The 71,489-nt window shown below is 36.0% G+C and overlaps 5 protein-coding genes across 8 annotated transcripts; 4 read left to right on the top strand and 1 right to left on the bottom strand.

Moving 5' to 3' along the window:
• Window positions 1-14,089: 14,089 nt before the first annotated feature.
• On the top strand, window positions 14,090-43,485 carry LOC132644085 (uncharacterized). 3 transcript variants are annotated; one of them, XM_060360645.1, is made up of 9 exons: window positions 14,090-14,434; window positions 17,423-17,544; window positions 30,804-31,011; window positions 32,683-33,226; window positions 33,300-33,551; window positions 33,640-33,831; window positions 33,910-33,984; window positions 38,179-40,641; window positions 42,676-43,485. In XM_060360645.1, exons 1-9 carry the CDS (start codon window positions 14,274-14,276, stop codon window positions 42,967-42,969), a joined length of 4,311 nt encoding a protein of 1,436 aa, XP_060216628.1. In that variant the 5' UTR covers window positions 14,090-14,273; the 3' UTR covers window positions 42,970-43,485. The 3 variants fall into 3 exon arrangements, with proteins under 3 accessions (XP_060216628.1, XP_060216625.1, XP_060216632.1); XM_060360642.1 differs by having other exon boundaries at window positions 17,423-17,553; XM_060360649.1 differs by lacking the exon at window positions 17,423-17,544.
• A 985-nt stretch (window positions 43,486-44,470) lies between these two features.
• Window positions 44,471-47,188, top strand: LOC132644104 (subtilisin-like protease SBT3.3). The gene is made up of 3 exons (XM_060360663.1): window positions 44,471-44,763; window positions 45,875-45,972; window positions 46,933-47,188. Exons 1-3 carry the CDS (start codon window positions 44,570-44,572, stop codon window positions 46,995-46,997), a joined length of 357 nt encoding a protein of 118 aa, XP_060216646.1. The 5' UTR covers window positions 44,471-44,569; the 3' UTR covers window positions 46,998-47,188.
• A 135-nt stretch (window positions 47,189-47,323) lies between these two features.
• On the top strand, window positions 47,324-53,048 carry LOC132644097 (calcium-dependent protein kinase 11). The gene is made up of 8 exons (XM_060360657.1): window positions 47,324-49,022; window positions 50,018-50,161; window positions 50,281-50,433; window positions 50,535-50,650; window positions 51,354-51,521; window positions 51,793-52,017; window positions 52,316-52,459; window positions 52,621-53,048. The coding sequence occupies exons 1-7, from the start codon at window positions 48,464-48,466 to the stop codon at window positions 52,454-52,456; spliced, it is 1,506 nt and encodes a 501-aa protein (XP_060216640.1). The 5' UTR covers window positions 47,324-48,463; the 3' UTR covers window positions 52,457-52,459; window positions 52,621-53,048.
• Window positions 53,049-54,086: 1,038 nt separating this feature from the next.
• LOC132644080 (large ribosomal subunit protein bL21c) lies at window positions 54,087-57,742 on the top strand. The gene is made up of 5 exons (XM_060360635.1): window positions 54,087-54,445; window positions 56,302-56,382; window positions 56,839-56,940; window positions 57,034-57,108; window positions 57,528-57,742. The coding sequence occupies exons 1-5, from the start codon at window positions 54,152-54,154 to the stop codon at window positions 57,612-57,614; spliced, it is 639 nt and encodes a 212-aa protein (XP_060216618.1). The 5' UTR covers window positions 54,087-54,151; the 3' UTR covers window positions 57,615-57,742.
• Window positions 57,743-58,583: 841 nt separating this feature from the next.
• Window positions 58,584-63,625, bottom strand: LOC132644071 (uncharacterized membrane protein At4g09580-like). 2 transcript variants are annotated; one of them, XM_060360622.1, is made up of 4 exons: window positions 62,541-63,612; window positions 59,554-59,824; window positions 59,301-59,471; window positions 58,584-59,040 (listed from the first exon to the last, which is right to left on the bottom strand). In XM_060360622.1, exons 1-4 carry the CDS (start codon window positions 62,846-62,848, stop codon window positions 58,909-58,911), a joined length of 882 nt encoding a protein of 293 aa, XP_060216605.1. In that variant the 5' UTR covers window positions 62,849-63,612; the 3' UTR covers window positions 58,584-58,908. The 2 variants fall into 2 exon arrangements, with proteins under 2 accessions (XP_060216605.1, XP_060216612.1); XM_060360629.1 differs by lacking the exon at window positions 58,584-59,040 and adding an exon at window positions 59,047-59,189 and having other exon boundaries at window positions 62,541-63,625.
• Window positions 63,626-71,489: the final 7,864 nt, after the last annotated feature.

Below are 71,489 nucleotides of genomic sequence, written 5' to 3'. Positions count from 1 at the left end.
TTCATATATATCAGTGTATCTAGTATGTCCTTATGACTCTGTGCGCATGAAATATGCTTAGATCTACATAGTGTATATATATATGATCCATGGAGTTTGTTTTGAATTTGTATATTTTTATATGTTTAAGCCTTATTGATCGTGTACTAATCTTTTTCTCTCATATATTTTATGCATGAACCTCACCCACGAGTCCGAGGGACTCGTTCTTCTTCCACATTCGGGGTTGGGCTAAAAGCCTAACGAAATCTTTTCCGCGTCCAGCCAGTCCGCAGCAAAACAAAAGAAATGGAAATTCTGGGCTAAGCCCAATCACTTGAACAGTTCCAGCAGTTGGGCTTTAAAATGGCCGGATCCATTTCATCTTTTCTTTCTCTCTTCCTTATTTTATTGTTGTGTATTTTTATTTGCTTTGAATGGCTAACCTTATCCTATTTTATTAACTCAGATGAATCCTAATGAATTTGTAGATTTAGTTTTAGTAATGGGTAATTAGTTTAAAGAAGACTAAAATTAATTCCATAAGTTTTATTCTCTTCTTTTCATGTTAAAACATCTGATATTTATTTTATTTGGAATAATTGATTTGCAAAATGGCATGACTATATATTTTAACTAAAGGGAATCATATTTTATTCTTACTATCCTAAATATTTCAAAACGTCATTAATATGCAAGTATAAACTCAAGTATATTTTATAAATAACTCTTCATGTTTGAATCAATCACGCCTATTCTTAGCCGAGCATAATTAAATAAATCAGTAAAAAAGAAAAAGAAATTCATCATCTTTGCATTATATTTTTTAAAACAAGTCTAGACTTCCTACACTATTATATTGATATAATGTTATTTTATTTCAAGTTAAATTGGCTAGGTTTTCTCTTAAAAGCTTCTGTTTATATACAAATCATTATATTTTGCAAGTCTCATTTTTACAATAAAAATTATTATTTTAAGCTCAACAACATTTATAAGTTTTATTTTTAAGTGGACTACTATGTATTTCTTCAAGTCAGTTTAAATAACATCATTATGCTTTCCTTTAAAATCTCAATAACATTTACAACCTATTTTTCTTAAGATTTAAGCATTATATTTAATCTGAATTAATTAACCTAAGTTTGGTCGGATAACCGTAGTTAACGGATTCTAAAGGATGCCTAACCCCTTCCCTTTAGGATAATATAGAGCCCTTACCTAGAATCACACTGGTTAAACAGACTATTAATTGAGGTTTAGTTTTAACTTTGCCTTAGTTAACCTCTAGGTGTCCTAATTCACCGTTAAATTAATTAGGTGGCGACTCCTTAAAACAAATAAATAGGAATCACCAATACTTCATACTCCTAAATCAACCCGGTTAAAATAGGGTGTGACAACCGGGTAGTGGGCTGGCAACTGCTGTAACCTCGTTGTCCAGAGCTGGAACTGATTCAGGCCTTTGATTAGTCTCGGTATCCAAAGATGGGCCAGAGATTCTGGGCCTCTTCACCAAGGGTGCTACTTCGAGCGAAGCATCACCTGAAATATCGATAAGTTCAATGGACCTCAGTGGAATCGGAAAAGGAACATCTTCTTCCCCACCTGTATACGGGGTCGGGATGGAAGTTCCTTCCTCGGCTGTAAGTGAGGGCGGAATGGCAGTTTCTTCCTCTGGAACAGAGGCGATGAAGGGGCCCTCGTCAACCCTTCGAATAAGAATATCGTACTCTGATTCATCCCTCAGGGTCCGAACATCGCTCCTCGGCCTCTTCCTTTGTTTCTGCCCTTTGGCCGAGGGCTTTCTCTGTCTCTTTCCGGCTGCAGCAATGAGCCGGATGACTCTGCCGTATCAAATTCAGGAGCCGATGCGGCAGTCTCGGCTGTTGATTCGGGTCTCAGCTCCACCGAGCCCTTGGTCAAGCCTGAATACCAAAGGAGTTATAGAAAGAAAGAAAGAAAATGGGAGGATGCAATAAGTACCAAATCAGGGAGAAGATTACCATGATTTTGGGCCACCCACCGGCCACGGGACAGGTCCCCCCATGTCCGTTCTAAATGAGGGTGTTGACTAATGATTACCCTAACCCACTCAGAAAGGTTCCGGATAGCTGAAGGTATCCATGCCTCGGCTAAAAAAAATCATATATGCGTGTAAGGGAGCAATTTGGGCAAAGTATAGAGGAAAGATAATTATAGAGGGGAGGCAACTGAGAAACTTACGTCTATTGTTCCACTTTTCCGGAAAGAACATGCGATTAGCCGGAATAATGTCTGCGGTCCTTACCCGGACATAACGTTCCAACCATCCTCGATCTCTATCCTCATCGAGTTTGGAAAGAATTGGGTTCCGACCTCGTTTGGCGACCTTTATCACGCCCCCTCGGAAGATTCTAGGGGAATACAACCGGATGAAGTGCGCCAATGTGAATTCCCTTTTGGCGTTATTGGCCAGTAGGCAGAGGCAGGCCACGATACTCCAAATAATTGGCCCAAGGTCACGTTGTACGTCCAGCACATCTCGAGAATAACCAAATCAATTGGAGGATCGAATTTGAGCGTGAACGGATACGTGTAAACGTATAGGAAACCTTCTCTGTAATCGGTAATGGACTCGTCGGGCCCGAGGGCGAACACTTGCACCGGATGCTTATCTCATCCACATTCGGCCCGGACCCGAGGAAGGAGATCATCCGTAATAGACGAAGGGTATCGCCTTATGTCGAAACCCCTATCCGCGATTGGAGATGGCTTCTCGATGTCAAATTTGTGGCTGTAGTTGGGTCTGGACAGTATTATGTCCAGAGCAGTCAGTTCCATAAATGTTTTCCCTTTGGGTTTTGAAACAAGCTCGACTCCCGGAGAAGAAACCGAGGGAACGTCCTGTGAAGTAGATTCGGTGTTGGCAGACATTTTGAAGATGAAAGAGTATGGAAATTTGAAAATTTAAGTGGCAGATGAAATTTTCACGACAAGAACAAAACAATGAAAGAAGAAATATTAGAAGGAGTGGAGACCCAATTTGATCCTTGGTACAAGAAACTTTGAAGATTTAGTTAGCAAATAAGGAGATAACAAAGAGGCTTTTATGATCAAAAAAGCAAAGAAGTTAAAGAATAGAATGTGAAGTGAAAGTGAAAGTGAAAAAATGGAGCTGCTTTGAGTCTTATATAGGCATTCCACTATAGCGATTACAGAGAACAACCAATCGAACGGCGAGACGTGTCCCACAATTAATGAGACGTGATATGAAGCGATGTGGGTTAAGGCGGTTCCCAAGGTCGACCACTCGGGACGAGACACGTGGCCAAAGTTAGAAGGACGTGACATAACTGTTCCTGCCAAATTTGAAGATAAGAACGAGCTTATGGAACCACCAATTTTTGGACTTATCCACTTCCCGTTACTCCGGGTAAACTACGATCCGGAAAAAAATGTGGGGACTATCTATATATGGTATAAACCGGGTCAATGTGTGACCGGTGAATCCAGAGCCGAGGGTATGACCAAATGAGCACGAGCATGTTCGGTTTTTTCTTCACACCGGGGTATCTTACCAGACGCAATTGACCAGAGACAAGAAAAGCGCGTTCGTTTGTCCGAGTACACCGATCCAAGATCAACATGTCCGTTGGTCCAGTTAACCCACACGTCAGGAAACCGTACTGCCATTTTGTACTGACGACCGTACGGGTGTCAGACCGTACGATCCTACTTTATCTTTTTTTAGGGTTTCTTTATTCATAAGGGCTTTTGTGTTGCATTAAAGGCCCATAAGGCATACCTATAAATAAAGGACATTCTCCCCCTTTTTGTTTTTAGCTTTTTTCAGATCTAAAACATTGTAGTAGTGAAATATATTGAAGCTCTTTCTCTCTCCCTCTGTTATTGGTCCGGATTTGTGGTTTTCTTTAGCTTTACTTATTCATCCAATATAACACATTACCTAGTATATATATTTGGTATGAATCACCAAACGTAATTCACGTTCTCACAGCAATAACACACATCTATACATATATTGCAACAAACAAATCCATAGACATTTCATATCAACCAAATAGATTAAAATTCATCCACATATCCTATACCTCACTTACAAATTTAATTGTTACCGAAATCCGGGGTAAACAAAAACAGATGCCGAACACCGGGTGAAAAACCGAAAAATATAAAATTCTAATGAAATGTTAGAAATATATAAAAAAATAAAAAAATAAAAAAGTTTCCAAAGCAAGACAATCGATTGTTTGAACTTGGAACTTCCCACATTGACGTAGGATGGTGCAATTGGGCTCTTCATATGATATTAAGTAATTTTCACATTATAAACTAGCTCTTGAGGTTGTATTAGGTTTGATCAATGTCACCATATTATGTTGTACACTTCTCCTGCTACGTCTAGGTGTACGGGGTGTTGGAAGTCGATGGCGCAATGGGACTCTTTGTATGATTTTAGGTGACCTGTGAACTAGCTTTTAAATTGAATTAGACACGAAATCCATTTTCTCACCATTCCATGACCTGAAAATGGGACAATAAGACAAAAGAAGCTACCATATTTAGAACAGGCGTTGGATGTGATCTTTCCTTTTACTGTAGATTCGATTGATGAACAACAATTAATGTAGATTTACTTGTGTTTTCCCTTTTTGAAGTCGCCTCGGGATCTTCAAAGCTTGATACAATCCAAAACAACAATTCTCAATTAAATTATGAACTTATTTTTACTTTAGTTATTGTCCTACAGCTAAATAACAAAAGTTTCTGCCAAAACACTTGGCCACGGGTTTGTGTATAGCAGAGAAGATGAGGACAAAAAGGGTCATTCACTTCACTCAATTTGCTAACGCCAAACATGCAAACGAAGAAAACAACAACTCAACTGCTCGTGTCTGAATGAACTTCTTGTTTTTGGAATTTGGCATGTGATTATGGGACCCTTAACCCCTGCATGAATGTTGTGATTTTTTTTTTTTTTATCTCTATTCTACTTCTTTTTTCCCCTTTATATATAAGTCTATATATGACGTATTGCAACTTTTGTTTTTCTTCTCTGTTCCTTTTTTCTTTAAGCATTCAAAATTAGAAAATCATTTATTCGATTAATTCGGTTACACACTCATAGATTCACTAAAAAGTATAGCGGTATAACTACGACCAAAAGATTCTTCATTCTCATGAGATCTACGGCTCAAAATCAGTCCCTATATATCTTTCTTCTGTTTTAAATGATTTTGAGAGAAATATTGCTAAAGATTTATAAGTTCATCCAAACTTAATAACTTTGGCTCGGATATTGTACATGTACATCAATAAATAAGTAAAAATAATAGAGTTTGAATTACGTAAATATTATTTTATTTTTTAACCGTCTTTGTTTTATTTGATACCTAATTTTTAATGAGATATTACAATATTTTACTAGATAATATAAATATCTGAATTACGTACATATATTGGTCTTGTTTATCTTCCTCTCCACAAAATTTTACATAGACGTCTCCATCAAATTTATGTTTCTTCTGATTCATGTATTTCAAAATTTTGGTTTTCACTTGCATTAGGCTCAATTAAATCAAAATGGAACATTGAAAGCGTACACCACATGTTGAGGTTCGTCATCTTAAATAGTCCATTAATTAAAAATAGTACTTTTTATTACCAAAATAACTTAGAAAGATTTTTGTCAAGTTTATTTTGGGGCATATAGTTAGCATTCTGTATTCAAAAGATAATTTAAAACAGAATTTGGAAAGAAAAGGAAATAAATTCGCTGAAATCATTCTCCTCAAGTACCCCGAGGTTATGAAATATATCCTCACAGGATAGAATGAATTAACTCGCAAATAATAATAATAATAATAATAATAATAATAATAATAATAATAATAATAATAATAATAATAACTATTATTGGTAACTTGCTTTGCATCACATATTACTCCCTCTTGAAATTGAAGTTAATTCTAAGGCGCGAGGTAATTGAACTATTTCAAGGAAAATAAAAGAAATATGATAACATAATTCACGATTGTAGGTGAATGATGCAACAGTTGAAATGCTCAGGAATCAACCATAGTTTCAGCTGGAAGCAAAATTCAATAGATGATTTACTTGCTAATGAAGAGATGAAGTAATGAAGCAAGCCAATTTCTATGTTTTGTACTAATCCTTAGTTATTAATGTTAGCAAAAAAATAATGCGCTATTGGGGGAGTGTCATAATCACCATAACTCACGTGCAAAAGGGAGTTGATCCAAGTTTTGAATTTGCTCAATCTTTTTTATTTATTTATTTCTTATCCAAGTGATAGTATCAACTCGTGATCAAGTGTTTTTGTTCCACTCTGTATGTCATCATAATCTTGTTATAATTCTGTCTTCATTTTTATATATTGACTTGAGCTTTACGCTCCTCCGAATGCTGATTCACTGTGCCTATTCAATGTTTTATTTGCTTTATGGCTGACATAACTCCATAGGTCATTAATCAAGATTTTCCATCTTGTGCCCAGTTAACTTGGTGGCCCCGATTGAATATGATTTGAAATCACGACTTGAAATCAGATCGATTTAAAGTTGAAGTTTTATTTGGACATGTTATTTGAATTTCTTAAGTTGTATTTTTCTCATAAACATGAAAATCTCACAAATTTGTGGAAACTACCAAAACTTTTTCAATTCTTGTACAATCTTACCAAATGAGAAAACGATAGTTCATAACAAAGTTAATTCGCTATTAGAAGACATTTCTAAAAAATTCAATATCTATTAATTGAACTTTAATTCAATAAAAAGGAAAACTGAACATGAGTTGTAGTGTAACTACTCTTTAATATAATCCTTCCACATGATACAAACAACCTCTTCACGTCGAGCATGTATTTCCGATCAGATAACTGAGAAGACGAACCAACATTGTAACTTTGAGTCAAGTTTTACATTCAAAAAATTTATCTACCAACTTATGAATCACTTTTTACAACTATAAACTTATGGGTCAAGTTTTACATTTAAAAATATTTGACATAACAATTTGAAATCCCAAATCCTACTTCTTTGGAGAATTTGGGATTTAAAATGTAACACCTTGTACCTTCGGGCTAAGGTATGATCCTTATGACGAGAACATAATGGAACCAAGATGAGGAGTATAGGAAGTGTTTCGAAACCAATCAAGTAATAAGAAGAGTTCTTGGGCAAAGGAAAGTCGGAAGCTACCCTACAGAGCCTATTTTCAAGTTAGTTTGCACAAGGTCTCACTTCAAGCGAGTATTCGGGAAAATATAGAAGGAATTTGAAATTCCTTCATGAAAGTTGTATATCTTTCCAACGGTATATTATAGAGGTCAAACGGATATCTGTACAGAAAGTTATGGCCATTTCATTGAAGGGTCACAGAGCAATCAACTGGACAAGCGTCTGCGACGCAGAACGAGATATGGGACGCAGATGGCCATCTGCGACGCATTTCCCAATGCATTTCGGCCAAATTTCCATCCCAAAATTTTCAGCATTCTGTTTTTGATATGCTTTAGCATATGCGACCCCCAAAAGGCCATCTGTGGCGCAGATGCCAATGCAGACAACCCTGAGGTTCATTAAAGTCGAATTTTTCCCAATTTTTATTCCATTTTTCAATTTTCCAAGCCCTAGCATAGTTTTTCTCTTCTCTCCTCATATTTCCACATCAAGGTAAGTCTCTCCTATGTATCCCTAAGTAATTATAACACTTATACATGGATTCTTAACAAGATTCTACACTATAATCTTAGGATTTTCAAGGAAACCCATCTAAAGGTTCAAAATTCAAGCTTTTGAAATTGTTCTTCAAGATTGAGACCTTTCTCAAGTTTTTGAAGCAATTATGGTATGTAGGGCTTCTATCCACTTGTGGGAACATTGTTGTTCTTCCCCACGCCAAGTCCATTCATGAAAATACGAAGTCTCACAAAACCTAGGGTTTCTATTCTAATTCATGATGACCCTAAGATATAAGTTCCATGATATGCCATAGTTGTATTATTATTTCGTCATTGTGTTCTTGATATTCTATTTTGGTTATTGGGAAATCGTCCGTAATCCATGAACACCCATGCTTTGTATTCCATGGGTTCTTAAATGCAGAATATGAACTAGCATGCTTAGTTTCATGAAAATCAACATGTTTTCATACAAGTTATACTATATACTTATATTCATGCTATATTATACTCACGAATCATGTTTACGAATCATATTTACAAGTCATGTTTGTGAATCATGTCTACAAGTCATACTTACAAGTTATGTTATATAAACCATGGGCTCAGATGCCCACCAATATCCATTTTTTTTTTGGAGTAGCATAGGTTTGCCGAGAAGGCTCGGACAGCTTGAAACTACGTGTGCCAACATAGGATAAGGGTCGATCTAGCCAACCCGTCAGTTTTGGTCGTTGATTTTTGCTTGTTTTTTAGTAGTGAAAGACGCTCATGCTCATGTTCATGTTCAGCTTACAGTTTTAGTTTCATTTTCAGATCTATTATTTCTTGTTCCATGATTATTTCATTCAGTTGCTTTTCAAATGTACTGATGTCCGCTTTTATTGCCCAGGGGCCTGCATTTCATGATGCAGATAATGATTTACAGGATAACGGATCTGCTCGTTAGGAATTGCTCGTATTAGCTTTTGGTAAGCCCCATCTCATTTGGGGTTTTGTCATTATTTTGTATTTTGTGTTCATGTTGGTTATGCAGTCACTGTATGCCGGGGGCCTTGTTTCGGTAAACAATTTAGTAGTCAGACTTACGTTTAGAGGTTTCATAGACTAGTCAATTATAGGGGTGTTCACGGTTTGGTGAAAACCCGATCCAAATCGAAAACCAAAACCAAACTAATTATATGAACTGATATTTATTTGGGTTAGGTTTGGTTTGGTTTTGAACTTTTAAAAATCGATAATATTTGGTTTGGGCTTGGTTTTACTAAAAGCAAACCGAAGAAAAAACCGAACCGAACCGATAAATTTTATATATAATTTTTATACTTATATATATATACAATATATTGGTTTTTATAAATACTTTTAAATAATTTATATACTTTTTAAGCAAAATTTTATTTATCTCTAATAGGCTAATGAACTTTATACTGTAAGCCGATTTTAAAAAAAGAAATCCATGAATTCAAACTCATTTATTCAAAGATACAACTATATGAGATTTGCCTAGATTTATTTTTTGTATTTCTTATAAACTTTATTCACATAATTAAAATAATAAATCTTAAGATATTTTCTCCATAATGCAAGAAACTATAGCTACCACAATAAAAGGGTAATAACGGATTATAAGTTGGAAAGTAATAGAAAATTCTCTCATAATTGTAGGAAAAAACATGAAAGAGAGAAATACCGTTAATTTTCTTGAAAACCGAAAACCCGACCCAAACCGAACCAAATCAATGAATATGTATTATATTTGGTTTGGTTTTAATAATTTTAAAACCGACTAGATTGGTTTGGTTTTGGTTTTAACCTAAAACCAACCCATGAACACCCCTAGTCAGTTATGTCATTTCAGATGTTAAGTTGAGTTAGTCTTGTTGGCTGCATTACTATATTTCCGCATTCGTGATATAATAGTATTTAAGATTATTTAATCCAATGTTTTACTCACACCATGCATGTTTATATTATATTCTGCATCAGTTCATGCCCCATGTTGATTCAGCAAGCCATGTAGTTCGCTAGGTCACATGCAACAAAACACCGAGCGCCGTGTTACGCCCAGGCCATGGTTCGAGGCGTGACATAAAATCGTAATATGTAATTGAAATTTTGTGCAAATTTCATGAACAAATGCTAATTTAAAATCAAAATATGAAATCATGCTTCCAAATCCTATTGTCAAACGCCTACTAATTAATACTGGTCTTTCATTTTGTGACGATTGAGATGACTTTATTAGAAGCTAATTACATGATGAAATATTGGAATAGGCGAGTTTTGTGCCAAAGATTGCATTGGCGCCAAACAGGCGCACTACGTGCAGAATCTAAATATATACTTCCTTTGTTAAAATAAACATTGTTTTAATAAAATAAATTTGTCCCAAAATAATAGTAGCTTTAGGAATTCAAGATAACAATTAGTATTTTTTTCAATTATACCCTTATACCAAAGAACTAGTTCTTCTTAATGGCGTTTAATTCTCAAGAAACATTTAATAGTCAAAAGAACTGATTTAGTAAACTATGCATTGTATTTATTTATTTATTTATTTATTAATGAATAATGAGCTAAAACGACACTTATTTTGGAATGGAGAGAATACTATATTTGAACAACTTTTTAGGAGAACAAAATAGTTTTTTCTTTAATATTCGGGTTGTATTTAATAATTGGAAATTGTTGTGATTGGTATAGAAGATTGGATATTAAATTTGGAGTCATTTGGATCAATTTTTATCAAATTTGTAGCAAAACACATACTGGCGAAATTTCTACACAAATAAATTATGATCTGCCAAGATATTTTGGCCAAATTCGGATAATTTTTCATGATTAGTGATCAAATTTTGGCTCTCCACATATATTGACGAGATTGCCATGACTTGTGAAAAGACTAATTTTGTCCGTCAATAAGATATCCTAGTAATTCGCCCGGGATTTTGCTGCTAAATGCGTGAATGTATTTTTGCAAAACTTTTTGAAATGAGATCAAAATTTAAATAGTGGCATTAGAAGATTTTATTTACACAAATAACACCTTTTACCGTACGTCATCCAAAAAAAAGTTATCATCAATTTTGGTCGGATTACAAATTATTATTTGATCTAGCCATATTTTTTTACACTATAGCCAAGTGCAAAAAGGTTACATTCTTCCCCACAATTTCTCCACTATGTAGCAGTACCACCACATCAACACCACCGTTATTTCTACCGCCGCCTTCAATCATTGAAACACCATAAAAAAATCATTGAAATCACCAAACTCGGAAGAAGACCTTGAAATTCACTATTGTTGAGCTCGAAGCTTTCAATTCTAAAAATCAAAAATCCAAAAGTGTTGTTATTCAAAGTGATTTTTAAAATAACACATGTGTGAAGCCTTATACTAAATTTTGAACTCATTTGGGATTGATTTGAAGAGTTTCTAGTCGAAATTTTGAGCTAGTAGTTCGAAAAGGTCGAGATGAAATGATGATATATGAGTATATTTCTATGTATATCCATGTATACATTTGCGTAATATACGCGTAATATATAACGATATACACGTGTCGCGATGAAGTTTTCTCAACTCAGTTTTAATTCCAGACCAATTTAAATCACCCTCATAATCCTCCTCAACTTTTTGTACATAGCCTCGACAATGTATTTTCAACGAATTTCAATCACAACTACTCAAAAAACAATTACTATTAAAATATTTCAGCTTTCGAAGTAAAGTTTTAAACGAAGTTTTAATGCTAGCTCTTCAAAACTTTCTTCAACCATTCATCAAATCAGAAACTATTAAGTGAGGAATTGAATGAAGATTTTTTTTTTCCAACAGAAGAGCTGAGTGTTAATTCAATTGGTTATTGGTATATACTAGAGTTTAAGACTAAACAGCTGAAAAAAAGGTTTGTAAAACTTGTCCATTTGTGAAAGATTCCTTTCAATTAGTCAAAAGCGAGGATGGGCTCTAGTATTACTTACGGGTTATGAATCTTTATTTCTTAATGCAACTTATCACAAAATAAGGGAAGTCCTAACCTTAATCAATTGGTTTAGATTTGAAATAATAGAAAAATATAGAACAATCCGGAATCTTTTTTTCTTAATGCAACTTATCACAAAATAAGGGAAGTCCTAACCTTAATCAATTGGTTTAGATTTGAAATAAATATAAAAATATAGAACAATCCGCCTCGCAATGCGTGTACTTGTATAAGAAAAGTAAGAAAAAAAAAATCTCTTTTCTTTTATACTTGTTAGTGTGAAGTCGTTCTTGAATCTTGATGTACTATTTCTTTTGTAGGAACTATTAGATGGACAAAGTGTATACTTGCTTCAAGGATAGCTTAACAAATCATTACTTATTTGCCTTCATGCACATATAGGATCCACCTAATGACCCAATGTAATAGACAAAAGAATTGCCAAAACTCAATGAGTTCTTCTGCATACGACAATCCTTTAGATTTCTATCACCTTTCATTCCTTTATGTTTTTGTCAAATTAACTTGGCATTTGATAGTTTTGTAGGTCAAGTTAAAAAAAGAAAAGAAAAAAAAAGAAGAGTATTTGAATTAAAACTAATCATAAGTATTTTATAAAAAGCGAGTTGTATTTAGACTTAGAACCTCACTCGGCAAAAAAAATTTGCAAAATTGAAAATTTGTGTGTGAAGATAAGATATCACTTGAATATAAAATATTAAAATAAAATAAAAAGAGTATCTGAATTAAAATTTAACATAAGCATTTTATAAAAAGTGAGTTGTATTTAGACTTAGAACCTCACTCGGCAAAACAAATTTACAAAATTGAAAATTTGTGTGTGAAGATAAGATATCACTTGAATATAAAATTCAAACCAATTTTTTATATTTTACGAATAGTATTTTTGGTTCCTTCTACATTTCTGAGAGTTGAAAAGGGTAAATATTACTATATATTATTTCTTCCATCTCTTCTTCTTCTTCGTCCCATTTCACCTCTTCTTCTTCTTCGTCCCATTTCACGGATGCATTCATTGAGAATTGACTCGTCGGATCAACCACTTAGACGGAAAGTATATCATATTTCATTTCATTGGCAACTGAAATAGATCTAAACGGATTGCGCGGTATCTGGATCGAAGAAATTGCAAAATGAATTGAAAAGAAAATCAATATAAGGCCCAAATTTAACCTATGCAGAGCAACCTTACACAGGCCCGCCGCATGGGGGAGGTGGGACATTGCAAGGTGGGTAGTTTATTTGGGTCGTTTACTGAAATTCAAGCAAATTTGTAAGCTTGGCCAAACAAGTTTTTATTAGAAGTGTTTTTCAAAATAATACTTTTGGTGAATAACAAATTATGTTTGGCTAATCAATTTTTTCAAAAGTGCTTTTGAGGAAAAACTACCTCTTTTAACTTTTGAAAAATAACTTCTTTTATTGTATTAATTACTATTCAAAAATACTTAGGGCCCGTTTGGCCATGAGGATTTACATTTTTCAGGAAAATTATTTCACTTTATTTGGAAATTAGCCTTTGGGCATTAATATTCCAAATACAACTTGAATTTGTATTTGGAATTTGAAAAATAACTAAAACCTTATTTTCACTTTTTTCACTTTCAATACATTCAAACAACCAAATATTCTTTGCAAAAACTATAACCAAACACAACTCCATCTTCACCTGCAACTCCAAAGTTCCAAATAAAGTGAAAAGTATTTGATTTTCACGGGCAAACGCCTACTTAGTTTTCCCTAAAAGTTTAGCTAAACGCTTCAATTTTATTTTTGACTTCCCAAAAATGGACCAAACTGGCTATGGTAGTCCTTTGGATAATATTTGTAAATATTGCCTGTCTAATTAACACATGCAAGTACCGTAAATTCAATATTTAAAATAGATAATAGTAAAACACACACTTCAAATATCATTTTTTTGTGAATTTTCTAGCTGAGCTATCAAGTGTGTTTCCTATCTAAACTATCATCAACTACTTATCAAATTCAAAACACACCTGAATTATCACGTATTTGTGTTTCATACCTGAACTATATCACCAACTATGTATCAAAACACACCTCGAATAGTATCTGATGGACCTGAAAACTTGTAAAAAAATTAATACATTAGATGTGTTTTTGATCATTATCTCTTACTTGTTTTTTTATTTTTTCAATTGAATCCTTTAATTATCTACGTGGAGTGCCATTTGACACCATTTTTAAAAACAAAAAAAAAGAATGTATACAGCGTGTACGCACCATCACATACTAATTGAGATACATTTTGATGAATATTTAGTGACAGTTTATGTAGAAAATGCAAACACTAGAAAACCAATAAAAAATAAAGAATTGACTAGTGTTTTTAACCCTTATCCCTGTTTAAAAGTAGTGAAACTGCGATTTATGTCTAAACGGGCAGAATAACAAAGAAGATAAAAATTGCTTTTAACCACAAAAAACCTCGTAATAATTCTATTTTCATCTTTGGTTCCATGCGAATCTTCTGGAATATAAACTCACAGCACAAGTTCCATTGAAGAAGAAGAAGAAGAAGGAAGATCGAAGAAACCCTAGCTTTTTTATCAATGGAGAAACAAGCATCAAGCTCACGAGAGTTACAGTGTGTAGGCAGGCTCGAAATTGCACCCCCTAAACCTGTCGGTTTTCTTTGCGGTTCAATTCCTGTCCCAACCGATAAAGCATTTCACGATTTCAATGCTTCTGAACTTGTACCCTCCGCTGAAAGGTGCGTGTCTTCCTTTTTGTTTTAGCTGTCAATTGTATTTATTTGATCCTTTTTTTTTTTTGTTGTGGTGAAATTTGTCATTTAGTTTGTGCTCTAACGTTCTGATGATTCGACACGAAGTATTCACTTATGTTAGCGGTAGTGTAAGAGAGAATTAAGTTTCCGATTTATGTGATATTTTTTCGAGATTCAAGCTTGCATGAACTTTGACCAGAATTTTAAGATTGTGTTTTTTCACCAAATTGATATGGGAAAAGTTACAACTTAATAGTACTTTTGATGTAGTTTTTAAATATAGAGTTTATCTAATCCAGTTTAGCTTCAAAGTTTAGTCAAATTGACACTTGAAAGCAAAAAGTATCACATAAATTGGGACGGGGGAGTGGTAAAAAGTTAGTTTGATAGGTACCAACGGTGTGGTCCGGTGATCGATGAAGTAGGTTGAGAACTATGAGGTCTCAGGTTCAAATCCTAACAGAGTCAAAAGCACTAGGTGACTCTAAGCCTTGGCGGACAAAGTTACCCGTCCTGTCCATTCCATTTTATACTATGGTATCTGATTCAGCACCAAGTATTCACTTATATTGGTGATAGTGTAAGAGAGAATTAAGTAATAGTTGAAAAGTTAGTTTGATCGGTGCCCAAGGGTGTGGCCTAGTGATCGATGAAGTGGGTGAGAATCATGATGTCTCAGGTTCAAGTACAAACGGAGGCAAAAATACTAGATGACTTCTTTCCATCTGTCCAAGCTTTGGTGTATAGAGTTACCCAGTCCTATGCTGGTCTATGCTAGTGGGAGATACCCCATGCAATTAGTCGAGGTGCGAGCAAGGTGGCCATGACACCACGGTTTCAAAAATAGTTTGATAGAGATTTAGTGAGTTTGAATTGTTAAAATTTGTGAAGAGTTGTTCGAAAAAGGAATGGTCAAACATTTGGAAACAGTCTAAAATAGAAAAAATGTCATATGAATTGGAACAGGAGAGTATAGCACTTCTTACTCTTTCAAAATTAGAGCTCTTAACTCAAAAAAAGGGTCTATTTTTTTTTTCCTTTTTATTAAACCTGAACTAATATCGTCGTATATGCTTACAAAATGGAGGCACCTGTGGTATGGTCCTACAGAATCCTGACATATTTCATTGGAAGTAAGCGGATTTAGTTACATGTGGTCTTTTAAATTTGGGGGTTGGTCCATTAATTTCTCTCATATAACAGTTGATATATGTAGTTATTTGAGTTTACATGACTGAGAAACTTTTGGTCCAACATATTCAAACTCCGAAGAACTTCGTTAAAAGTTTATATAACGCTAAACAAAAAACCTCTTCGAATATAGATGTACACACTATATATAAAGAAAACAGATAACATAATCAATGTTTCAAAAGGAAAATTTGTGACTTTCTGGTGACTCTTTTTGGGGCAAGACCTCTCATTTGGCTAGCACTTAAATAGGTGGGGTAGTTGCTCAATGTACGCTTTACATCTTGGACTTAACTGCCGTATGCGCCCCGATAATGCTCATTGCACGATTTACACCTTGGATTGTCTGCTATGTATGTGGATGATTCTTTTTTAATTGCTTTTAAATATTGACTATAACTTATCTGTTGTTGTATAATTAGGATTCAGTGAGTTAGAATATTATTTGCTTCGATAAAAAACTCAATATTTATACACCTTTTCTTTTGATACTTATAAAAGCTCATGGGATACGCCCAGTGCCTTAGAGCTAACATATGTTGTCCTTTGAGAGGTAAAATGTCACACCTTGCTCCTGTGCCTTGTAAAACACTGGCCAGATTAAAGAACAGAGAATACTTTATTCAGTTGCAATGTCAAATAAGGCCAGGAAAAAAATGAATAAATTTACCATGATAAGAAGTTGTTTCACCATTACTCTTGATAATCATAGCTTTGAATCCAAGAATCCTACCTCCGCTTCCTTTTATTTGCAAAATTTCATTGCACATGACCAAATGTTGAACGCATTTTAAAATCTTGGAAAACTATATTTGCTCAATGTTATATAAGAAGGTGGGTAATGGACTAACCCTTAACTTTAGGTTAGGTTTCCTTTGGGCTAGAATAACTTGCTCCCATTTTATAATTTTTTTCTTATGACCGAGAAATCCGTTTGAGGCCAACCCTTACGACCAACCACAACCTTTGAAACTTGGGGTTAATGGGCTCCCCTCTACCTTTCTCCACTTAAATACCAGGCTTAGCTTACATGGTACAAGGCTTGAATGCCCCCAATTTATAAATTTAAAAGACTATATTCGTTAGTGTTATATACATACTATAACAAAATATGGCAATGGACCAATAGCCAACTTAAGGACCATATGTGGTCAATTCTATTGACTTTTAATGAATCCGTTAAACTAGACCAAAAGTGTTCCCTCCTTTTTTTTTTTTTTCCTGTTGTAAAACTTGAAGGATTATCTGTTCAACATTGTATAAGTAGGAGGGGAACAGAATAACCCTTTAACTTAAGGGACCTTTTGAGTTAAAAACTCTTCAAATGCGATGTCCACTTATTGTTATATTTTTTAAGAAGTCTTACGCGTACTTGAAGTGGTCAGCTCTCCCTTTATATGAACAAAGGAGCTTGCTGCAACGAGGTGGATCTCACATCTTGAACCCGTAATCAACAAGTTAAAGAAAGAGCAACTCTACTGTTGCCACCAACGCCTATGCTGTTGTATTGTATTTATTATGTAACATCAGTTCTGTTAGAGAGATTCGCAATGTCGAAGCATTTTTCTCATATTGAGCTTTAAACATGTATCTAAGGTTTTGAATGACATTAATAAGCTATCTTAAATTTGAAGTCTCTGTGGAAGTAGACTCTTAATTTTCTGGATGTGATGAATTAGGTGTTATTTGAATTTGAAGTCCAAGTTTTCTCTAAGTCAGAGGGAGGATGTTTGGTTTACCTTGAATGGTCTTATTCAGTTCTTTTTTGCTAATAACTTTTAGGGTTAGAGCTCCGAGGTATCGGATGATTCCTATCGAGACTGATCTAAACACTTTGCCACTGCTTTCAAGTATTCCAGATAAGGTACTGCCATTAGTGGCCAACCAATCAAGGACGAGCGCAGGTAGTGAATGTTAGTTCTATTATCTCATTTAAAGGTTACATTTTTTTTAGCTTGTGTTGTACTGCTTTATTAACTGTCAATATGTTTTTCGTACTGTTAATAAATTACATTCGAAGGACTGATCAAATTACTTAGCCTGGGTTCACATAACTTTTGTGGACTTCATGAACAGAAGATTAGAGTTCTATTTCTGGAACAAGCTGCAAGTCTTAGAATCAGTGTCTCTCAAACGTGATCTTTGTTGCTCGGTGAAGTTTTAGGGTTTAGAACTTCATATACTAAGTAGTGTTATCGAAAGCGAAAAGCGCAAAAAAGCTCTAAGGTCAACTGGGGCTGTAAGCGCAAAGCGCAAATAAAGCGTGGGCTTTAATGAAAAAAACCGCAATGGTGCAAAAATACAAATATATATATCTTTAGTCCAAGATTGATAATAATAAGCATGAATAACAAATATATGGACAAAGAAATTGTAAAAATATTACGATAAAGTGAAATATCAATCATCTAGTGTCACCTCTTCAAGAGAGGCTCATTGGCAAGGAAAAATATGTCTTAGAGGAGTTTTAACTCCAAAAAATTCTCTTTCTAAAAAAAATGCTCCCAGACACAGATTCCCAGGTAAGCAAAATAGATCCAGATCTGATTCTCTCTCCTCAGACCACCATCACAGCCCTCACTCCAGCATGACTCCAGCTCTCTCTCTCCTCCATAGCCTCCATCTACAGCTTTTTCTCTCTCCTCCATAGCCTCCATCTACAGCTTTTTCTAGTTCTTTTGCTTTCTCTCTCCTCCAAATCTTTTCAGATCTACCCTCTGTCGACATCAGCGACCTCTGACAGTGCCGGATAATTTTTCCGGCGACCTGTCAGTGCCGGAGAAAAAAAAAAAAAAAAAAAAAAAAAAAACTCCGGCGACCTGAGTTGCTGTCGGCAGAATCACCGGTGACATCTGACAGTGACGGCGACCACATCAATCAACATAAAACTCCTTCAGTTTCAGTGACTTTCATTAGAAACATGCAGGGCTCACACCTTTTTTTCATCAGTGGGGATAAATCCTTTGAACTCAGGAATACAGGGGATAAATATTATAACTGGTTTTCATTAATAGAAAGGGGCAAGAGATATACAAGCAAGATCAATATGGATATTCAGAACCTGAGATGGGTGTGCGAAGCGCTTATTCAAACATCAAAAGGCACTGGTCGACTATATAGAAGGTGGGGTAGAAAACAACAACACAATCTTTTCAGAGTTTACCAAAATTTGAATGTTTATGGTAGATTTGTTCGCATAGAGGTTTGGCATGGTTCATCTAAAGCAGCAGTGATAATCCCTGAGATCAGCCTCAACAGTGGATGGTCAGATATTGCGAAGAAAATCCTTCAATTTCTGAAAGAATTCAGCGAAGCAGAGCCACTGCTTCCTCCTCCCCCATTGACAAAATCTTATCGTGCAGCTGCTAGCATTGACAGATGGCCAGATATAAGTCAAGGAGCCAACAAAGGAGAATTGAATGGAAAACACCCTTTGCACAGAAGCTTGGTTGGCACCTTCAATGATCCATTTCATCACAGTCCCAATCCCGAAACTATTCAGAAATGGTTCATTAGTAGATGGAGAGTTACTGCTGGCATCAAAGTCATACCTTTAGACCACAATCAGTTCCTCTTTGAGCTTCCTTCCAGGCAAGAGGCAATAAGGGTAAAGGCAGGGAGGTTCTGGAACGGAAGACATCTTTCTTTATCTTGGTGGTCGCATGACATTTTCTCATTGCAATCTGGTAACTGCTCGGAAAACATATGGTTGAAAGTTTTTGGAATCCCTCTAAATGCTTGGTCAATGGATACTTTTGAACATATCTCGTTGCGGGGGTTATGTCGGTGTTGATGAAGACACGAAGAACAGAACCCACCTGATCTGGGCTCGCATCTGCGTCAAAAAATCAGCTATGAAGTTTCCGGCAAGTTTGAATTTTGAATTTGATGATAGGATCTTCGAATTGCCAATAATTAAGGAAATCCGGTCTTTTTCTTTACATGCTGGTCCTTCAACTGGTTTGCCCGAGGTTGGTAATAAGATGGGATCAAATTCTCTCTCAGCTCCACGTGCTAATACCATTAATGATTCACGTGACACACGTGTGGAAGAACCTGTGGAGATTCGAAGGAATTCGAAGGATTTAAACACAAATGGGCCGGCCTTATTCTCTTCTAATAGTCAGGGTAGTAAGAAACACTACAAAGGGAGAACTTCAGCTCGGAAACAGATGGATCTCTTGGGCAGAAGTCAAAGCAATTGGTACCAAAGGTGGGATATTAATAATGTGGGACAAAAGAGCTTGGAAATGTGTTGATTTTGAAGCAGGAGCCTTTTCTTTATCATGTAGATTCGAAAGTCTTGCTGAGGATTTCAAATGGGTTTTTACTAGTGTTTATGGCCCTCATACCAATCCAGAAAGGGAGGATCTTTGGCTCGAGTTAGCATCTATCAGGGGATTGTGGTCTGACCTATGGGTCATAGGAGGGGATTTCAATGTGTGCAGATTTGTGGGGGAAAGATTGAACTGCGTTAGAAGATCAAGGGCGATGCTGGGCTTCTCCAACACTATTCTAGACCTGGATTTGATTGACCCTCCACTTCAGGGAGCACAATTTACCTGGTCAAGAGGGGAGGAGTCTCTCCAAGCCTCTAGAATTGACAGGTTCCTTATCTCAACAGAATGGAGCGAGATGTTCAATACTATCAAACAGTACCCCTTGCCTAGAGTTTTTTCTGATCATAAACCAATTATCCTGGAAAGTGGAGATTGGGAGACCACACCTTCTTATTTCAAATTTGAAAACATGTGGCTTCAAGCTGAGGGTTTCATGGACATGATAGAAGGATGGTGGATTTCTTACACTGTATTAGGCACCCCAGACTTTGTGCTAATGCAGAAACTAAGGAATCTCAAGAAAGACATTACTAAATGGAATAGGGAGGTCTATGGAACAATCGAGACTCAAAGGAACAAGGCACTCAAAGAACTTTGGAATCTGGACCAGTTAGCTGAGCTCAGAGCTCTCTCTACAGAAGAGAAAGGTCAGACATTGAATCTCAAACTTGAAATTCAGCAAATAGCAACCGCTGAAGAGATCTCATGGAGACAAAAATCAAGATGTTTATGGTTGAAAGAGGGGGATAAGAATACAAAGTTTTTCCAAAGAATGGCCAACTCTCATAGAAAGGGCAATACCATTGACAGACTCAAAATAGGGGATGAAGTAATTGAAGACAAAGGAAGGATCAAGGATGGTATTCTGGAGTACTATCAACAAATTTACAAAGAAACTGAATCTTGGAGACCCTCAGCTGTCTTTGAAGGTCTGTCAAGTCTCAACACAGTGGATAAAGAGGACCTTGAACTTCCTTTCACCGAAATGGAGATTTTAGAAGCTCTCATGACTTGTGCCCCTGACAAAGCTCCAGGCCCTGATGGTTTCACTATGGCTTTCTTTCAAAAATCATGGAACTTCATCAAAGCAGACCTGCTAGCAGCTTTTAATTTCTTTCATCAGAACTGCCAAATGGTGAGATCATGCAATGCCTCTTTCATTGCTCTTATCCCAAAGAAGAAAGGGGCCGCAGAGCTTAGAGATTATAGGCCTATAAGTCTTATAGGCAGTGTCTACAAATTGCTGGCCAAAATTTTAGCTAAGAGGCTCGGAAAAGTGGTGGATTCCTTAGTTTCTGGACAACAGAGTGCTTTTCTGAAGAATAGACAGATCACTGATGCATCTATGATTGCCAATGAAGTGCTAGACTGGAAAATTAAAAGTGGTGAGACTGGGATCCTATGCAAATTAGATATTGAGAAAGCTTTTGATCAGCTTAACTGGGCTTATTTAGTCAACATTTTGAAGCAAATGGGTTTCGGGGAAAGGTGGATAAGGTGGATTTATTTCTGTATTTCGACAGTGAAGTTTTCAATTCTGGTGAACAGAAGTCCAGTTGGGTTTTTCTCTTCTCAAAAGGGACTCAGGCAGGGGGATCCATTGTCCCCTTTCCTCTTTATCATTGCGATGGAAGGATTATCTCAGCTGTTAGCAAAGGCCAAAGAACTTCAGTGGATTCAAGGGTTCCAAGTGGGCAGAAATCCTTCCACCTCAGTCTCAGTCTCTCATCTACTCTATGCAGATGACACCCTTATATTTTGTGGAGCTGATTGTCAGCAGGTCTCTAATCTCAACACTACCCTCATGATCTTTGAGGCCATCTCTGGACTTCATATCAACATGCGTAAGAGCACTATATATCCAGTGAATGAAGTGACCAACCTAGAAGCTCTTGCTGATATTCTTAGCTGCAAAACAGGCTCCTTTCCCACCACCTATTTGGGACTTCCTTTGGGTGCTAAATTCAAATCATCTGGGATATGGAGTGGGGTCATTGAAAGAATGGAGAAAAGACTAGCCACTTGGAAGATGCAATATCTCTCATTGGGTGGCAGGCTCACCCTCATCAAAAGTGTCCTAGACAGCATTCCCACTTACTTTATGTCACTCTTCCCTATGCCAACCTCAGTTCTAAAGCAAATTGACAGGCTTAGAAGGAAATTCCTATGGGAAGGTAACAGTGTTACTCATAAATTCTCTTTGGTCAAATGGCAATCAGTTATTCAACCCAAAGGCCAAGGGGGGCTGGGGATTAGAAATCTTAAGTTTCATAACAACAGCCTACTCATGAAGTGGCTTTGGAGATATGGTCAAAATGAGGCAGGGTACTGGAAGGAAATCATCAAAGCTAAATATGGTATTCAAGACCACTGGACTGCAAAGAAAAGCAATGAACCACATGGTGTTGGAGTATGGAAACACATCAGTAGTCTCCAAGAGGAATTCTTCCAGGCTGTCTCATTCAAGGCTGGAAATGGGCTCAAGATCAGATTTTGGCAGGACAAATGGCTTGGGGACACTTTAGTAAAAGATTTATTTCCCTCACTATTTCTGATAGCTTCTAACAAAGAAGCAACATTAGCTCAATATAGAGTTAACAACTGTTGGACACCAATTTTAAGGAGAAACTTACAGGATTGGGAAGTTGATGATTTTCTTTCTCTATTAGAAAGTTTGGGACAAAGTACTTTGGTGGCAGATTTTCAGGACAGAATACTCTGGGGCAATTCTAAGGAAAAGATTTTCACTGTGAAGGAATGTTACAACAACTGGTGCTCTCAAAATAGCCTTTTAGAGGTTTGGCCTTGGAAGCTTGTATGGAGAACCAGACAGCCTCTCAGAGTTACTTGCTTCACTTGGACTACACTGAAGGAAGCATGCCTAACACAAGACAATCTTAGAAGGAGAGGTGTAATAGTTGTTAACATGTGTACCATGTGCAAGCAGACCAATGAAAGTGTCAACCATCTATTTTTGCACTGCCCTGCAGCAGCTAGCCTCTGGTTTTTCTTCTACTCTATGCTTGGTCTACAATGGGTAATGCCCTTCAACATCAAAGATGCATATGCTAGCTGGATACTCTGGAGAGTTGACAAATCCATTAAAAGAATTTGGAGAATGATCCCAGCAGTAATTTTTTGGACCCTATGGAAGGAGAGAAACAACAGATGCTTTGAAGGAATCTCAACTCCTATTTGCTCTCTAAAGTCTAGGTGTTTAGTTAGTCTTTTTAGTTGGCATTTTTTTGCCCCTGAATGTAAGTGTCGATAAGCTAAGTCACATTTTGAAATGCTCCCAGACACATTTATCGAGACCCCCCCCCCTAGGGTCCCTTCTGGGCCTTAGACTCCCACCCCGGTGATTATTCTGATAGCCGGAAACCTCTCTCTTCCTCCTTTTTCTCTCTCTTCCCCCTCCAGCCACTCTCTCATACCTCCCTCTTTCTCTTTCCTTCTTTTCTTTCTACTTTCTCTAGCCACTCCCTCAAATGGATAACACCATCTACTTTGCCGTAGGTTTCAAATCCTATGATATCATGAGATCATCGGAAGCTACAGATGTTTGGTTCGATTGGACAGAAAGAAGCAGGAACTTTATCAGGAGAACTAGTTTCAATATTAAGACGATGGAATGGATTGTTCAGGTTATGTTGGAAGCCTCAAAGGTGCATGGAAACACAGTCAGAAGATGGAAGAAGAAAGATAACCTGTCGGAGATTTTTGTATCAAGAAATTACAATAGATATGGACGTTACATCAGCATCTTAAGCCTAAGAGGAAAAAGAAGGTCAGTTCTAATCATCCCGGAACTAGCTTTCAATGTTGGATGGAAAGATATTGCAGACAAAGTGGGTAGATTTATAAAGAGCCATGCCATTCAATCAACAACTTTTTCCACCAGATTAACACAGAAAAACATTCCCTATTCAGAGGCTGTAAGGAGCTTTAAATGGGCTAACAGGGATTTAAATGAGCCCCCACCAGTTGCTAGATCAAACCAGAAGAAAGAAGGACCTGTCCACATCGACAGTATATCCAGCCCACCCCACAATGAAGTTCTAAACAGGTGTATAGTGTGTAGCTTCCCCGAAAATGCATCAGAACTACCAACGTTATCAGATTTGAGAAGATGGTCTCAAAGCACATGGAAGCAAGCACATGGTTTAAACATTTATGAGATGGTGAACCGCTGCTTCCTCTTGGAGTTTGCCTCCAGAGAAGTGGCAGAAGAAGTAATGCTTGGCGAGTGGAGATGGAGAAAACATCAAATCAGACTTCAATGGTGGACTCCCACTATAGGAGCTATTGATTCTCGCAAAAAACCTACCTCTGTCTGGGCAAAATTCGTAGGGCTGCCCCTCCAACTATGGTCACAACAAACCTTCAAAATCATTGGGGATTTTTGTGGGGGATGGGTGGAGACGGAGGAGGAAACTCAGCTTCGTAACCATTTGAAGTGGGCTAGGGTTAAAATCAAGGGAGATGGGAGTTCTATCCCTAAGGAGATGATGATAGAAAATGGAGGAATCCTTTACACCATCCAGATCTGGGTTGAATTGCCGGCGATTTTCTCTGCCGGAGAAGAGGTTTCTGCGTCATATCTGGCCCATCCTTCGGACCAGCGGTCTGTGGAAAATACAGCTGGGAAAAATGTACTTTTTAGCAGTGAGAAAGAGACAGGTCACGCGACATCCTCACGTGCCCTTGAAGCTGCTTTTCCTATGGGCCAGCTGACCAAATTACCCAACTCAGAAAATTCTTTGGGCCTTAACAAATTTAGGGTTTTGGCCCAAATGGATGAGGCTCCACTTAATTATAATTCTCAGCCTTTTAATGAAGCACGTGTGGAGGCACATGACTGCATTAATAAAAATCATCAAACCGACCCACTCCTTGTTGGATTAAAAGAGATCGCAATAAAATTTCTTCAAACCTACACTGCCTGGGAAGCAAAGTCGACTTCTCCAACAGAACAACCCACTCAAACCCTTCCTTCTTCTTCTTTCTCAACAGAACAACCCAATCATGTTACCGACTTACAATCAACCGAACCATCAGCCAGTCATGAGGTTTTTGTTCCGGTTCCCTCACACGATACCTCTGACTTACAAACCCCCGCTCCCTTCAAGAATGCAGAATTGCAACTTATGCAAGTCCACGAGGTTGAACCAGTTTCCATCCAATCCCAAGAGATGCATGAAGCAGAAGTCGATTTGAACTGGTTCAAAAATAATATGTTAGAATTGAGTGAAACATATGGTGCAGCTTTTGTTGGATATGAGGAGGAGGCAAAAGCTCTTTTAATGAAACTTCACAAAAGGAAAATTTCACTGGAAAATCAAGAAGCTGGAATGCAAGTTGTGGATGCCAAAAGTAAAGCTCCCAGAAATAGAGGATTAAGCAAACATGAATTGAAGAATTTAGAGTCAGACCTTAATGAAGAGGTTGAAGGAGTGAGAAGTAGGGGGAAGGTTCTTTCATTATCTTTTAAATGAAGGTAAATATATGTTCATGGAATGTCAGGGGACTTAACAGGGTCTCAAAGAGAAACCTTGTTAAGAGTTGCATTCAAGAATGGAGGGCAGATGTCTATTGTTTCCAAGAGACTAAATTGGAGAAAGATATAGAATTTTTTGCTAAGCAACTATGGGGAATCAGATGGATGAGATGTGACTATTTAGAAGCAGAAGGCAGCAAGGGTGGCATTATCATGCTATGGGATAGCAGATTATGGACTGGGGTTTTGATTGATAAAGGAACCTTTTCAATCACATGCAGTTTTACATCAACTCAACATTCTTTCAGTTGGTGTCTCACTGGCCTATACGCACCACACTCCAGAATTGATAGACAAGCATGTTGGGAAGAAATTGCAACATATAGAGGACTTTGGGAGGGACCATGGGTCGTTTGTGGTGATTTCAACACAAATAGATTCACGATAGAGAGAAGGGGCAGTTCCAGAATCACCAACTCAATGGCTGACTTTTCAGAATGGATTGAAGACATGGAGTTGTCTGATCCACCTTTGAATGGAGGGAGATTTACCTGGTTCAGGGGGGTGAATCACAATAGTGCAGCTAGGCTCGACAGGTTTCTTTACTCTACGGAGTGGGAAGAATCCTTCAGATATATCAAACAAAAAATGCAGCCAAGGGTTGACTCTGACCACACACCACTTATGCTTGAATGTGGAAACTGGGATCATCAGAAGAGTTACTTTAAATTCGAAAATTGGTGGCTTGGGGTGGAAGGTTTTACTGATATGGTCCAGCAATGGTGGTCAAATTTTGTGGTACTTGGCTGTCCAGACTATGTACTCAGCACAAAACTTAAACTCTTGAAGGGTAAGCTTAAAGAATGGAGCAAGAGCAGGTTTAGTGAGCTGCTTAATAGGAAAAACAGTCTTCTAAATGAATTGGCTGAACTGGATCACGCACAGGACAACAGGGAATTAAATGAAGATGAGATGATGATTAGGGCAACTGTTTTAGTTGAGCTGGAAGATTTGTCTAACAAAGAAGAAGACAGTTGGAAACAAAAATCAAGGGTGTTGTGGTTGAAACAGGGTGACAAAAATACCAGGTTTTTTCAAAGAATGGCAACAGCTCATAAGAGGTACAACACTATTGACAGACTGATTGTTAGAGGTGAAGAGGTCTTGGAACCTGATAATATTAAGAAAGCCATGGTGGATTTCTACAAGCAATTATATTCTGAAACAGAATCATGGAGGCCAAATTTTGACTACATCGGTTGTCCAAGGATCACTCAAGAAGAACAAGATTGGCTGCAAAGACCTTTCTCTGAAGCTGAAGTGATACAGATAATTAAGCAGAGTGCTATAGACAAGGCTCCAGGCCCGGATGGCTTCACAATGGGATTCTTCAAAGCTTGTTGGGACACAATCAGAGATGACATGATGCAGACAATTCACAATTTTCACCAGAATGAATATTTTGAGAAGTCTTTAAATGCCACTTTCATTGCTTTGATCCCAAAGAAATATGGAGCAGAAGAATTAAGGGATTATAGACCAATAAGCTTAATAGGAGGAGTATACAAGATCATCTCCAAACTCATCACTGAAAGACTAAAGACTGTCATGGGCAAGCTTGTCAATGACCACCAAATGGCATTTATTAAAGGGAGGCAGATCATGGATGCAACTTTGTTAGCTAATGAATTGGTTGACTCCAGGATCAAACAAAAGGTTCCTGGAATCCTATGTAAGCTTGATGTGGAAAAGGCTTTCGACCACGTGAATTGGTCTTTTCTTTTGAATGTTTTGACCGATATGGGGTTTGGAGGGAAATGGAGGAACTGGATATTTTTTTGCATCTCAACTGTGAAGTTCTCAGTCTTAATCAATGGAAGCCCCGAAGGTTTCTTTCACTCCAGCAGAGGGCTAAGACAAGGGGACCCTTTGTCCCCCTTTCTTTTTGTCCTAGCCATGGAAGGACTCAATCACATGCTCAGAATTGCCAATACAAACAGTTGGATCAGAGGCTTTGGAACTACAAACAACTTGGGCATCAACATGGAGATTACACATTTGCTTTATGCAGATGATTCCCTCGTTTTTTGTGAAGCAAAAGTGGCACAAATCAGACACCTCAGAGCCATTCTCACCATTTTTGAAGCCCTTTCAGGTCTTCATGTAAATTGGGATAAAAGCTGCCTTTTCCCTGTCAATCGGGTAGTTGACCTTCCAACACTAGCTATGATCCTTGGCTGCCAATTGGGATCACTTCCAACAATCTACTTAGGAATGCCACTTGGTGCTAAGAGCAAATCCATAGGGATCTGGAACGAGGTGATTGAAAGATGTGACAAGAAGCTAGCAAGGTGGAAAAGTCAATACCTGTCTCTAGGTGGCAGACTAACTCTTATCAGTTCAGTCCTTGATGCCCTCCCCACCTACATGATGGGTTTGTTCCCCCTCCCCAAATGTGTGGAGGACAAATTAGACAAATTGAGGAGAAATTTTTTGTGGCAAGGCAACAAGGACAGAAGAAGCATGAATCTAGTAAAATGGGAAGCGGTAACTCTCAGCAAAAAGCAAGGAGGTCTGGGTATCAGGAATCTTAGTTTTCACAATCAGAGTTTACTACAAAAATGGCTATGGAGATTCAGTTTGGAAGACACTACATTATGGAGAAGATTCATTGCTCATAAATATGGTTTGTTAAACCAGTGGACAACAAATGTGGTCACATCCACTTATGGGACCAGTACTTGGAGAACCATCAGGAACTACTGGCCAACTTTCAACAGCAACATTTGCATCGAAATTGGCAATGGTCTGAAAACTGCTTTCTGGGATGATGCATGGATAGGTCAAAACTCTTTGAAGAGCCTTTTCCCTGATCTCTACTTGATTAGCCTTCAACAGCAAACCAAGACCAACCAGGTATGGGAACATCAAGTATGGAATCTGCTTTTCAGGAGAGCACTAAATGATTGGGAGATTGATAGAGTAGCCGAGCTATTACAAACTTTGGAACCCTTCAAGATCACTCCAGATATACCAGACAAACCAAAATGGACGCTAAATAGTAAGGGCTTTTTCACTGTCAAGTCTGCCTACTGGAATTATAATCATAGAACCTCCATCACAGAGGTGTGGCCTTGGAAACTCATTTGGAAAATCAAGATCCCTCTAAAGGTCTCTTGCTTTGCTTGGCTAGTGGTTAGGAAAGCATGCCTAACACATGAAAGGCTACAAAGAAGAGGTTTTCAGATTTGCTCAAGATGTTTACTTTGTGGATTAGATGTGGAAACAAATGACCACCTTTTCATTCATTGCAAGACAACTGCAAATCTGTGGTACATGTTCTTTTGTATTCTTGGTGTTAGTTGGGCCATGCCTAAGACTACTTTTGAACTACTCAACAGTTGGCAAGGTATTGGCAACAGAAATGGAGAAGAGAACTGGTGGCAGCTAATCCCTGCTTGCATTTGGTGGATAGCTTGGAAAGAGAGAAATTTAAGACTTTTTGAAGACAAAAGCAACTCCATCCATAAATTTAGGATGATTTGTCTTAGTGTCCTATATTTTTGGTGTAAACAGAACTTATTGGGGGATATAGGGGATTTGATAGATTTTATAGGCAAATTGTAATGATACAGCAGACTAGTTTTAGACTAGCTTTTGACAGCCTCACCATGGCTCTTTTTATGAGCTTGTAATTACCCCCTCAGCACTTCCAGGTGCTGCTTTTGGATATGAATACAAGATGTTACCTTTATCAAAAAAAAAACAATGTGGGTAACTTTCTAGATTTTATCAGCTCCTTTTCTCTAGTTCAGTAGAGATAGGATATCTTTAGATTGTTTTACAGGTTTTGCCAAGCCTGCCAGCTTTTCCCATCTGTAACCTTGCATCTTCTTGATGTTTTACTAATGAATTTTATTACTTTACCAAAAAAAAATATGTCTTAGAGCCTTGATGATGACATTGAAGTGCACATAAAGCGAGGCGAAGCGCTCAACATGTTTTGAGCCTCGCTTCAGGGCTTAAGCGCGCCTTTGATAACACTGATACTAAGGGCCCACTTGGCCATGAGAATTATTCACTTTTTTTCGGAATATTTTTTCACTTTTTTTCACTTTATGGTGTTTGGCCATAAAAATTGCAATGAATTTGGAAAACAACTAAAACTTGTTTTTCAACTTTTTTCCCAATTTTTTCACTTTCAATACATTCAAACAACCAAACATTCTTTGCAAAAACTATAACCAAACACAACTCCAACTTCAACTCCAACTCCAACTCCAAAATACCAAATAAAGTGAAAACACGGCCAAACGCCTACTAAGATTAAGCAGATGTATTTGCAAAGAAAATAAATACTCTGAGGACAATCTGGTAAGATAGTGACATAAATCTGGAATACGGAACCAATCAGAAACTTCACCCGTTTATCTACGTGCTAAATTGCAGTATTCCAGTTTCTCCATTCTTGTTCTGCAGCTTGAACTCCTCCTTAGTCTTGACACATTGCTGTATTTGTTGAGAAGCAATAAAAATAATTTTGAAAATAAGGATCAGAAAGAAGTAATGTGAACTGGATAACTGGAGGAGCAACTTCCCTTTCTGAATAGAGGAACTTCCCTTGTGAGAGGAAAGAAAAAGAACTTCTTACTAAGTGGAAGATAGAAGGAAAGAAGGTGATGATTGGTTGCTTTGTTAACCCACTTTGGTGGCTGGATCAAATTGACTAGCTCTTGCCCACTTTCAAAAACTTTGAAGAAAGTGCATTTTTAACCTACTGCGATACAAAAGGTGCCTTTGAAACATGATATGATCAGTAAACTGAAATCCTGTGGAGTCCGCTACCATCTAGTTTGAATAAGATGGCTAGTCCCTTTAAAAATCAGAATTTAGAAGGGCTTAGGATGAGATTGGTAATCCCTTTGAAATTGGACAGTGTTCAATGTCTTTCGTATTTTTTATTTGTCTGCATAGATGATGGAAGTAGTCAAATAATGAAGCGTAGCTGCTCAATAGCAAAAAATTGTGTGCACTCAGGAAAAAGTCACTATTGTTTTTGATGCACAAAAACAAGTGCCGCTTTAACCTTTTGTTATGCAAGTAGTTAGCATCTTTTTGTGATATCATTGTTTCCTGGTTTTACAGGATGGTATATGTCCTTTTGGAGAATCTAATGGATGTCGAGCCTACAACTTTTAATGTTGCTTTTTTCTTAATAACATTTGATTGTGTATAAAAGTTTTTAACATGTCTTCGCTGTCCTTGATCAAAAAACATGTCTTCGCTGTTGTAATGTGAGAGAGATAACTTCTGCTTTACATTGCAGATTTACTATGGGAAAGTGGCACACACACGTCAAATCTTGCACGGAAAGGTGAAGCTCTGGCTGTATCAGGTCTGGTGGAGTATGGAGATGAGATCGATGTCATTGCCCCAACTGATATTCTGAAGCAAATCTTTAAGATTCCATACTCGAAAGCTCGATTATCAATTGCAGTACATCGTGTTGGCCAGACTCTAGTTTTGAACACAGGGTAATATGCTCTACTAACATGCAGACTGTTTCTGAATTTCACGCCAGTTGTCACTCTGTTAGTCAAAGTTCTGAGATCTAATTCTTCCTTTATGGCTCTATCCCAGATCTATTCTGATTATAAAACCTGGAGATGTGAAAGTTTCATAAGTAGTGCTGTAAGTTGGTATTTTGCCATTTGAAAATTTCTTAGAAAATATATTTCTTAATATTTAGTGTGAATATTAATCAATAGAACCCGCAAGGGTGGCTCAGTTGGTTGAGCATGGGGCTTCCATAATGGAGGTCTCAGTTTCGAAACCCCTTTCCTACGACCAGGGGCGAATTTATGTAGGAAAAATGGGTCACGTGAACACATGGTTTGGTATATTATGTATATAATTCTTAAAATATATTTAATATTAACCGAAGAAACACATGGTCAAACAAGATTGAGTGGAGCACTGGTTAAGTGTTGGGTTTAATCCCTCAAGGCCGCGGGATCGAATCCAACTAAATGCACTTTTGTGTCTTTTTTTTTTAAAAAAATTCTTAGCAGCGATGGTGAACCCATCCTCTTGAAATTCTGGATTTGCCTCTGCCTAAGACAACAGGGGATTTGCCTTTTAGGTCGAGCTCGTTGCACATGGCTTGCCTAGTGCTGGTTATCTCTCCTATGTGGTTTGCGGGCTATTACACAGGAGCGGGGTTTATCCTGTGCGCACCCAAAGGATAGCGGCTGCGGGTTCCCTTGTATCAAAAAAATATTAGTCAATAGAAACATCTAGTTGTCTCCTATCTAAATCCAGTGTATCTTGCTTTATGAGACATGGTCTTAAATTACATGGATATTAGTGAGTGACATATGCACGTAGTGCTAGACAATCTTAGGGCCCAGCAACTCATTGAGCGGAGGAAAAGGAAACCCTATGGACCGAGCATTCTGCTCCCGGAAGAGGACACTGAAGATTAAGGAAGTGAAAGTAATTCATTAGTTAGTTATTTGAATTTGCATATATTGTTAATTGGTCAAGCTTTCAAATGACAGTTATACGTACAAAGTTAGTTGTTCTTAGAAGTTTGGATTCTAAATCTCGTTCATGGTGTATATTCCTTCCATTTCAAGTTGAATGTTCACTGTTCCTTCTAATTCTTGCGCAAATAATGTGTACTTTCCCGATGCTAATATTTGAATCATAGCGTGCTCTACAAAGAATTTGTCTGGGACCCGCATTTGCTCTTTCTAATACGATGTTATTTTTCGAAAACCAAATTGAATGTATGGTCTATACATTCTCTAACAAAGACAAGCAGTTCACATCCACTTGAAAGGCTAAACATTGGGTCCGAAGTGGGAGCGATATCCAAGGATATGGATTGAAACAGATTGGGAATAAATGGAGGAGCTATGTGAAATAAATAATGGATAAAGGCAACAAGCAAAATGCTTTAATATTCATAAGAGAGCTTAAAAAAGCTATAGGAGTTTTGGAAGGTCCTTAGCAAGTTTATCTTCGTTTATGATGGACTTGAGTTCTGTTTACAGTGCAGTTTTCATAACTTCGTATGGGGGGTGAAAGTTTTTCTTGATGTTAGTGTACAATTAGACAATTATTACTTCTAGTGGTAAAATCTTTTTGTGGTTTTACGAGAATATAATTTACGAGGGATTCAACTGCAATGCCAAATGCAGGCCTGATGTTGAAGAGGGGGAGAAATTGATCAGAAGAAATAATAACCCACCAAAATGTGCAGATCAGTCTTTGTTTCTAAATTTCGCTATGCACTCTGTTCGCATGGAGGCATGTGATTGTCCACCAACCCATACACCATCGAAGGAGTGGCAATGTGAATCAAGAGAAAGTTCACCTGAATCTTCTGAACACCCAACGCAGGATAGCACTTTCTATGAGCAACGTGGAACTTCTACTCAGGAAGAACAATCTAACCCGCCTTGCACATATAACGAGCTCAAACAGGGTGACTCTTTTTGGGGCAAAAAGAACAGGAAAAATAAGGATCAAGGTGCTGGAAACAAGGTCTCACAAGTAAAAGAGAAGTCGAGGTACTCAGTGAAAGAGTCTGACAAGTATAGACGAGCTAGTAATGATGGATTCCTAAGGGTTCTATTTTGGCAGTTTCACAATTTCCGTATGCTTCTGGGAAGTGATTTACTCATCTTCAGTAATGACAAGTTTGTTGCAGTTAGCTTGCACTTGTGGGATGTTTCACGAAAGGTAAACCTTAACCAACTTCCGCACTCTTATATCCTTGTCAACATGTGTAACTGGTGTCTGTATATTTTGACAGGTCACTCCTTTAACATGGCTAGAGGCGTGGCTTGATAATGTCATGGCTAGTGTTCCTGAGTTGGCTATATGTTATCATCAAGACGGTGTTGTTCAGGGCTATGAACTCCTAAAAACAGATGATATATTTCTCCTAAAGGGCATATCTGAGGATGGTACTCCTGCTTTTTATCCAAATGTAGTACAGCAAAACGGGCTTTCAGTATTGAGATTCCTTGAGGAAAACTGCAAGCAAGATCCTGGTGCATATTGGGTATTTTGCTAATTTGTAATATACTGTATTTTAGCTCTTGTTGTGTTGTTCCTTGTATATTTAATTCGCATTATATTTATTTCTGTAGCTATACAAAAGTGCGGGAGAAGATGCTATCCAACTCTTTGATCTATCTGTCATACCTCAAAACCGACCTGCTGATGACACTGATGATAATTCTAGCTCTGTGCCCTCTCTAATAAATAGAGGGAGAAGCGATCCCTTTCTTTCACTGGGGACGCTATTGTACCGGATTGCTCACAGACTTTCACTTTCAATGGTCTGCACTTTTACTGTGTTAATAATTAGTGATGTCCTCTGATTAGCTGTAGCTCATACTGCAACTTTTGAACTGCAGTCTCCTGAAAACAAGTCTAGATGTGCGAGTTTCTTCAGAAAATGTCTTGATTTTTTGGATGAGCCTGATCACCTGGTATGTTGTCTCATTGTATTGATCAAATATGCCTATTCCCTTTTATTTCCTTGCTTAAACAAGAAACTGTCAAATGCCGGTGCTGTTCAAGAAATTGTCAAATGCCGGTGCCGTTTTGAGTCCTTTAACTTTACTACTTGTCCTTAGCAAAAAACCTCTCTATTGTTTGATAAAACTTGCCGTTTACCATGTTTTTGATGTTTTCTGAAGAAAACGCCATGTAACACTGACTTACAATATCTATATTATATTAAAAGCATGAAGGGCTTTAGAAATGTCGATTGAACTTTTTGCCCTTCATTAAAAACTCTACAATTGACAAAATTTTCATTTACTATTTTTCTCAAATTATTATTTAATTATTTTACTTTATAAAAATATATCCTTTTTCGTCCAATTAGATTTAGGAGTATTAATTGCTTATGTTCTACTCAATTTAAATTTTGGAGTATTAATTGCATCTCCAGATTTTTCTTCCATTTAATTATATATAGATTTAGGAGTATTAATTGCTTACCCGCAAGGATGGCTCAGTTGGTTAAGCATGGGGCTTTCATAATGGAAGTCTCAAGTTCGAAACCCCCTGCCTACGACAACAAGGGATTTGCCTTCTAGGTCAAGCTCGTCGCACCGGGCTTGCCTAGTGCGGGTTACCTCTCCTGTGTGGTTTGCGAGCTATTGCACAGGAGCTGGGTTTACCCTGTGCGCACCCGAAGGGTAGCGGCTGCGGGTTCCCATGTCATCAAAAAAAAAAAAAAAATTGCTTACGTTCAACTCCATTTAGATTTAGGAGTATTAAATTGTTATAGATAGTTACATTCAACTCTATTTTTATTTAGGGCTATTAATATATATATATATATTATGAAAGATTTTGTTGCAAATATACTATGACTCAACAATCATATTCTTGCTGCTGATAATTAGGGATGCACCAAGAAGCTTTGAAGATAGTGAAAACACATGTAAATCCTCATGTTCTTATATTATTATGGATATGCTCAGTATGTAGTGAATCTACTCTTTATTATTATTTATTTGATAACAAAGCTTAGGTCTGTTCCTTAATATTTTGTTGTTCTTTTTGCTGATTCTTCCATTCAGTTTTTCTTTTCTAATTTGATAGTGTTGATTAAGATTTATTTTTCCCTTGGTAAAGAATAATGGAGTAGAAAGCTTCAACTGATGTCAGTTAATTTGATTGCAGAAAAAGTGAGACATTGGTTATAATCACTTGTTTTTTCTGTTGGATCATACATCTTTGATAGCTAGATCACAAGTTTTGAGATTTGAGGCACAACTAATAGGTTAATTTTTTCGTGATTTTTTTTGATGTTGGTGCAATATTTATGTTGAGGGTTATCATGCAATTTTTGGCCAAATTTATTTTAGGATTTTTTTTGTCACGCTTTTTGATTTTGTAAATATTATTATGATGATTTTATGATTAGATGACTAAGAGAAGTAGATGGCCGGAGTAGATTGGTGTATGTGCTTAACTTTTTCGCAATTTTAATTGTAAAGTACCATTAGGGTTGTTTTTATTTTCAGAAGGGGTGTATTTTTTTTTTTTTTTTTTTTGATGTTGGTGCAATATTTTTGTTGAGGTTTGTCATGGAAACTTTGGCCCCCTTTTTTTTTTTTTTTTTTTTTTTTTTTAATCTGAAACTGGTAACATTGGTATTGATAGCACTAGGGCAGTGCAAAAGCCATATTTACAGAGGAGAGATGCCCACAACCAACAAAATCTGAAAATCACTTACAATTGTCCGATCAAGTCTTTTTTAGAAATCTCCTCCTCTACAAAACACTCTTTACACCAGAATGAAACAAAAGAAGACACTTCAGCTTTAATGTCCTGCACATGACTACCCCTATCTTCAAAAGCTCTGGAGTTCCTGTCTTACCAAATTATCCACCAAATGCAAGCAGGAATCAATCTCCACCATCTCTTCTGTCTAACTAATCCTCCCAAACTGTTCCAACTCTTAAGAAGATCAACAGTGTTTGCGGGCACACACCACTTGATCCCCACAATATTGAGAAAGAATTGCCCCAGTTGGATAGTAAAAGCGCAATAGAGAAACAAATGGGTATTAGTTTCTAAATTAGTCTCACAAAATAGGCATCTGGAACACAGTTGAAACCCCCTTCTCCTTAACCTTTCTTGAGTCCAAACTGCCTGTCTTGCCACCAACCAAGTGAAACAAAGAACCTTAGTAGGAGCATTTGTTTTCCAAATAGTCTTCCATGGCCAATCAACAATCTGGAGAGCACTGTTGCTAATTGTTAGATAGGTAGACTAGACTGAAAAATTCCCATCTCTGTTATGATTCCACCTCAACTCATCCTCTGGATCTGTCAACCCCTGAAAATCCTCCAAAGTCTTGAAGAACTCTACTACTCCTTCAATTTCCCAGAGCCCTCCTGAAAGTAATGTCCCACCCTTGCAACCCCTTAACTGTAGATATTTTAGGATTTTTTTTCAAGCTTTTTTATTTTGTGAATATTATTACGATAATTTTATGATTAGATACTAATAGAAGTAGATGGCCGGAGTAGATTGGTGTATGTGCTGAATTTTTTCGCAATTTTAATTTTAAAGTACAATTAGGTTGTTTTTATTTTCGGAAGGGGTGTATATTTGGTAGTAAGCTAACCGGATAATGAATTTTACTTGAAAAAACACTTTTACATAATCTCATCCTCCTCCTCCTCGCTCAATACATATTTTTGGAATTTTTAGAAGTCAACACTACAAACACTCCACATGCCTTCGTTATTAGAATTTTGTGGATCTTTGTATATTTTGAGCCCGAATTTAATAATTTTTTACCTTCTCTATTTAAATTTTATGTTCCTCTGAATCTGTGTTGCAGCTATGTGCGTTGTTTATGTTTTACAAATTAACTTTACAAATTTTCCGACCTTTGTAACTGGTAAGTAAGAAAGGACTGTATTTACTGTTTTTTCCTTTATATTTCATTTTAAAATTAGAGATAATTAATTAATTTAGACTAAAATTTATACAACCATAAACAATTCATATATCAGGAATTGATATGCATTCCATGTTGGATATAATGGTAACTACACTTTTGGATTTTTTTTTTTTGATGACATGGGAACCCGCAGCCGCTACCCTTTGGGTGCTACACTGTTGGATTTTAGAATTAAACTTTTAAATTTTTGGGATATGATTTCACAAAGAGAAGAATCCATCGGCAAAGCTGGACTTTACCTCAAACCAATTTTATTTATGAGATCTTTATAAAATATATTCATCCATCAAACATATTATTAAAAATATTTATGAGATTTTTTAGAATTGTGTATTCATCGAAATGAAATACATGGGCAAAACGTGCATGCATTTTTTTCCCCTTATATATATATATATATATATATATATATATATATATATATATATATTCCTTATAAAAAAAACATGCGCAAAACGCGTCACACGCGTAGAACATCGTTTATAAAGAGATATTATGTGAGATGCAAACCGAATAATGTATTATTATATATAATAAAATATTTATAATTACAAATCTTAATTGATTTTCTCACCTTTGCAGGTTCATAATATATTCAATTATTCTGAATTTATACATTACGTCAAATTAATATATTTATTTATTTAAATGAATGTTAGATCTATCGTAATGCTAATTATTATTATTTGTTCTTCTTGTATACAATCTCTTTTATTAACACGGTGTATACGTGCAACGCACGCACACTTAAACCAGTCACTTAAAATGTGGTTTAAAGGACGAGAACAGGCACCTGTTGTAAAATGTAAACCATGTTGGAAGTAACTCATCGCTGTTTCTCTCCTCAAAGTTCATGAAGGTAAAAAGAAGGAAAAAACTAACAGAAATCCATGCATATTGTATCATGCATTTGGTTACTCTCTTTTTTCCTGCTTTTATGAATAATCAGTGTTGATAGGTAGGTGAGCGAAGTTGCTTCCTTGCTTGCTTCACCATAGTACTTTAGTCTTATAAATTTCAAACATTAGCTTCGAATTGCATATATGAGTTTCCTGATGCAGTTAGCAGTCCAGGGACTTGATTTCTAGGTTTTGAAAAACATAGTTTGGTTATAACTCTATTTCTTGCTTCTCTCTATCTCTCTTCTATATTGTAGAATAGACAACTGATAACATGAAATTATGGCAAATAGGTTGTACGTGCATGTGCTCATGAACAATTTGCGAGGCTCCTTTTAACATACGATGAAGAGTTAGATTTGTCATCTGAAGCACTTCCTAGGGAGTCTGAAGTTACAGGGGCTGACGCTGAAGAAGAACCAGTTGAATCTTTGATTTCGGTTTCAGTATCAGGTGCCCATGATTTCCTGGTTCCTAAAGTTGAACCAGGCGACAACATTGAAACATTGCCAGCTACTGGATCTGATGATTCTGTGAGGGTAACATCTGATGAGGCTATAACTTCCCCAAGAGCAATTACAGCTCCAAGGGAGAGAAATGCAGCCAGTCTGGAAGATGCACCAAATAGCAGAGAGAAAAGCTTTTCAGTATGTGATTTGTCAAAAGTGTCTCCTAAGGTTCAAACTGTTGCTGATCCAATCTCCACCAAGTTGGCTGCCATACATCATGTTTCTCAAGCTATTAAGTCTCTTAGATGGAAACGTCAAATGCAAAGCAATAGAATGGATCTGCAGAATAGTGGTCAAAATCAGGATGAGCGGCCTTCAGCACCGAGTTTTTCTATCTGTGCATGTGGAGATACTGACTGTATTGAAGTTTGTGATATTCGGGAATGGCTTCCAACTTCAAAATTGGATGATAAGTTGTGGAAATTAGTTCTATTGCTTGGAGAGTCGTACTTGGCGCTTGGACAAGCTTATAAAGAAGATGAACAATTGGGTCAGGCCTTGAAGGTTGTAGAGTTGGCATGTCTGCTTTATGGATCAATGCCTCAACATCGGGAAGACTCAAAATTCGTTTCTTCCATGGTCGTTTGTACATCAACCAATGTTGAACTTGATGAAAGTGAAAAAGCTGGGTCTTCACAATGTGATGATTGTTTCATTTATGATCAATTATCTGACAGTTACCTCTTTTGGGCCAAGGCTTGGACACTAGTTGGGGACTTGCATGTCCAATTCCATTTGACAGATGGTGATAAGATGCCAGTACAATCAGAGCAAAAGTCTCTAACTAAAGAGTTGAAGATGTCATCTGAAGTTCTGAGGGAGGTTGAAAGGCTCAAGAAGAAGCTTGGACAGTCTAGTCAGAACTGCAGCTCATGCTCCTTATTAAACTGCAGCTGCCAGAGTGATAGGGCCAGCAGTGGCAGCAGCGCTAGCAGTAGTAGTGGAGATTCACGTTCTAAAAGTTATAGCAGAAAGCAGAACAAAAAATCACATACCAAAGCAAACTCCCATGCACATTCTGGAACTTTTGTGGATATTCATCAGAAGGGTGAAAGCACCACATCCGAGTGTAACCTCCCGATGCATAGCAAGAATATTACCAGAATGGAAAGCTCTATTAAACTGACAGATGTTTCAGAGGCAAAAAATTCTGGACCTACCGACTCTGATAGAGATGATGTCGAGGGAGTGAAAATGGGAGGAACTTCAGTGTATACATGTTCTGAAACTTCAAAGGAAGAAACTGAAAGGAAAAGTGGGGGTATATTTAAATATATTCGAGGTACTGTAGCTGGAGATGCTGATTTCTATCTCTCTGTTGCCTTGAACTGTTATGAAGAAGCTAGAAACGCTATGGTTGGACATCTTACTAATTCAGCAGACTTACAATCTTTAATTAAGAAGAAAGGATGGGTGTGTAATGAGTTAGGCCGTAGGAGGCTGGAAAGAAAAGAGCAGGATAAAGCTGAAGTCGCTTTTGCTGATGCAATAAATGCATTTAAAGAAGTAGCTGACCACACTAACATTATATTGATAAACTGTAACTTAGGTCATGGCAGGAGAGCCCTAGCAGAAGAGATGGTAGCAAAGATTGAAAATCTCAAGGAACATGCAATCCTCCAGGATGCATACAGGCAAGTGCTCCAGGCTGCCAAGAAGGAATACAGGGAATCTCTGAGGTTCTATGGTGCAGCAAAAACAGTCGTAAATAGTGTTAGTGAAGAATCAGATTTGGATTCAAGCAACTTGAGAAATGAAGTTTATACTCAGTTTGCTCATACATATCTAAGGCTTGGGATGCTATTGGCCAGAGAAGATACATTTGCTGAGGTTTATGAGAACTGTGTCCTTGAGGATTCTTTCAACTCCTGTGTTAGTAGACCTAAGATAGACCGTAGAAAGCATGAGATTTCAGCTAATGATGCCATTAGAGAGGCTTTATCCGTCTATGAGTCACTGGGTGAGTTACGGAAACAAGAATCTGCGTATGCATACTTTCAGTTGGCTTGCTACCAAAGGGATTGCTGCTTGAAATTTTTGGAGCAAGATCAGAAGAAAAACAGTTCTTCCAAGGGCGGAAATAGCTTTCTTCATAGAGTAAAGCAATATTCTTCATTGGCTGAGAGGAACTGGCAGAAATCCATGGATTTCTATGGACCAACGACACATCCCTTGATGCACTTGGCTATTTTGGTGGAGCGAGCTGCGCTATTATTGGATCTGTCAAATCTTCTTCACTCTAACGTGGTATGGTTATACATCTCTGTGCTTTGCAGAATCTTCTCAATGTTTGTCTCTTTCTGTTTCCAGTGGTTGATTAGTTACTTTTTTGATCTTAAGCTTGATTTTCTTTGAGTATATATGTGCATTGTTTTTGAACTATCACTGTGGTTTATCTGTGCGTCTCTCTTTGTTTCTTGTGTTGGTTGATTACTTACTTTTTAGCTTAAGCTTGATGTTCTTTGACTATATACATTCTTTCTTTTTCAACTATTACAGTGTTTTGTCTAGCTTTGTGTTTGTTTTTAAATGATTGTGTTGCATCTTACCCACAATTTGCTTTAATATCCACAAAAAAATTATGGGGCTGATGATGCTTTGTACTATATATGCGCCTGACGTATAGAATTCACTCATTTTTTCTTTAAAAGGTCTGAGAATGCATTTGCTGTATTCGTCTGGTCCATGTAGTTTTGGTAACAAAGAATGCAATGTGTAGAAACAAAATGTTGATGTGTCCGACATGTGTGAGAGAATGAGTTGTTGTCTTTTTGTATGGTCTTGGGTAATCTTCACCTCATGAATGTATTCGTCTGGTCCTTGTAGTTTTGGTAACAAAGAATGCAATATGTAGAAATAAAATGTTGATGTGTCCGACACATGTGAGAGAATGAGCTGTTGTCTTTTTGTATGGTCTTGGGCAATCTTCACCTCATGAACTAGCTTTTTAATTTGAGTTAAATCCAATCTCATTTCCTTGCCCTACTAATATTGGGCCCCCACCCCAAACAACACACACACACAAAAAAAAAAAAAAAAAAAAAAAACTCCCCCAAAGATGTATTATCCATGCTCCAAATGTCCGGTCTCAGGTGTGTGGAGGAAGGGCCTAACATTAATTGAAGGAATGAGTTGTCCCCTTTTGATTTTTGACGATCTTCACTTGAGCTAGCTGTTAGGGTTCAGTTTGGCTGAAGGTTTATTTTCTTATTACTCACATAGACGTCTTTCTGATTTTCATAATTTATGTTTTGTTGTTTCTAAATCCATTGAATCTGACCTAAAGGTGTGGGATTACACTGGGTATGTTGTTGTTTCTTAAACGGTAAAACCTGTTGAATCCGATCGAAAGTTGTAATTTCCTATATATATATTTTAAAATGCTATAGATAGTTGGATGATGTCCCACTTTAAGTTTTCATTAGAACATGTGCTGGTTGGAATGACGTTTTAAGCTTTTGTGAGGATGTCATCTATATATTTCAAGTACATTGAGTGCGTGCTACATAAAAAGGCTTCCTACTACTTGTGAAATGAAGTTGGAAAAAAAAAAAAGAGATGGAATTATTTCACGCTGATAAATTTACTTTGCTTTCTTTATAAAAGGGATCAACTTAATTCTCAACCGCAACCCCACCCCCACCCCCACCCCCCCTTCTCTTTTTTTTTTTTTTTTTTTAATTCCAATGTAGAAGATGAAATTAACTTATATGCACCTGTTCTCAGCTTTTTGTTTTTGCTCATGACTCATGAGTGCTGTCTCAATTTTGAAATAAATTAGTTAGCTACATGGTAGTTATGAGATGCGAGCTAACTGATAATATCTGTCACATATTGTTGCTTAATGTTTTTTTGGGTAACCGTGTTGCTTAATGTTGTCTTTTGTTCAACACATATTATTACGTAATTACTCCTATCCCAATTCAGGTTGTACACTTTCCCTTTTAGTATGTCCCAAAAGGAATGCCACTTTTCTATATTCAGAAACAATTTACTTTAAAATTCCCACTTTTTACTTAATAAGATGATTTACAGCCACGCAAATGTATTCAAAATCTCACTGTGCCTTGTGAAATTCCCTTAACAGAACTAAAACATAGAGCTTGTATTTGCTTTTTCTGTACTAACCTCAACAACGGAATCAAGGACCTGATATTTCTTTCATAATTGTCTGAGCATTGAAAAATATAATGTTTTGAGTTTCATTGTTTGCCCTGTGATAGTTTGGCAAATTTCATCCTTGAAACTGTAAATGGCACTGATCAGTTACTTGTATGACAGCTTCTGGAGTCTGCTCTGACTTGTATGCTTGAAGTTCGCCATGTATCTGGAGACACACTGAGTAATGACAATCTTAAGATTTGTGATAAATATTGGAGCCAGTTGCAGATGCTATTGAAGAAGATGCTGTCTGTAGCACTCTGTCCAACTACGAATAAATCTTCAGCCAACTCTCAGCAGAGCGCCTCAAATAAGTCTGCTGATACCGGAAAGCTTAGAGAGCTTTACAAGATGTCTCTGAAGTATACAGAGTTCAGTCAACTGCAAGTAATGCATGATTTGTGGATATCTTAAGGTACATGCTCGCTAAAATGTGGAATGATCAAATATTCTTGCACAAGACACCGGTTTGTAATTAGCATGACATTTGATCCCTCTAACGTTCTTAGGCTGTGTCAATCGAGGTTATTAGTCTCACTTGCAAATGAATCAGGATGTATATAATTGTGAAACTGCTTGTAATTTCCCTTCCCATTTTAAATCAGGTGTCAGTCATCATCAAAGTAAAGTTTGGGCTTTCCCCTTTCCCTTTAAAAGCGGTGAAAGTCCATCCTAAAGTTTCAAATCTCTTGGGACTGGATTGAATCTTCCAGTTTTTATCGGGGGACTAGCATATCAACAAGATACTCAGTTGGTTATAGCGTTGTGTGTTGAAATTATTGAAGGTATTGGAGGTTGTATATGTACAGGTTGGTTTATACTTAATAGTTGTACCTTGGGATGGATTGACTGTACCTCAAAAGGTTGTGAAAACAGGCTCTAAGTTTCCATCATATAGTTTTATAGTACTAGAAAGTAGTATTTTGGTTCTTTTGTCTCATTTTCTCTTATCTAGTGTCATTTTTAGTATCATGTCGCTTTATTTGTATGCTTATTCATAGGCAACGAAATAAGTACTTTTGATTTATGGATTGTTAACGCATAACCCATATTGCATCATTCGTTCAACTTGAAGGAAATGATAAATCGGTTGTATATGCCAAATGCCAATTTCCAAGCCAATATAATAACTGGAATTGCATTAGACAAATGCTTGCAGAAAACTCATGTAAGACAAATGAAGAATATATCTTTCTCATAAAAAAGACAAATCAGAACGTTTCTGACAGAAAGTCAAAAATTGTGTGTTAGAAAATTTGAAAAACTTGTTTCAAAAGTTACGACTGTTTTTGCAAAAATCGTTTTCCACTAAAACCGAAACTTTTTTTTCCCTTTTACGAAAAACTGAAAAGCAGCTATTCTTAGCTATTGTCTGAAGTATGATCTTTGAAAAATTGAAAATAAAATAAAAAATCTCATGATACTCATACTACGAGTCTACTAAAGATGAAGTGTTTGCTAATTGAGCGAAATCTTGATGAACTCAAAATGTAAATTATCACCCACGTGTAACTTGCCGACATAAAATAATTTACATTTCGCACTTTTATTTAGTACGCGTTTGGTCATGAAAAATCAAATATTTTTCACTTTATTTGGTACTTTGAAGATGAAGTTGTGTTTGGTTATTGTTTTTACAAAGAATAATTGATTGTTAAATATATAGAAAGTGAAAAAAATAAAAATAAGGTTTTAAGTGTTTTTCAATTCTAAATACGAACTTTAAGTTGTATTTGAAATTTTCATAATCAAATAAAAAAAAAAAAAAAAAAAAAAAGTGAAAAATTCTCGCGGCCAAACGAGTCCTTAGAAAAGTTTAACAGCAGCCTACTGTATAGACCGAGACAATCTAACACGTCAATCCTACTAAAGAAAAGTAGTGTATAAACACGAAAAGAAAGCCAATCCAAAATCATTTTCTCTAAACTTAGTCATTAAGGACAAAAAATCTCAAATATCCACTACTTATCCAAGAATATCCCTTATATGCTCTTATAAATAGTGATTGAAAGTGATGCAGAAAAATCAATTATTTTCTTCAATTCTATTGCTTTTCTTGTTATTTGCAGCGATCATAACAACAATGGCAGATTCACAAACATCACAACCCTCAAATGAATCCAAAGTTCATATAGTTTATACTGAGAAACCTGAAGATCAAGAACCTGAACAGTATCATATCAAAACCCTAGCTTCTGTTCTTGGCAGGTTTGAGTTATTTCCCAATTTTACCCACTTTTCTTGCTTTGAATTATGATATAGAAATTTGGGGTTGTGGGTCGGGTTGGATTGATCTTGTTTCTTGTCAATTTCATCAAGATTTGTTGTTTTTTTAGTTAAAAATTTGATCTTTTTCTCACATGGGGTTAGACTTGGACCTTGTATTCATCTTCAAGATCCATTTTTTTTTCCTTGGGATGTTAAAGTGTCCTGGAAAATGTTTTTTCTTTTCTGGTGAATCCATTGTCGAGTGTTTGATTGTTAAGAATTTTTGTTCAGAAAATAAGGGACAAAACTTCTACTGTATTAGTACTTGTTTTCGACTAACATTTGGACATTATTATCTACTTTTAATGCTGAAAAATACCTTAATGTTATTGTCATGCCATATACTTCAGCTTGTCTGACCAACCAAACATTGCAAAATGATTAGAAAAATGATTTCATAAGTAGTAAATGATACTAATATTTTCCAAGGATACATCTTCCTCCTTCACAAATGCTTATGATGATTGCATACCTGTCATTTTTGTAACGGCAATGGCAAGGAGCAAAGTTAGTAGACTAGTTCAAAAGTTATAAGAGGGAGGGGGAGGGGGGGGGGGGGGGGGGGGAGGGGGGTAATCTTATTAAAGGATATTGTTGGTTTTTTGTTTTTAATTTATAGCTCTATACCTCAAAAATGTATGCAATACTCTAACTTGGTCTGTTTGCAAATAGTTAATTTGGACAATAAGAAACTAGTCTAATTGAGTTTTGTGATCTTAATTTGAATAAAGTATGAAGTTTTCGAAGCAAACTTTCCAATTTTCAACCAATCCCATATTTGTAGTAATGAATCAAAGTTAGGGGTAAAGTCTGCGTACATCCTACCCTCCGCAGACCTCACTTGTTGGATTACACGTTGTTGTTGTTGTTGTATGGTTTGAAGATCATTTGCTTTTTCTTTGGTGACGAAAAAAGGCATAGAGCTAGCTATCAATTATCAATTGTATGTGATTATTATACTACAAATTTTTGTATGGGAACACATTTATTAATGCATAATTTTGGTGTAAAAGATCCTGATATTTTGTGTGCGTTCATGGTAATTAAAAAGTGAGGAGGCTGCAAAAGAGGCGTTGATATACAGTTACAAGCATGCAGCCAGTGGATTCTCAGCAAAGCTGACTGCTGAGCAGGTTTCTGAGCTCTTAAGTAAGTTTTTATTTTCTTCCTCTTTCAATATCATTGATTAAACTATTTTTGTATTGGTCTGTATCTCTTTCTTAGATGAGTAATTAGTATGGTGAATTTGAATATGACAGCCATAATGCTCGTCTGTTGAAGTAATTGATATTCACGTTGAAAGTCGAACATAATATTTCGCGTTCATGGGATATTGGACACTTAACACACATTTCTCATTTTCATGGTTAATCTCAAATTCAAAATATGATTTTCATTTTATCATTAATAGTCTAACCTCAGATGTAGCTGGTGCTTGATATTCAGCAACCCTTGCTAAAACTGCTGAATTTTTAGCTTTCTTTCCGTTGGGAATGCTTGCCCTTTGCTATAATGATCACAATACTTACTGTTGACGTCTTCTCCTAAGTATCTCAGCGTATATCGATCCATCTATAGAATTTCATTTTTGATGTCCATCCAAACGTCTTGCATTTGACATAGAGCATTTTGGTTTTGGAGTCTATTTTCCAGGGTAAAAGCTTACCCGCACCAGGTGCTTACATCAAAGTAGCAAATGCATGCCGCTTGTTGGAATATGCACAATTATTACTTGACCATGGTTAACTATGGTTAATAGCATTAGTTTGGTATAAACATTCGGTGCGGGTTAGTATTTACTGTTTTCCAGGATGTCTAAAATGCACCTGAGTGCTTCACTTTTATATGTCCTTTACCTGTGGATGGAAGTATGCAATTCTTGGAGTTGAGGATAGTTCCAACGTTTAAGTCAAATCCCTCCTACTATATGGTCATTGTGTGTCTATTTTGGCTTCCATTTCCTTAAACCTGAATATTGTAAGCCAATAATGCATCAGTTTTTGCATGTGCCTTTCCTGGAAAATATGTTTCATATGATTTTCTGCATCGTTCTTTTGGCGTTTTTAGGCTCTCAGACTAGCCTATAACTAAGATGTTTCACTTTTGCAGAGCAACCTGGAGTGCTGCAAGTTGTTCCAAGCCAAACAGTTCAGTTGCATACTGGGCGCGTCTGAAAGGACAACACTTAAGACCTCACCTCCAAAACAAGTTTCTTCATGTGTATAGAGTAGCCTTGTTATCTATGCTTGTTTCTATTGTGTTTTGAACTTAGATTGAAAGAATATCCCTATTCCCTAATGTAATTTGTGGTACTTAACGCCGTAATGCTTGTTCTAATTATATAAAAATAAAATCGTCTACTCAACATCCTTGTACAAGTAATTGTCTTGTGTTACTTTTATGTATGAACACATTAAAGAGTGTTACTTTTATGTATGAACACATTAAAGGATGGTGAATAATTTAGGCTAGAGGTGCTAAAACAGCAGCAATGCATTTTGCATGTGAGCATGTCATTAAAACATTACATAAGCGGAGTCTATATATATTCGACTTTTAAGAAGTGAAAAGTGAGAAATTTCCAGATGTAAAAGTAATTAGGAACAGTTTTGTGGGTTAATATTTTGCTCATTCTCTTTTTAGGGTTTACAAGGAGTTCATAAGAAAATTATGATAATACATGCAACCAACTATATGTTAGTAAATTTATTTATTTTGTTCGAGTAGCATTTTGTTGTTTCTTCTTGAATCTTAGTCTTCGATAAGGTAGTACTATCTTCGATAAGGTAGTACTACCTAAAACATTTTATTTTATCAAAATTGAGCTCATACCTAAGCAAAAAAGTTCACCTTCAGGAAAATGTGTCGAGTTAAAACTCTTGCTGGGGAAGATCATTAGTTTGTTTTCCACCAATCCCTCACATTATGTTTCAAATATTCCCACAAGGAGGAAAATAAACAGATTTCACAATCATCAATCTTTTCTTGATGTATACCATTTTAAACATGTTCTAAATGAAAATACTTTTTATCAACTGGATAGTGCACTTCAGTGGATGTCTTCATTTCCAACCACTAGATATAAGTTTCAGAGTCAAGTTGAGAATAAGTGCTTCAGTTAACGTCTTCATTTCCAACCAATAGATAAAAGTTTCAGAGTTAAAGTTGAGAATAAGTGGAACACTACGATAAAATTACTAGGTGAAGAGAGAAGAGTTTAACCTTTACAATGTATTAAAAGATTTTTTTTACAGTCATGTCATCTCCACATTACATGAGTTAAGTGACCGAGAACTTAAAGGCAAGCAACCTGTTACAATATGTTAAGATGTACTTCTATGTTAGAAATATTTTCGTAAATATAAGTTAAATCCAAGAAAGTAGTTTAAAAATAAAAAGGAAAATTATAGAGAATTGATTGAGGTTGGACGTGTCTTCCTTTCATTTCCAAATCCCACTCCACTTTTTCTTTGCAACAGCACCAAGTCAATTAATACCACATTTCCCGGCAGGTAACCCTGACCATAGATCAAGAAAAATGGTAACAGCTTTTACATATGGCAAAAACAAAACATAAACTGTGTTTCTACAAAATCAAGAAAGCAAAAACTGAGAGAACAAAAAATTGTTCTAAGAAAACATGGCACAAGCTGCAACCAAGAAGAGACCTCCTATATCCTCAAAGCCATCTCCCAATGTCCTTCCTTATCAAACACCAAGATTAAGAGAACATTACACTCTTGGCAAGAAATTAGGCCAAGGCCAATTTGGTACAACTTATCAATGCACAGAAAAGGCAACAGGCCTTCAGTATGCATGCAAATCAATCCCAAAAAGGAAACTTTTATGTAGGGAAGATTATGAGGATGTGTGGAGAGAAATTCAGATAATGCATCATTTATCTGAGCACCCTAATGTGGTGAGGATCAAAGGGACTTATGAGGACAATCTTTTTGTCCATATTGTTATGGAATTATGTAAAGGGGGTGAGCTTTTTGATAGGATTGTTCAAAAGGGACATTATAGTGAAAGGAAAGCTGCACATTTAATGAAGACAATTGTTAAGGTTGTCGAGGCTTGTCATTCTCTTGGTGTCATGCATAGAGATCTCAAACCTGAGAATTTCCTCTTTGATAGTTCTGATGAAGATGCTACCCTCAAGGCTACCGATTTCGGCTTGTCTATTTTCTATAAGCCTGGTTTGTTTCTTGGATCATTGCCTTATTTCATGTTTGTATTGAAAATTTTAATGGTATCCAAATGGATTTTATGTTGTACTGAATGAATTTGGTTTCTTCTGATTGATGGAAGTATTAAGATGATAGCAGAAAAGGGGAATCTTGTGTTCCAACTAGAAGCAGAAGTGATGTAGATTATTCAAGAATTGAAATCGATTTGCTTTATAAAAAGATATCAATGAACTTCTATGAAATGGTTTTCGTTTCATTCTTAATCAATGAGATATGCTAAAATGTTAAAAGATATATATATATATATATAAACTAGACTTAATTTGGGACTTGTTTGGCTTTGTGCCTAGACAGCTCTCATTTCATAAAAATAACATCATTTTGATATTTTCATCTTTTATTAAGAGTCCTTTTATCTTTAGCTAAAAGTGGTTTCGGCATTGGAAGAAATTTAACTTATTGATTTTCCATTTGGTTTCCACTTTTCTATCAGCTTTCAATAGGATGTAAATATGTAACAGAACTCAAATTCAAGATCCTGTTTCTGTATCACTTTATTAGATCAAATTAACCAAAAACTGCTTGCCCCTCTTCTACAATTCAGGATTCATGTTGATTTTCATCATCCACATACTTGTTTAATGCATCATTTTCTTTCAAACAAGTTAAAGTTTTCTAGTTCAAAAGCACTTCCAAAAACTAATAGCCTGTAGTATATTTTCTGACAAAGGCCTTCTTCATGAGTTAGACAGGAGAACAAAGTTTCCATACAGACATCAAAATTGGGTGCACTGAACCCAAAAAATAAATAAATTATTTTCATTCTTTTATTCAGTTAGAAGTTTGTCTTAAGTCCTATCGAGCTTGCACGTCAACTGATTGATCTTAAAAGTCACTCTCTGGTCACATATATCTCTATAAATTTACTCATTGAATAGATAATATCCAGTGAATTCTATATGATATTTGAAAAATTATATTCACTCTTTAACATTTGCTGGCAGGGCAATATATCTCTGATGTTGTAGGAAGTCCTTATTATGTTGCCCCTGAAGTTTTGCATAAATTCTATGGACCTGAAATAGATGTATGGAGCGCTGGAGTCATCTTATACATCTTATTATCTGGGGTTCCTCCTTTTTGGGCTGGTAAATATACAATATTGAACTTTCATTAATCTTCTTTTCTTTTAGTAGAAAAAAAAAAATCAAAGACTAATTATCTGTTCTTTCGTTTGTTTTTTCTGTTTCACTTTATGGACTTGCAGAGACAGACAATGGTATTTTCAAGCAGATACTGAAAGGGAAGATAGACTTTGAATCTGAACCTTGGCCTCATATTTCTGATAGTGCAAAAGACTTGGTTAAAAAGATGCTCGACAGGGATCCTAAAGCGCGAATAACTGCTCATGAAGTCCTATGTGAGCACAACATATTTAATTTATTGGTAAATATAGTAGCTGATAAGGTGGTAGAAAAAGTATATAATTTCATTATCAATACTTGTTGGTTTTTTTTCAAGGTCATCCGTGGCTTGGGGACGATGCAGTTGCTCCAGACAAACCTTTGGGCTCTGCAGTGTTGAATCGCCTAAAGCAGTTCTATGACATGAATAAACTTAAAAAGATGGCTTTACGAGTATGCACTTCTGTTTTTTCATTTAATGTATTATAGCTTGACATACATAAAATTCTTAACTAATAACATAAACATGAGTATAACAGTCTGAAAGTGATATTGGAGATATACCAGATCTTTTTGGATGACAAGGGAACCCGCAGCCGCTACCTTTCGGGTGCGTACAGGGTAAACCCCGCTCTTGTGCAATAGCTCACAAACCACACAAGAGAGAGAGAGAGATATACTAGATCTCCTCACCAAATTAGTTTAGATATTTTTGTGCGTGTGAGATATTTTCATCAGCGTGCATATTCTTCTGTATAATATGATAGACCTTCAGATAATGATTTTTTGTCATGACCTGTTGTTTAAGAATCAAGTATAGAGCATCATCACAGCTTGATTATCACCTGTTTATGTTTCTCTTAGTGCTTTATGATTAGGGACTCCCAGCATGGTTTCTATCATATGGAATGAAGCATATATGTTTTCGTAGAGTTTGAGTAACATAAAAACAAAACATGATTCTTTGGAATTAATTTGATTCCTGTGCTTGTGATAGTGTTTGAAAAAGTTCTTAAGATATTATGTTAATCCAATAGCATATTCACTACTTTGGTACTTCTTTAACAGTTCTAGCTTCTAAAACTTCTGTGTTACAATTCTACTTTGGAATTTGCATACTAGATTAGTTTCTGATAATTGTAACACTTACAAACAGGTCATAGCAGAAAGGCTTTCAGAGGAAGAAATAGGAGGCCTAAAGCAGTTGTTCAAAATGATCGACACAGATAACAGTGGAACAATCACATATGAGGAACTCAAAGATGGCTTGAAAAGAGTAGGATCTGACCTAGTGGAGTCTGATATCAAGGCCCTGATGAAAGCGGTACTTTCTAATTTCGTTTGTTTTACAATCTCCATATATTTGCGAAATAATTTGAGTTATATTTTACAAGACCATTTAGCACATACATTGTGCATGATTAGACAAAGGGATGAGAATTTGGCTGCACACTTTTGCCATTTGGTACTGTTTCTTGATCCTACCTGCTTACAGGATACAGTAATTCTAGAGCTTGAGTGGGAATATTAGTCCAACGATTTTAGTCCCTCTAAAGTAAGTAGCAAAATGACACAGTGAGATTTTGTTTTTTCAGGCTGACTTTGATAACAGTGGCACGATTGATTATGGCGAATTCATTGCAGCAACGTTGCATTTGAATAAGATGGAGAGGGAGGAGAATTTGCTTGCTGCATTCTCCTATTTTGATAAGGATGGTAGTGGCTATATCACAACTGATGAGCTTCAACAGGCTTGCATAGAATTTGGCCTTGGTGATGTTAAATTGGATGACATTATTAAAGAGATTGACATAGATAATGTAAGTCTCCTTTAATTATAGTCACTCTTCTAAAAATAAGAACCAAAAAAACTAACTTGTCCAATATTTTAGTTCATCCATGTCCTTTTCATAAGATTTGTCACAACTATCTAAATTTACATATTCGTTATTAGGAACACCAGAAGCTATCTTATGGACATTGGTCACATACCTCATGACATAAGATTGAAAGATATTATACAATACATTAAACAACGTTCTTGCTTCTATAATTTTGATTTACTTTTTCTTCTGATTTTTGAGAAAAGTCAAGCTAATATATTTTTCTATTTGGCAGGATGGCCGTATAGATTATGGAGAATTTGCAACAATGATGAAGAAGGGAAATACAGGATTTGCAGCCAGAACTATGAGAGGCAATTTGAATTTTAACTTGGCAGATGCTCTTGGAGCAAGTGACAGTGAGAAAAATCAATAGAAGGTTTCTACTGCTGTTTTTCTCCTTTTTAGCTAACAACCTTTTTTCTATAAAATATCTAATTCAAAATTTTGGGCTGAACTAGTAATTCAGCCGTTTACATAATCAAGTAATGCATATTATTGGACAATGTGTTATACTAACATTAAATTTTGTTTGTTTAGTAACCGATATGATCCAAACGTGATTCTTTACCAGACCAAGCTGATAGAAAACGTTGGACCAATCAACAAACGAGAGAGGTCGTGAGGCTTTCAACCGGATAAGAGAGGGAATAGGTAGAGCTGTATTTGCCGAGACAATGTTGGAGCGTGACCAACATAGATTGGTGTTGGTGCTCTATTTTTTGTCGTGGTAGATAGGTTTAGTGCTATAGTAGCAAAGTTACAGTTGTTGCTACTATAATTAGACGGTTTCTCCTCTAGTTCATAAATTCAGGTTACAGTTGTCTGTACCTGAGAAGTGTTGTATAAACCTTCTTTTATGTCTATATTAATTTGGTGTTATTAGAAGTGAGTACTTGTTTATCATTTTGCTATATGTCAAAAACACTAAAATTAGTGTCAATCTTATTTACTCTGTGATCATCTGTTTTTTCTCCCCAATTTTATAGGCTTGATTTATCATTACAAATGATATCATTTTGTGCTTCACAGTGAGATTATTTTTTCTTCTAAAAAGGCAGTTTAGTTATTTACTTTTAAAGAAAAAATTGATTCTTATCATAACTGTTTGTTAATCCATTTCTCTCAGTTGATAACTTTATGGTTGAAATTTTCTAAATCACAGTTTCTAATCAGACTAAAGGACATCTGCAAATATGAAATACAAAAGCAACTGTAATAACGACTGATCCTTAAGTCGCAACTATTAGTACTATTGCTTATATGCGCTTTTAGCTTCTGTTATGTTTTGTCATTAGCGAAGTTCGCATCATTTTCGAGTAAATGTAGTTTTTCTTTTGGTTTTCCGGTGTATGGTATCTGCATTGGGGCTTGACTAAATTCGGATTCGTGGCTGAAAATCTCACATTGGGAGGTAAAGTGCTCTTTAACAAAAGACAACTCCGTACCTAGGGAACTCGAACCCGAGTAAATGTAGTTAAATGTGAGGCAGTATATGTAATCGCAATATTGAGATGGGAGGCTAACACAATTAACCTCAAGTCAAAATCTAAAAATGATGGATTCAAGTCCAAAGGTGAATCCGCGATTTAAAGCTCGTGAATTTCTATAACAACCTCAAGTTAATAGTTAATAATAAAGGCTACTGAATTCATATGAATCCCTAACCAGTCTTCTAGATCATCTTGTTCAAGTGTAAAACACCATACTATATGATAAGAATATTCGACACCTAAGGGTGTGGCCTAGCCTAGCCGTCTATAAAGTGGGTGGCGCACTATGATGTCTCAGATTCAATTCCCAGCAAGACAAAATATCAGGTTATTTCTTTCCATCTGTTCTTGTCTTGGTGGACAGAGACATTAATATGCCATATCAAGAAATATATACCATTTCTAATGTGTTTTTTATTCCTTTGAAATTTCTTTTAAAAAAAAAAAAAAGAGTTCAGGGGTTAAAATAGTCATTTAAGTTCAACTGCAGATAGGATAGGATAGGCTTTCATAGATTAAAAAAGAAGTGGGGATTGAGAGAGATACAGAATTGTCAAGGAGCCTCTCTCCCTCCAGCAATGGCTACTTTTTCCCTGTGTTCTTCAACCTCATCCTCAACAACACTATCCAAGAACCAAGCTTTTCTAAACACCCTTTCTATTCCCAAAGCAAATTCCAATGTCACCTTTCTATCTAACTCATTTTCTTCACTCAGTCTCCGTTTCTCAAAACCCAATTCTTTATCCTCTTTTGTGCCCAAATTCTCAGAATCTGAAGGTTCAGTAGCAGAAGTTGAAGAGCCTGAAGCAACCCCAGTTGTTGAAGAAACGAGCTTGGAACCAAAACGGGAAGAAATCTTTGCTGTTGTTATGGTGACCACTCACTTTCATTCATGTCCTAATTTGTGTTTATATATCTCTTTGTTTTGAATTTTGAATTCAATGTGGGGTGCAATTGGGCTTTTGTTGAAAGTCATGAGGAACTTTTATTATTCCCAGATGAAAATTTGCAAGTTTAGTTACCTTGAATTGTTCTGAATAGAGAAATGCATATTAAATGTACTTATAATGGTGTTCAATTATCAAAACAGAATTTCCCAAAACTTGGTTGAAAGATAGGATTCAAATCAAAATTTTATTAACTTTTTGTCTGAAACATTGGCATAGACTGTACTCAACTCTTGGAGAGCTAATGAAAAAGAAAAAAAGAAAAAAGCTTGAAAATTTATGGTGGGGAAGTTCTATTTCCAGACGAAAATTTGGAAGTTTTGTGGAAATGTTCCTTCTGTTCAGTGTTTGGTTACATTGGATTGTTCAAAATGTTTTCTCGAAGCAAAATGTTTTCCTCAAAAAGGGGACATGGTTTCTTCCCTTAGTCATTTTCGTATATAAAGATCACAACTTTGGTTCAAGATTGACATGTTCTCACCTTTAATACTCGACAAAAGCAGTATGTCATACCTAGTGGCAGAGCCAGGAATTTTAACAAGGGGATTCAAAAATCAAACCTGCAATCTGAAACGATTTCTGAATTACCTCTTCCACTACAATGAAAACTTACTTTATGTCAAAGGATTAGTAAGTTCCAAAAATACTGTTTTTGCCCTTTTTGCACAATACAATTTTCCAACGAAAGGGATTCAATTGAACCCCCTTCCTTGGCTGCTCATACCTTTACTGTTCATCCGACCAAATACTAGAAAAAAATGATTTTCCAAGGTAAAATATTTCCGGCAGGAAACAGTTTTCATGAAGAATGTTCCTCCATACCGCACACACTTTGTTCAAATTTCGTATTTGCTGAAGTAGTATTGAGACATTGATGCTGTCTATGGAGTGTTACAATGGAATTGTTTTGTGTTATTGATATGGCGGTGTCATTTTCTGTCATTTTTAGGTTTAGCATTTTGTTTTAGGGTGTCCTAAAGGAACAATATGTATGTCTATGTGTTTGTGTTATGTGGACTTGGCAGTGGTGCTGACTATGGGCAATGTTAATATAGTCCGTGCTAAATAAGATGAACTGACCTTTTGCATCCTTAGATTCTCAAGTAAAGTTGGGTGGTGTTAACAGAAAACTATAGTTACAGTGAAGATGTAAGGTTTAGTACTTGGTATATTGACACTATCCAATTTCAGAAATCTCAGTGTATTCTGTTTGATTTTCGTGTTATTTCTTTTCAAAGTGGACCATCTATTTTGGGTAGGCACTTCCTCTATTTAAGTCTAAAGGGGCTCATATTGCAGATTATAAGTTATATAACTGTCATCTAGTTCTAATGTTAGGTGTCATACACTTGTCCGAGGTCACGCATATCTATTCAAGTATGCAAGTTTGTGGTGCAAGTCCATGCGAATGTTCAGGAGAAAGTTCTAGTAATTGTTGGATTTTGATTTCAAGTGTTACCATATTCTGCAGTATCATCTTTTATTGTTAGTGAACTGTTGTAATTAACTTGAGAAAACATTCATCTAACTACTTGTTTGATGGATATTTTCTTCTCCACGCGGAAAATACTCACTCTTCTAGGGGATTTATAGCTGTTATTTCAATCTGATCATTGTTTATGCTGCTCAAAGTTTAACGTCCTATAGCTGTCAAACTTCTTCATGTTTAATTTTTTTTTTTTTTTCCTTTTCAAATGAGCTGCTACCCTATAATAACTTTATTGGGCTTGTCGTTGATACACTAAGCTGTTTGTTCATTTTTCCTCTCTCACTATTGATAGGTTGGATCTCGGCAATATATTGTCTTTCCTGGGCGGTATATCTACACCCAGAGGCTCAAAGGTGCAAATGTCAATGACAAAGTGAGCATATTCATTGGTCTTATCTTGATTTACAGTTGATTTCCTTTTTAGTTTTCCAAAATCTAGTTACCTTCTCCGAATAAAAAAAGAAATTAGTTACCTCTATGGCCTTGGGTTAGTTGTTTACTTTGATCTCCCTATCTCACATCAACATTGTGGTGCACAATCAAACAGAACTTGCTCGCAGCAATTTCTCAATGATGTCGAAACGCATCAATTTCAATCAATATTGGCATTTGCTTCTCATTGTTCTATTGTCTTTAATGCATCTCTATACTAATTATATTCTGCGGAACACTTGATATAAGAGTAATACGAGGAGTTGGAAGAAAATATAGAAATTATTCGTCAGTGTGGTATTTTATGTCAAGGTTATCTTGCCATATTGGCAATTATTTCAGGATTTCCACGACTCAGGATCTTTTTTTGAAGCATCTATACTTGTAACTTGTGCAGATTATCCTAAACAAGGTGTTATTAGTGGGAACAAAAACAAGTACTTGGGTTGGAAAACCAGTGGTGCCAAATGCAACAGTCCATGCTGTTGTTGAAGAGCAGGTCAGAAATCATTCTTCCACTGCTTTAGTTTTTGCTGTGTATACCTTGTTTACTTGACATCTCTTTTTGGCTCATTATTATATTTCCATGCAGTTGAAAGATAAGAAGGTTGTCGTCTTCAAGTATAAAAGAAAGAAGAACTACAGAAGGAACATTGGCCACAGACAGGTATTAAAGAATTTTTTTTTTTAGTGATATTTAGTGATATCTGAATAACTATAGAGTAGATTGATAATTTTTTAACCTATTTGTTTGCCAGTAAAGCAAGACGTACCGTAGTCTATCATATTTTATCTATGTCGCAAATAATTCCCAGCAGCATGGAAACTTTCTAAATTAGTGATCTCGCAGCCATGCATGAGACATGCCCTTAAAATTTCAATCTACTTTATAAGCAAGACGCACCGTAGTCTTATCATATTTTATCTATGTTGCAAGTAATTCCGCAGCAACATGAAAAATTTTCAAATTAGTGAGCTCGCAAGTCGAAGCCATGTATGAGACATGCCCTTAAAATGATATTTCTGCAAATATCATATCCTGTCCTTGCTTATCCCAAATTAATTTGGTTTCTGTTAATGATGCAGCCAATTACTCGGATAAGAATAATGGGCATTACTGGTTATCAAGACTCACCAGCAGTCACTCTTGCGGACCTAGAAGCTGCCAAGTGACTTCGGAAGCCCCGTTGAACTTCATCTTTTGTTGTAATTTCTACCCATTTTGCATGTATCATTTGGTTGATCAATGTACTTGAGTTTTGAACTTTGAAGAAGTCTCTTTTTGATTTGTGTTCAGCCAATTATTCTTTGCACTCCCTAGGCCAAAGATGCCCTCACTCATCATCTTTTAGATTGCAAGTGATTATTATGATCTCTTTATCTTCTTTTCAAGCACTAAACATGTCTGTTCATGTCATGGACATGACATTAATATGTGAATTGAAGTTAAGAGATTGTTGAGCCGAACGCTTCTCCATAGACCGAGGGAAATGTTAGTACTATATATTGAAATGAAGCTAAAGAGAAATTTGAGTTGCATTGTTCCCAAATTTATTGACAGCGGAGAGATGAAAACCTAGATGAATTAGCTAATCAACTCATTTCTTTGCCATATGCATAAATTTTAATATTTTTCTGAGTTAATTTTTTTTTTGTAAAATGATCTCATGGATAAGTGCACATCATATACATCGACTGCCACACACATGTAGCTGCTATCTATGATAACCTTTGATGATTCATATGTTTTCACAAAAGTTAAATTAAAAACAGAACTTACAGAAGTAAAAACCGGTTACTAAAACAAGCTATTTAGCAGGACCCTTTCACATGTTCTTACAGAAAATGTTACCCCAAAATATGTATTATTCCTATGATAACCTTTGATGATTCATATGTTTTCACAAAAGTTAAATTAAAAACAGAACTTACAGAAGTAAAAACCGGTTACTAAAAAACAAGCTATTTAGTAGGACCCTTTCACATGTTCTTACAGAAAATGTTACCCCAAAATATGTATTATTCCTATACCATTTCCGCATGTTTTCCGTGCCGTGCACATTCGAACAAAATATAGCCGAGTCTGACAAAATAGAGATTCTACAAAGATATCACAATGTTGTGTTTCCATAAACATGGCAGTTGAGATGACTAAGATGAATTTTTGAATCAGAATCCATAAAAATATCTATCTGCTACATTTGACAATACATTAAACAGTACTACTGGTAATTTTGGGTCGGACAACGAATGACAGGGTAAAATCATAAGGAATTGGTAAAAAACACAACATTTTCCACTATACTCCCAACACATTGGGCAGTTAAATGTGGATTTCAGGTGCCATATAGAAAATATAGACCTATCACTAAGTTCTGCCTCTCTGATTTGCTCTAAAAATAAAATTAAACTATATTTTCTATAAGTTACTTTCCAAGAGGATCCAATTGGCCTCCTGGGAGGAGCTCTATTCGTATATTTTCTTTCTCTTCAGGATGGTAGGTAATATCGAGATAAAACCAATGAGGAAGAGCACAGACAAGGTCTTGAAATCGTATAGATCTTTGACTGACTTCAGCTCACCAAGGGCTAGGCCAGCCTGACAAGTTAAAAGGAAAACATCACATATGAGATTACAAAAATACAAAGGAGTGATCACTTAGGTCTCACAAGCGAAATTGGCATTGGGAGCCTCAACAAAAGATGCATCTTAGCCTTGAGTCCGGTCCGAGGCTAAGTTGAATGCAGCTGGTCAAGAAGCACACGCCAATACGGAACAAAATTGAGTAATACAGTTGAAAAGTATATCAAATACGGACAAGCATGACAGGAAACTACTACCAGCTGAAGAAAGATTACCTTGACTGTAATATATGCTGCTGGAATGAGACCAATCAATGTGGCCGAGAAGAATATATGGAACGGTATATCCACGATTGGAGATGCCAAATTGATGAAAAGATTTGGCAATGTTGGAGTTATTCTCAAGAACAGCATATAGTTGAGCAACTTATCCCGACGCTTGGCTATCTGAAACCACAAGTTTCACATTAGTATGAAATTGGTAGATCAGCAGCACATTATCAGTAAACAGTTTCAGAAGATCACAGACCTCTGACTGGAAGAATCTCAATTTTTCAGGCCACAACCAGTTAACTAAAGGCCTGCCAATTAATTTAGACAGAAAAAAGCAGGATGATGCACCAGCTGTAGCATTAAAGACAACCAAGAAAAGCCCTTTGAAAACACCAAAAAGTGCTCCAGCAAGTAAGGACATGAATATCGTCCCAGGAATCATAAATGTCTGCATGAATATGTATGTTGAGCAGTAACCCAGAATGAATTTAGCAGGGTAAACTTTGGCATATGTTCCAATATTGTCCCTGAAGGACACAATCAAGATAATAAGTTATAACAGAATGATACCAAATAATAACTAGAAACTAGAGGTCAAACATCATATTAAAATTTCATGTCAAACAATATCCACAAATAACACTTGGTAACAGAACCTAAACATAAAAAGATTTTAATTAAGAAGCAACATTACAACCAGACATTTATGAATCCTGAACAACGGTAAAAAGACTGCTAACGGTTTTTAATCCAAACGATTGAAAATGAACCTTGTTGTTAGAGATCCGGACCAGTAGGGCCTCATACTTGCTAAATCCCACACCAATCTTGATTTCCAAGCATTAATCGCATTTTAAGAGACTTTTTGAGAAAGGTAACAGACTCGCATTTTAAGAGTCTTGAAGACTCGCCAATTCATAGAGGTTGAATTAGAAAAGCAAAACTAAATTATTAGTAGATTGCATCAGATTTTCACATTCAAAGAACAAAAAACTTTTTTATGAAAGAATAGAGAACACAAACTCCGATTTCTGCTATTATCGGTTATTTTCTGTGCTCTGATTATCCTGATTATCCTGTATTATCTGTGTCGCTTGCATTATTTCATTTCCATATCGCTTTAAATCTCTTATCCGAATCTCTTAACCTTATCTGACTTCTTTTTATGCTTTTATTGAGCCGGGGGTCTTTCGGAAACAGCCGTCCTACCTTGGTAGGAGTCAGGTCTGCGTACACTCTACCCTCCCCAGACCCTACGATGTGGGATTTCACTGGGTTGTTGTTGTTGTTGTAATAGAGAACACAAAACTTCTGTCAAGTTTTTCACTCCATTTTACATATAATCTTCCTTTAATCATTCCAGTTAACTCATAATGGTTTTTTATTATACAGAAATGTTGTAGGATCCTGTTACTTTACTAGACATTGGAGCACTGTCCTGTACGATCTTGCAAAATTTATCTCAACAGCCGGTACACAATAGAATACATTTTTTTTAATAACGGCGGTGTCTGAGCTAGCTTGCGTGCATCTCGACTATTACATTGGGTAACTCTGCCAACCAAGGCTAGATGGGAAGAAATCACCTAGCGTTTTTGTTTCTATTGGGATTTGATCCCAAGACTCCCATCGTTTTCACGCACTCACCCACTTCATCGACTGCTGGGCCACATAATAAAATTACACCTAAACTCCATTATAAGCAAATTGTATTTTTCCTTTCATCATAATGTGTATCAGCTTCTGATTAGTTTGTTCTTAACAACTCAGAGATCAAGCAGTATAGGCTCAATCAAATGGTTCAATATGTATTACTTTGATGAGATAGGCATTCTATTAACAATAGCATTTATGTACTTGAACGTCTGGAAATTGGTACTAGGTGATATAACCCGTTTATCAGTTCGGCAGAGCTTCCCACAAACAACTGCTCTACCTAACATTTTCCATCTGCTACATGTTCTTGGCATAAGATGAAAAGTGATACTAAGCACCTAAGCCTTGCCATTCTATATGTGTTCCATCTAAGCACCTACTCATGAGTTGATCTAAGGAAACCATAAGTCTTAAGGAGATTAACTAAAAGCATTTAGTAGAAAAGCATACTGAATGAGAAACAGTCTGGAATTATGACACCTGAACTTCTCCTGGCACACAGACAAAACACTCAAATGGAAGAGAAATCTAAACTGGAAACAACGAGAAGCTTTCTTTTACCAGAAAAAAGTTAAGATTTAAGTTATATAATTTCCTGTATTCCATAATCAAATTTAAGGCCCCAAATTCTGAAACTAAGAGTATCAATGAGAAAGTCACACTCCCTGTCAGCCCCCCCCCCCCCCCCCCCCCCCCCACCACACACACACACACGGAAGCATTTGAGGAGGAATGCTGCATAAAAAATGTTACAGGAAATATACAAATAATTGCTCCTACATGCAGCTCAAAACTAATTGTAGTGCAATTAGTGCAAACCGCATATATAGGGCTCAACCAACCTCTTCGCTGCACATGCTTAGTGTTCTCGAAATGTTAAATATATGATAGTTGGAATCCTAAAATAAAAGTAATCAAAGCTTTGTTTTATACTTCAAACATTCACATAAAAGGTATATGATTGACTACATATTTCGCGGCCACACCAGATAGACACATGACACACTGCAGGATTACAAATCACACAGCAAAATCACCTGAAATACTTAACAGCGTTAAGCCCTAAGTAACACTCGATATGTGGCACGTTACAGAAGCTTAACCACGAAAATGATTAGCAACCTAACCCCACAAGCTACTATGTCTCTTTACATTTGACACCCACAGCAGCTTAATCACGGAAATGGATAGCAATTTAATCGCACAAGCTACTAAAGTCGGTAGCATCTGCATAGCCACTTTGATCAAAGGGGTGTCAATTGAAACTCCTTCGCTGGCAAATTACACTGTTTAGATGGGTAAAATTATATTCTTTTATGTATATATACACTACATGTTAAATTCCCTAAATTCTTCATCTAGTTATTCCTTTGATCTTTGACTCCCTTTAGTGAAATCCTGGCTCCGCCATTAACTATGGTCTCTTTACATTTGACACCCCCACACGAAATGCTCAAGAAATTAGCAATTCCAAGCAAAAACCATGATACAGCTAAATTTAATAGAGATCCAAGTTCCATGTTACAGCAAACTATACCAATCAAAAGCAGGAAAAGCAACACAAAATCAAACACAATCATCACCTACTTGAGCAACCGAAGATCAGAAAGCGAACGAGGCAACTTAAGTTTCCCATACTCAGCAGCTGGCATTGTCAAATATATAGAAAACAACCCTATTGAAAACACCACAAATACACCTAAAGCTGCTGCAAACTCCCACCTTGACAATGGAAATTTCCCTTCCTTATATCTTTTACCAGTTGGTGTATCTAAATTCTTTTCCTCATCCCTTGTAAGCAACCTCTCAGTATCTACTACTAAACTCCTTGGTGCAGCCATTGATAACAACAATGATGCTGGTGATGATGATGTACGTGACACCCTATTCTTCATTCATTTGTGTTTATAAAAAAAACAATTTTTTTAATCAAACCCCACCAAAAAAATCCAAGAAACAAACTATTCTTCCCAAAAACAAGAAAATCACACCAATGCTAAAAACAATGATGTTGGTGATGATGATGTACTTGACACCCTATTCTTCATTCATTTGAATTTATTAAAAAAACAAATTTTTAATCAAACCCCACCAAAAAAAAATAATAATCAAGAATCAACAAACCCCACAAACAAAATCCAAAAAAAAGTACCCCCAAGATTCAGAAAATTCAAATTGATTTATAAATTAGTTTTTTTGGGGGGGAATATAAATCAAAATCAATCAAATCCCACAAAGGGTATCCCAAAAAATACAGAAAATTTTGAGATTTGTAATCAAATGATCAACAAGTTTTTTTGTTTTGTTTTTTGAATATAAGATCAGAATTACTGAAACCCCAAAGATCCACCAAAAATAAAGAAAAATTAAAGATTGAAATCAAATTGGACACCCAATTTCTCTATTGGAATATAAATTAAAAAATAAATCAAAATGAGCAGCAAAAGAGACTGTTGGTAGCTGAAATTTGAACTGAGTTGAAAGGGAAAAAAATAAAGAGGACGGTGAAATATCTAAATTAGGAATTTGACTCTTTTTTGTTTTTGTTTTTGTTTTTTGGTTTAAATGCAAACCAATATCCTATATGGAGTAATATTGGTTTTTAGGGAAAAGAAAAAAAAAAAGGGATGGGCATGAAACGAGAAGTCAATGATGATTGATGGGGTCGTAACAAAATGACTAGTAGGATTGTTTGGACCCGCTTTTCAAGGGACAGGGTATCCAAAAAACAATTTCTTTAAAAAAATAAAAATAAAAAGTACCAAAAGAAGCATATAAAAAAGAAAAAGATCGATTAATTTAGGGAAAATACATAAATACTCCCACAACGTATATTCGGATTAATTATTCTTTTTCGGCTGACGTGGCACAATCAAAATTTGATGCCCAGTTGCACACTCTCCGCCACATTAGCGCCACGTCACTGCCACGTCGTCATCTTCTTCTTCTTCATTTCAAGAAATCAATTAACCCATTTTCCTCCATTAACGCACACACATTCAATTTCATCGTCAATCATAAAAAGCTTATTTTTAAGAAATCAACCAACCGATTTTCTTCCTCCATTAACACACACGCATTAACCCATTTTCTTCCTCCATTAACACACACACATTCAACCTATTTTCTTCCTGCATTAACACACAAATTCAAGAAATCAATCGATTAACACTCTCCACTCAAGTTATACCTCACCTTAACATTAGAATCCAATCTAATTAACACTGATTCAAAGACAATCAGAATCTCATATAACAAGACAGGTACAAAACAAACATCCCAATTTTTTTTTTCAAGAAAAGCTTTTCAGGAATAAGCTGTCCTACCTATTCCACTAATTTCCATAGTTCTTCATAGGAGCTAAAGATAAAATCTTTCCCACAAGAAACCAATACCCACACAAATTTTAATCTTGGAAAACTAAAAAAGAAAGAAGAATGTAATACTTTGCCTTGTTGTTTCAATCGAATGAAAGTCTCAGAAAGACCAACAGTTGCATTGGTGTTAAGGGCAGCTATGAGAGGTTTGCAGGAAGCAGAAATCTTGAGAGATTGGGTATATGAATGAGGAAAAGGGTGATTTTGGAGCTTGTTATTCCAACTAATGAAGTGGGTTGCTTTCAGAAAAGTTGCCATACCATTAAGAATTTGCTTTCTACTGAAAAAAAAAATTGAGATTGAGGAGAAAAAGCGGCGACAGCACTCACTGGGTATATTGTACGGTCTATTGTAATAGTGAAGTGGCTGGATTTAGTGACGAAGAAGATAAAATTAATGAAGGGTTTAATGGTTAATTGATTTATTTCTTAAGAAGAAGAAGAAGAAGAAGAAGGGTTTAGTGGTGAAGAAGATAAAATTAATGGAGGGTTTAATGAGAGAAAAGGACCAAAATCATCCATAATGTTTGGGTTTGGATCAAAATCATACATATTCTTTCACATGGTGCACTAATAGTATATTGTGTTTGCATAAGTGGTGCACTTTTAGTCACAATCCCAAATAAATTTAACGGAAAAGAACAAAAATGCCCTTGAACTTTTAGAAAAGGTATAAAAATACCCTTTATTCATCTATTTTGCTAAAACTACCCCTCAATTCAACTTTTTGGCTCATTTATTCCCCTTGACTAACGGACAACACTAATTTTTTTTTAAAAATAAAAATAAAAATTGCACATGACATTTTATTACTGAAAAATTGATTTATTCTTTTAAAAAGAAATCTGAAACCTTGGAATTTTTTAAAATTTGGAAAACTTTTTTTTAACGAGTAAAACCTTGACTAACGGACAACACTAATTTTTTTTCTTTTCAAAATGTGAAAAATTGGATTTTTATAAAACTCTGAAAAAATTAATTTTTTTATGGAAAAACTGTGTTTAAAAAAATAACCAGAAAACTATCTTTTTTTAAATCTAGAAGAAAATTATGGAGTATTAGTTTTGCACATTTTACTTAAAAAAACAATCAGTTTTTCAGATTTAAAAATTGAATTTTCTAAAAAAAAAAAGGGGTTTCCACCCGTTAATTTTTTTTTTCCAAACTTAAAAAAATTCCACATGTTTTAATGAAAATCCAATTCTGTTTTTTTTATATATATATATATATAAAAGGCTTACTACATTTGTTTTTTTAAAGAAATGGATGTTGAAAAATTATTTTTCCTTATTCTACAAATAACGATTTTTCAGATTTCTTTTTAAAAGAATAAATCAATTTTTCAGTAATAAAATGTCATGTGCAATTTATTTTAAAAAAAAAATAAAAAAAAATTAGTGTTGTCCGTTAGTCAAGGGGAATATATGAGCCAAAAAGTTGAATTGAGGGGTAGTTTTAGCAAAATAGATGAATAAAGGGTATTTTTATACCTTTTCTAAAAGTTCAGGGGCATTTTTGTTCTTTTCCGTTAAATTTATTTGGGATTGTGACTAAAAGTGCACCACTTATGCAAACATAATGTACTATTAGTGCACCATGTGAAAGAATATGTATGATTTTGATCCAAACCCAAACATTATGGATGATTTTGGTCCTTTTCTCGTTTAATGAAGAAGAAGAAGAAGAATAAGAATGAGGAGAAGGGTTTAGTGACGTGGCACCTATGTGACACTGATGTGGCGCCGATGTGGCGGAGAGTGTGCAATACTCTCCACTATGCAACTGGGCATCAAATTTGATTGTGTCACATCAGCCAAAAAAGGGTACAAAAATAAAGCCAGAGAGGTAATAGGTCGCCCGTAAAGGTTGGGTGCGTCATAATTAATCCGAGTATATGTTGGGGGTATTTATGTATTTTCCCATTAATTTATAATTAGAATCTAATAGTTAAGGGGTATCAATCACTAAACTTTTATAAGTATTCAATTTCAAAGAGAAAGAGTACATTATTACAAACCTGGTAACATGCATGATTCTAAGTAGGTCATAGTGAAAAATAATTAAACAAGCTTAGTTGACTCAAATCACATCAAAGCTAAAATGATATTTCAAGTATCTAGAAGGTTCATTAAAATCAAAGATATTACAGATTTTATTTCAAGGGGATTTAATTTATGTTTCTGAAATTGAAAATAAAAAAGTATTAGTACTTTTTCATTTTTCTTATTATGCAATGTGAGTTATAATTTTCCTTTTAACTATCCGAACAGGGTGGAATTTAGACGTCTTGAGTTCGAGCTTTGAACTCGAGTCGTCTTTGGTTGTAAGAGTTTTATCCTATTTTTTGGTAAGATTCCCAATTAGAAAGCCCCCAAAATAAATTTTTGAAACCAAAATAACCCATTAAAAAAAAAAAGAACCAAAATAGGCTTTACGCACAGAATCTGTGCGTAAAAGGACCAAAGTGTAGTTTTACACTTAAGTCCTTTTACGCACAGATTCTGTGCGTAAAAGCTCTTAAATATACCGCTTCATCTTACCCACCACTGGTCCCCCACGATCAAAAGAAGAAAAAAAACAGCCATTAAAGGTGCATTTTCGAGCTCCCACGCGATCAAAAACATCGTTTTCTTGTTGATTTCCAACCCAAAAGTCAATATTTTTGGTATATTGAAGTCTAGGAACAAGTTTCTTCGCAATAAAGCGGTGTATAATTCAATTCAAAAACTCAAAATCAAAGCTTCAATTTAGGTATTTTACTACGATTTTTCTATTACATTATTAACCTAAGCATTACTATTGTGTATTATTTGCGGGTATGGACAAAAAGAAAAAAACTTTTACGCACTTTTTTTGTGCGCAAAATGGGGTTGTTTCTGCCCTTTTTTTATAAATTTTTTTATTTGTTTATTTATTGTTAATTTTTTAATTGTTTATTTAGTATTTGTTAATTGTTAGATTAGTTATTTCAATTGTTAGACTAGCTAATTATTTATTTAGTTTTTGTTAAGCCAATTGTATATTTGTTAATAATTTGTTAATTATTTGATTAGTTAGTTAATTGTTTATTTATTAATTATATGCTAATAATTTGTTAATTGTTTTATTAGTTAGTTAATTGTTTATTTATTAATTATATTCTAATAATTTGTTAATTGTTTGATTAGTTAGTTAATTGTTTATTTATTAATTATATGCTAATTGTTTGCTAGCTAATTGTTAATTTTTTGATTTGTTAATTATTAATCTTTATATATTTAATTGTTAATTTATTTATTTGCTAATTAGAAATTGAAAATCCTCAGTTTAGGATTCAATCCTTTGTATAATTTCTCGGTAAAAGATTACATAACTAATACTACGTATTAGAGATTAATTAAAAAAATAATGATCAATTTAAAATGCGTAAAAAACATACCACTTTAATCATTTCTTCATATATTAATGATTAATTTAAAATGCCTAAAATAGATAGGACACCTCCATGGAGCTGGGGCCCTTCGACAACAGAGGAGTACTTTATCTACAGCATGAGCATAGGTGTATGTGTCACGCCCCGAACCATGGCCTGGGCGTAACATGCCACTCGGTGCCTTGCTGCATATGACCGAGTGAACCACATGACTTGTTGAGTCTACATGGGACATGAACTGATGCGGAATATAAAGTAAACGAATTGTGAAAACATGGAGTTCAATAATCATAAGTCTGAAAATATTATTATTATTATTATTATTATTATTATTATTATTATTATTATTATTATTATTATTATTATTATTATTATTATATCATGAATGGGGAATTATGGTAATGTAGCCATTGAGGCTAACTCAACTGAACATGACAATTGACTAGTCTATGAAACTTCTGACACGAATCTGACTGCTAAACTGTTCACCGGGACAAGGCCCTCGGCATACCTTAAATGCATAACTGATATAAATAGAAGTAAAGACACAACCCTGAATGAGATGGGGCTCACCAAAAGCTGATACGAGCAATGTCCTAACGAGCAAATCTGTTGTCCTGTAAATCAATACCTGCATCGTGAAATGCAGGCCCCCGGGCAATAGAAAGGGGACATCTGCACATTGAATGTACTAGTATGTAAAGCAACTGAAAGAAATAACATGAGACATGGAATAACATGATAAGAAGTGAAACTGAAAACCTGGACATGAATATGAGCATGAATATATATATATATATATATATATATATATATATATATTACCATTCTTGCTTTTCCTCTTACTATTTCGCTATGATTTCTTACCATAAATGCTGCAGATCTATGTTTAGAAGTAGATCTCCGTATCACTCTTAAATCCAATAGTTCTTTTATGTATATAACACATGAGTAAAACATGATAAGTAGGGAGAGCATTTCATAAACCGACAACATGATATCACCACGTGAGTACGTGGAGTCTGGTACCTCGCGGGACCAACAGAGCCCCCGCATACCTTGCCAGGGTATAAGGTGGAACGTGCCTGATGGATCTATTCAATGTATATTAAGGAATCGTCCTAACTGGGCGGAGCGATCCTTGTCCTACGGTGGCTACGTAGTTTCAGGCTATCTGAGCCTTCTCAGTAACTTGTGCAACTCCCAAAAACATGAACATGATATAGTTGTCTTAGAAGCCCGTGACTTTCGTGACATAACTTGTAATTATGATTTCACGAAATAACTTGTAAACATGGTTTCATGAAATAACTTGTATTTAGCATGTATGTATCTGGAATCATGGCATGAAGATAATTATATAATACAATCACATGAAAACTTGTAGACATGTAGGATATTCGTGAAATAAGCATTTTTATTTAAAAGCATGCATGCAAGAACACATGGAATATGAGAGATGGGTTTTCATGGATTACGGACAAATTCTCAATAATCAAAATGAAATATCAAGAACACAACAACGAGATTATATCACTAATATAATATAGTACATGGACCTAAGGTTATCATGAACATGTTTAGAACCTAGTTTTTGGAGAACTTGTGTATAATTATGGAAGAAGGGTGTGGGGAAGAACAATGATATTCCCACACGTAGATAGAAACTCTACATACCTTAGTCGCTCCAAAACTTGAAGAAAAGGCCTGAACTTTGAAGAAGAAACTAAAGCTTTGAACTTGGAACCTTAAGAAGAGTTCTCACTGATTTTTGTAGCTACTGTTTGTGGCTCAAAAGGAACTGCTCCGGACCTCCAAATCCAATCTCTACCGTTCAAATTTTAGACTTACATGATATGAATAATCAGTAAGAATTTGGGCTCGATCCAACAGTTAGATTACCAGGAAACACTAATTGAATATGGCTGGTCGGAGTGAAAGTCAACAAAAAAATACTTGGGTTTTCTCTAACTCTTTACAACTCTTGATTTTTAGAGGGTACCGAGGTGGATGGATTTATTCTAGTGTTTAGAAACGATGTAACCTTCTCGAATACAAAGGTTCTTGATTAAAAGATTTACCTTGGAGGAAACCTTAGGAAACTATATTATCAAACCAAACTCTTGAAAGGTTTCTTGATTTTTCTTGATTGCAAGAATGGGTTTTCTTGTGGTTCTTGAAAGATTGAAGTGCCTAGGTTCTTTAGGGATGGAGGTAGAGAGATAAATAATAGTCTCTTAGGGTTTAGAATAGTGTTATGGACGTTTTTACTCATAAAATAATAAAATAAGGAGTCCCAATTCGAGTAGGAAAAGGCTAAAAAAAAACGTAACCCAAAATCTGAAAATTCTGCTCCGACCAGTGATAGTAAAATAGGCATAACTATTAGCACAGAGCTCCATTTTAGCCCCTCAAGATACCGTTGGAAAGATATTTCAAAGAACTACAACTTTCATGTTTTAAGTTTTCTCAAATTCTCAACGAATAAAGGGGTTATTGGTTTCCGAAGTAGGCCTGGCGACCATTTTCGCAGAACGCACAAACTTTCAAATTCTCCGCTAAACTCCAACGCTATAAGTCTAATCTTTGTTCTAAGATATGGGATGTAACAAACTTGATTAGTTTTCAAAACACTTTCTACAACTTCCATCTTGGTTTCTTTATATCATCATCTTACGAGTTAAACCTTAGCCCGAAGGTACGAGGTGTTACAGTATGTATGGGATGCACCGGTATCCTCTAGTAGAGTGGTCTGTACCCGTTCGGAGGAGTCAGCATGGGATATTCTAGAGGATATTCCCCCACATCCTCGTGTCATAGATATACTACGTCGGGGGGGGGGGGGGTATCTACCGGTGCATCGAGCTTGGTCGGCTTGTGCACGATAGGGTTCTAGTGACGGCCATGATTAAGCGCTGACGACCGGAGACCCATACATTTCATCTCCACACTGGCGAGGCTACCATCACCCTGCAGGATATCGAGGTGATTTATGGTCTACATATTGATGGACAAGCATTGTATAGAGTGGAGCCTCCGCAGCTGTCGTATCCCCAAGAGTTGACTAGGCTCACTGGTTTCGTGCCTCAGTAGAGGGATATGCATGGACGAAGTCGATTGTTGCGGTCCTCCCTCCATGCTCACTTGCGCCTCGTACATCTGCAACATCCGATTGGCGAGGCGACGCCTCAGGCAGATATTGACCGATGTGCTCGCTTATGTCTTCTCATCATATTTGGGGGCATCATGTTCCCGAACACATCGGGTGCGGATATGAGCATGAGGTATCTGCTCTTTATTGAGGATCTAGACCAGTTGGGATGTTACAGTTGGGGCGTCGCTGTCCTGGCTTACATACACAGAGGATTTGATTGAGCCTCTATGGGCGAGAGGCTTGAGGTCCCTGCATTTAGCCCTCTTCTTCAGGTAATATATTTAAGTGTGTGTAATAAAACACTAAATATATTTTTTCAAAACGACGACTGATAAATAATTTTTTTGATGACTATGACAGATATGGGTGTGGACTAGGTTGAGACCTTTTCAGCCCATAGTTGCTCATCCTCCGATGACTCTGTTGCTGAGGATATGCCATACGCTCGGAGATGGTTGCGAGGTCGTACCAGAGGTGTGGAGACGCACCATGTCATTCTCCCGTTTAGGGATCAGTTAGACCGCATGACGGCGCCCGAGGTTAATTTTTTTGATTTAACATTAGTTTGTTATTTTTGTTAGTCTTTTATTGTTA

The sequence above is a fragment of the Lycium barbarum genome, chromosome 1 (genome assembly GCF_019175385.1).
Source record: "Lycium barbarum isolate Lr01 chromosome 1, ASM1917538v2, whole genome shotgun sequence".
NCBI classification, from domain to species: domain Eukaryota; kingdom Viridiplantae; phylum Streptophyta; class Magnoliopsida; order Solanales; family Solanaceae; genus Lycium; species Lycium barbarum.
Note: the sequence above shows the minus strand (reverse complement) of the source record. Positions and strands in the feature narration are given on the sequence as shown.

Bases quoted from the DNA above. Each gene is read 5' to 3' on its own strand.
- LOC132644085 (XM_060360642.1), top strand. From the start codon at position 14,274: ATGGAGAAACAAGCATCAAGCTCACGAGAGTTACAGTGTGTAGGCAGG. The intron at 33,832-33,909 runs GTCTGCACTTTT...TTTGAACTGCAG, and splicing joins ACAGACTTTCACTTTCAATG to TCTCCTGAAAACAAGTCTAG. The intron at 40,642-42,675 runs GTATGGTTATAC...CTTGTATGACAG, and splicing joins ATCTTCTTCACTCTAACGTG to CTTCTGGAGTCTGCTCTGAC.
- LOC132644104 (XM_060360663.1), top strand. From the start codon at position 44,570: ATGCAGAAAAATCAATTATTTTCTTCAATTCTATTGCTTTTCTTGTTA. The intron at 44,764-45,874 runs GTTTGAGTTATT...GTAATTAAAAAG, and splicing joins CTAGCTTCTGTTCTTGGCAG to TGAGGAGGCTGCAAAAGAGG. The intron at 45,973-46,932 runs GTAAGTTTTTAT...TCACTTTTGCAG, and splicing joins GCAGGTTTCTGAGCTCTTAA to AGCAACCTGGAGTGCTGCAA.
- LOC132644097 (XM_060360657.1), top strand. From the start codon at position 48,464: ATGGCACAAGCTGCAACCAAGAAGAGACCTCCTATATCCTCAAAGCCA. The intron at 49,023-50,017 runs GTTTGTTTCTTG...ATTTGCTGGCAG, and splicing joins GTCTATTTTCTATAAGCCTG to GGCAATATATCTCTGATGTT. The intron at 50,651-51,353 runs GTATGCACTTCT...ACTTACAAACAG, and splicing joins TTAAAAAGATGGCTTTACGA to GTCATAGCAGAAAGGCTTTC.
- LOC132644080 (XM_060360635.1), top strand. From the start codon at position 54,152: ATGGCTACTTTTTCCCTGTGTTCTTCAACCTCATCCTCAACAACACTA. The intron at 56,383-56,838 runs GTGAGCATATTC...TAACTTGTGCAG, and splicing joins GTGCAAATGTCAATGACAAA to ATTATCCTAAACAAGGTGTT. The intron at 56,941-57,033 runs GTCAGAAATCAT...ATTTCCATGCAG, and splicing joins ATGCTGTTGTTGAAGAGCAG to TTGAAAGATAAGAAGGTTGT.
- LOC132644071 (XM_060360622.1), bottom strand. From the start codon at position 62,848: ATGAAGAATAGGGTGTCACGTACATCATCATCACCAGCATCATTGTTG. The intron at 59,472-59,553 runs GTCTGTGATCTT...TTGTGGTTTCAG, and splicing joins TGAGATTCTTCCAGTCAGAG to ATAGCCAAGCGTCGGGATAA. The intron at 59,041-59,300 runs GTAATCTTTCTT...TTAACTTGTCAG, and splicing joins CAGCATATATTACAGTCAAG to GCTGGCCTAGCCCTTGGTGA.